The sequence below is a fragment of the Haemaphysalis longicornis genome, unplaced genomic scaffold (assembly GCF_048455015.1).
Source record: "Haemaphysalis longicornis isolate Haplotype H1 unplaced genomic scaffold, Haemaphysalis longicornis Haplotype H1 scaffold_4, whole genome shotgun sequence".
Taxonomy (NCBI): domain Eukaryota; kingdom Metazoa; phylum Arthropoda; class Arachnida; order Ixodida; family Ixodidae; genus Haemaphysalis; species Haemaphysalis longicornis.
Window position 1 is genome coordinate 7,020,881 of NW_027526361.1, and position 70,229 is coordinate 7,091,109.

Here is a 70,229-nt window from a genome sequence, read left to right on the forward strand (position 1 = left end):
GAGTAGTGAGTTTCAATTTTATTGCTGATGGTAAATTTCTGCTCTTCCGGGTTTTTCCTCAACCGCTTGCTTCTGGTTTTTGCATTGCCTGTTTCCTTTTCCGGTTTGGAGCCCGAAGAAGCCGCGTGTGAGTCTGCGTTATCATTCTCGACTGAGGATTCGGAGTTGAATGATGAATGCTGCTCTGGGGTGCGGCACTTTGGTGCCAATCCCTCCACCATCTGACAACGTTAGGATTGTGGTGCGTTCCCGTCCACGCCACGCCGATGGTACGAGAAAAACAAAAGCTCCGTGTCATCTGCAGCTGCGGGCGGGAGATGATCCGGAACGCGTACGTTCGCTTGCGGCGCATCTACACCCGGAGCGCAGCGTTGAAGAAACGGTCGCGACGATGAGCGATCTTCTTGGAATCAGCTTGAGTTTGGTGATTGACGTGAAGAAGGAGATGAAAAATAACGATGGCAATCTGGCGACGCCCTCCCGAAAGTGCACGCGAAGCGGTGGAAAGAGTCAGAAGTGTACGACGACTTCACGAAGTGCGCATTGCGGTCGTCCGTGCATCGCCTTTTTCGCCGCAATAGGATCCAGGCAGTGAAGGCAACTGCTGCGGATGTCAACGCTAGCGGCGATGTTACTCCTCTCAAGCCATGGACTGTGCGCTAGCTGCTGAATGACATCGGGTTCAGGTATGAGAAGAGGGGCCGGAACTCGCTGCTGATCGAGCGGCGTGACACTGTCGCGTGGCAGCAGAAGTATCTGTACGAAATCGCCAGGTACAGGATTGAAGATAAAAAAATATTCTACTTTGATGAAACCTAAGTGAATGCGGGACACACGATATCGACTGTTTGACGGACACGATGGTTTCTTCCCACCACGACGCCTTCATTCGTGGTCTGACGACAGGTTTGAAGCAGCCGTCAGGGAAAGGATAGCCACTGATTGTAACGCACAGCGAGGGCGGCTTCGTCGGTGGGTGCCTGGACATCTTTCGGAGTACGAAGGCAGGCGACTACCACAAGGAGACGGACGACATCCGCTTTGAAATGTGGTTTGGGGCCGTTTTGCTACAACTGCCACTCGGTAGTGTAATTGTCATGGACAATGCCTCGTACCACTCGTGGCTGGAAGAAGCAGTGCCTACGACGACTTCGCGCAAAAATGTTGTTCAGGACTGGGTGACGTCTGAAGGACTTTCTTGGGATGAAAAAAAACGCTTAAAAAGGAGCTCCTCAGCCTTGTGGCCTCTGTTAAGACACGGTAAATCAGGGAACGTATTGACGGTACAGCTGAAAGGACAGGATGTATTCGGGAGCACTGCCATTGTGAGCTCAGTCCTACTGAGCGCATACGGGCACAGATGAAGCGAGGCGTCGCAGCAAGAAGCGCCACATTTAAGCTGCCACATGTAGAGGTGCTCCTGAGGGAAGAAGTTGCCAAAATAACAGCTCAGCACTGGGCAAACACTGTTCAGCATGTGATCAGCATTGAAACAAAGTTCAGAGGAGACGGTGGAGCAAGTGCGCATGTTCAACCTATTATAATACACTTGGAAGAAGACATGGACTCCGACAGTGACCTATCTGAGTCCTTTCAAGATGTGTAAGGCTGCGACCTATTCGCCAGTGCCGCCTTTGCCTCGTTCAGTTAGTGTGGAGTGCGGTGTTTATCTTAAATATCTGTGTTTCCATAGCTGCAGAAGCAAGAAACTCCTTCAGACAGCAGAAAAGACCAGATATGCTGTTTGTGTGCTTTATTCAGACTTATTTCTGGAGTTAACTGAGCAGCCTGTGTGTGGTGCGTAACTTGCTCAGGGTTGATTGCTTTGACATGTAGCTATGAGAATCAGAAGAAACCATTGCAATGTTTGGTTTGTAATCTCATTTTCCATTACTCAGTGTTGTCTGCTGTGTCGTAGACTCAACAGTGATCTTCCAGTGTAACAGTAAGGGCGGCAGAAGCTATTTCAACAATCGGGTTATGATCTCATTTGCTGTAGTGAACGGAGCGGTGTTTTGTGTGGTGCTGGCTCATGGTTGATTGCCTTGATATGTAGCTATGAGAATAAGAAAAGGCTGTTGCAGTGCTTGGTTTCTGATATCATTTGTTATAAGTGTGGGGCAGGAATTAAGCCTAATAAGTTCAGTCATGACAGGATTCTGCGTGGAAGATCTATTCATAAAAGGAAACCGTACATCTCGAGCTAGAGAAAACCTGCACTGTTCCAAACTCTTTTCTGGAAGCAAAGCCACGCTTACACTGTGAGATAGTTTTCGCTGCACGGGGAGGGTGACTATTCGCATGTATAACATGTGGTTGTCGATTCCTGGAATCGGAAAAAAATCCCACATGGCGTCTTCGGTCTTAAGACAACTTTCACTATTTTACATCAGTGAAATGTACGGAGAGGCGTCGCATGTTTTTGTTGACGGCTCGGTCACGGCGTCTTCGTCGGCAGCGGCAGTGGTTATGCCTGGGAAGGACCTGACCCAACGTTTCAAGATTGCTTACAGGACGTCGTCTACCGCAGCAGAACTGGTCGGTTTACGCGAAGCCGAGGTCGCGGGTTCGATTCCCGGCCGCGGCGGCCGCTTTTCTGATGGAGGCGAAAAGCAAAAACGCCCGTGTGTACGAGATTTCGGCGCACGGTAAAGATCCCCAGGTGGTCAAAATTAATCCGGAGTCCTCCACTACGGCGCGCCTCATCGCCTGCGTTGCGTCGGCGCGTTAAACCCTACAATCAATCAAGTTTACACGAAGCGCTCCGCATCATTTCTTGTGAAAGGCCACAGCAGTGGATTATTTTTTGTGACTGCAAACCAGCGCTGCAGGTACTAAGGTACCCAATAAAGTGAGGCGCGTACGATCAGCTGACCACTGATGTCGCTATCCTGTTTTAAAGAGTTGAATGAAAAGGGCCACACGGTGGTGTTTCAGTGGATACCAAGTCACTGTGGCATCGCTGGAAATTTGGCGGATGCAGAAGCACAGCAGGCACACCACAATGGAACTCTCCTGTCTATACCGATCACAAGGCAGGATGTTAACGCGATGCTCTACGGAGCGCGTAAACAAGCTGCAGCCTTGCATTCGTCGGACCCGCAGAATCGACATGAACGCCTTCACAAGCTCGATCCAGAGCGGAAGTTCTGGGTCAGTCATGCTCCTCGTCTTCGCCGAAGTCAAGAGACATTGCTACACAGGCTGCGTCTTGGAGTAGCATTGACTCGGAGGTATCTTCACACAATCGGACGAGAGGACAGCCCAGACTGCCTTCTGTGCGGTTGTCCTGAGACTATCGAACATTTGCTTAGTGCTTGTCCAAAGTACTCTAGTGAGCGAATGAACCTTGAGACAGCTTTACTACGCTTGGACACTCGCCCTCTGTCCGAACAAAAGATTTTGGGCACGTGGGCTGACAACAGGAAGCGAAGCCTAGCCGTTAAAGCCCTGCTTACATTTCTTGGTGACTCCTCTTTGGATTCTCGCCTCTAGGTTGCGACAAAATTGAACAGACTGCGAAATAATGTCTGAGCAGTTTCTTTTTTTTTCATAGATGATAGTCATGTGCTAAAAAGTGAACTGTAGTCATCTGATTCCCGTTGTACGTGAGACGTTTATTGGTTTTACTGCTTGTGCATAGTTCATTTGTCGCTTTCATTGTCATTTCCCATACCTTCCATATTCATTCCTTTCTCTTTCTGTCCTCAGTACCTTCCCCCCAGAGGGAAGTAGCAGGCCCAAGATTAATTTCTCAGGCCGACCTCTTCTCCTTTTCAATAAACATTTACTCTCTCTCTCTCTCTATGAGGTGTGTGCAAGGCGAGTCCAGCGAGTTCACAAATTCACTTCAAGCAGAATCACTTCTGCGGTGTGTGGCGTTGGGGCTCCTTGTGCGACACTGTAAATGGTGATAAAGGCAAGTTTCACCTACAGGACAAGACACTAGTTTGAGTTTTCACTGCAAGTTTTTTACATTGTTTGGACACTTGCGCACATATGGGATACAGAAACAGTTGCAAATAAAATGCCTACATGAAAGCATGTAACTGAACATTGTCTGCTTGTGTAGCTGGCTGAGCCAAGTTGTCTTTTGATTGAGTGTTAAGAACTAATAAATCTGCTTCAGTCTCTTATTGCTCATTTCATTTGCTCTGCATAATTCAGCAGTGTGTCTGTTTAGCTGTCTGAGCCAAATCTGACATGATAACAGCAGTGAGGACCAGAAAAGTTGCTTCGGTGTTTTATTTCTACTTTGATTCTGTTTAGCTGCTATCTGCTGACTTACGCAAGAATTAGGATAAATGGGTTTTATCTGTTGTATAAGCCACTGGATAGAATGCAGAAGCACAACGTTAATAAAAACAATTCCCAAAGCTTTGGGAAGAGGAAACTACGTTGGCTTCAATCGATCCTCCCATGTATGGGAATAATTTCATGTAGTGCATTTTTGGCAAGATAATAAATTTCTTCCTGAGCATATGATCCGATTCTGGCTCTTGCGTAACAAGAAAAGTATGATATCCATTGACCAGTTTCAGCGGAGCAATATGTACAATATGTGTGTTTCCATGCATGCACTCAACTGACATGTCATACATCGGCCAGTGCAGATAGCTTTTTATGGTACAGATCACTAAGTAACCCTTCAAACATACTTCATTGCCCATGTTATGAATTTGGCATCAATTGATGTGTTTTCATTGTGATTTACACTCCTAATATATGAGTAGACATTGCACGTGTAGCGTTGTGAACAGCGCTGCAGCAAGCAGCAGCTTACTGTTCGACTTGGCATCCACGATGTTGAGCACTGCTGGAGCAGCGAGCTTCTCGCTCAAGCAGCCACTTGTGATGCAACAGGGAGAATGGGTGAAATGCTCACTTTTTCCACCCTGAATGCTCTATCTCAAATTTACAGCACATGCATGCAGATGACCATTACAGCAGCAGCTTCTTACTAAAGTGACATAAACACAATGCGAGCAGTGCCTATATAGCTTCAATAATGCACATCTCTGATGCAAGAATTTGATTTGGTGAAGAACATGCATGCGCATGTGTAGGAAAAGCTGAAAGGGGGGTTATTTGATTTCAGTGCTGTGTTTCACGTCTTCACATGCATTGTTGCAGCTCATCATACCGGTGAAGTCTAGGTCATGAAATTTCACTATCGCGAAGTACAGCTCATTTGCAAAGCCTAAGCAAGACAATAAAATTGAACTTACAGTGATAATACTCATGTATAATATTTATTATCATAGACAATGCAAACTTAACGCAGATCTCTATTCGTATCTAATTCACAAAGGTTTTTGTCCAAAACAAGAATTTAAAGCGCTCCAACATAAAACAGGCGAAGAAAACATACCAGCTTGAAATAATACATTGAACAATGGAATCTCAGCGTAACCGAGAATCAAAATAGAAAAGGTGGCATATTAAATCACATCACGCAGTACGCATTCACGTTCAAAAAACGCAATAATTCAGCTTCTTGTATTTGGCGACTTGATCACAATTCGGGCGAATACGCTTGCGCTCGGCATGGACTTGGGACACACGGCTCGACATATGCTCTAACGAAATGCAGCGCGCGACGTCACGCTGTTTGCGTTTTGCCCCGTGCACAGCTCTCCATGGCGTTAACGTCGTGCGCTAAGCACAACAGTAATATTTACGACTGGCGTAATCTACGAGGAATTAACAAGGAGCTATCTCCCCCTGTCGCAGTCACTGGTGCGATAACGTGGGTAGCACAGACACAGGAGGGACTAAACGGTAGAACGAGAAGCACTTCACGCTCAAGACGAAACGCCCGCACAGGATGACGACGACCGCACAGGATGACGACGACCGCTTTGTATCACACAGCGTACACAGAATCCAGTACCTGCAGCGGCGGCTATTTCCCGGCAACGCCGGTCGCTCACAAAACAGAAGAAAAAACACCACAGCGATTGTCGTTACCCAGCATGTTAAGAACACTGCACACAGCACGCAAACAAGGAATACGACTGAACGGCACTAAATATAATTCTCAGAGCCGGACGCCGCCGGTAGATTTACGCGAACAGCGGAGGTGGCCATTTTAGTAGAAGTCCGTAAGCGCGGAAGAACATGCTCTGTGATTTATTCCGTGAACGCGGCGTAGAGGCGGTCTACCATGACGTCACGTTGATACGGTGACACCATTGGCTGGAGGGGGGTCCTTTGATGAGGAAAAGCCGCATTTTTCTTGAGTTGTATCCGAGTATAGTGGAACCTTTCGCTACTGTTGCCGTTTGATTTTCTAAAATTATGCTAGGGAAACCGCGGGCGACCGCTTTTGTATTTTTCTGGACGTATCTTTCATTAATTCAACCATCCGTGTGTGTTTAATTAAGAAAACACTGCGAATATCATTTATATATTGATGTCTTTCCCCATATAAGCGTAATATTTTGCTTTGGCTCAACAATTTTGACAAGTGTGAACATCGCCACCGGACTTAGCCGTTGTGTTTGGCTGTGGGTGGATAAACGTATTGTGCAGCATGTGTTTCACTCCGGCCGTGTGCCTGAATCGAAGGACAGGCAGACAGACAGACCAAAACGTTTGCGTTTAAGCAGCCCATGAAAGACTATTGTCTTTAAAATTTAAAAATGGCACGTAGAATCACCTGACCCTAGAATGGGTATGGTATACGACTCGAGGTGTATTCGACAACGCGTTATAATCCAGGAAAGTATCTGCTGCAGTCCGCGTTACTATGGCCCACGCTGGAGCATGCACAATGCAATCAATGAACCAAATAATCATTCTCAGACGAAGCACTATGAGGGTCGACCACAAGAAATATGTGTCAGTACTCCAAACCCGCTATGCGCACTCTAAAGCCCAGAAAAGTGTTACATATACGTAGCACATGCTCCCGATGGGTAACTGGAAACGCTTTAAAGCACGAATGTATGCTCCGTTCGCAGGATATTTCGTGGCTAGCGCAGCTAAAGCGCTTGTCGATTTTTTATTGTGTATTTGGATGCATGCGTTCGGTCGACACGCCTTTATAGTAATGGCGACTGCTTTATCTACCGGTTTAATCACTATTTCGGAAGGAGCCCTGGATTTCGCAATGGCTGCAGTTTTGTTAATTTAAAGATTTGTGCTAAAGAATCTGCGCTCTTGGTAATACTCGGCAGTATCCTGCAAAGTGGAGGAACTAAAGCGGGCGCGTGGCCAGGAGCGAGATGGTGATAAAGAATTCTCCCCGGAGCATGGTGCGTGCAAAGTTATCTACATCTTTGAGTCGTTTGAATTCGTTATATCCTCCGGTGGCGGCGCGAAATTAAAGCCCCACGGAAGGACACTAATTGCCACGTCGGATAGGGCAACCCTTCATAAGTAACGATGTTCACACACGACCGGTAAATAAGGTGTGCGTTTGCCTCAGGTTGAGCGGAATTTTGAACCAGTGCCTTAACGTCCAGAGAATTAAGGGAGGGGGGGGGGGGCGGCATACCATTATAAAATAATTTTTTTTTTGCTTAGGCGCCAGCATTCTATTGAAATTTGCATGCCTATATGTTGCTAGCGAGTAACATTCTAATGGTGTTAACCTTAAACCTCGCAGTCGGTTCCCTGTGTTAAAGTCCTCAGTGCAAGGCTGATGGGTAAGAACACCCCGTGGTCCCTGAGAACTGTCTTGTAGTATCCGCTCCCACCTAGTGACATTGTCGGTGGACATTTCTAGAGTAGCGGAATTCGCGTACATCATTAAACTTTTTGCAACTACATTCTCATGTATCGAGAAGGTTTCCAGCACGGAAGCATGCCTTTAGAAACGTGTGCAAACCTCGACAAGTTTCTCTATTCGTAAAAATTGTTCGACATGTTTGGAAACAAGCAAGTGTTGACTAGTGGCGTGTCTAGTCGATAGCTTTGGTGGTTTGCTTGAAGTTCTTGCGAAAATTGCGACGCGTGGTCGACTTAGCAGGGCTCAATGGGCGGATAATAGTAGCCCTAGTCGTAGCAGCAGTAATACTCCTAGTGCAAGTTGTACTATAATAATAATAATAATAATAATAATAATAATAATAATAATAATAATAATAATAATAATAATAATAATAATAATAATAATAATAATAATAATCAATCAATGTTTATTATAGTGCCCAGGAACAGCGGAGGCCTTCGTGCTGGAGCACTCAGAGGGGAAAATGCAGCACTGTAGTACATCAACAATTTGTTAATAAACACTCAGTGAGCAAAAAAAAAAGAAAGAAAGACCTACAAAAACGGCAAAGAAGATTAGAAATAAAATAGTGCAATCCAACCGACTTTACACAATCAAGTCGTGCTGGCGCACAGACAAGGTATAAGACAGCAATGAAATGCATCAACAGCTGGCAAAAGAACAGTGAGTGAGCAAAAAATAAGAAGAAACTAAACCTTCAGAGAAGAATAAAAATACCATAGTGTAATTTTAGGCAACATTACACAATCAATAGAAACTGTAATGTCTGGTCAGTTGCAAGAAGACATCTTACAATAAGCGTAACTATACGGAAGGGTGAGTGAAAAGAAGAAAGTTTTTACAAGGATTTGGGAAGCGTACATTTTCAGTTTCAAATGGACGCATGAAGTGAATACGGCAACTTTTAATGATAAAAACGGCAGAAAAAGAAAAATTTTACGATAATTACAGTCGCAGTATCAGCACAATACACGAATAACCAGGAACAAGAACAAGCTCGGTGAAGTCAATGCACACGTCAGGACGATAAGTGAAGAAAAATAGCACTGCCAAGATGAACCTAGTGTGTCAGAGCTGACAACCCGGCCAAAAATTCCCGAAGAGGACGCTGAAAGATATCGAGCTTCTCGGAGTGAACATTATGCAGATGCTGCATCCTTTGAAGAGGAGAACGTGTGCTGAGAGCTCCAGCTGCTTTAAAAGGGTGGGCGAGCCTTGTAGCTTTTTGTGGAACGCGAAAACTGATTGATTCAAGTAGTTCCGGGCATAAAATAATACCATGAAGCAATTTGTACATGAAAAGAAGGTCTGAGTGGGTCCGCCGGGAACTTAGAGAAACAGTTATAGGGATAGGCTCCGAAGGAAAAGGATGCCTAAATATTGATGAAAATTTGGTTTGTACACGCTCTATACGTTGACAGTTGGAACTACAGGTTCCATTCCAAACGACAGAAGCATATTCTAGCTGCGGAATACAAAGCGTTCTGAATAGTTTTAGGAATGAAGAAGGAAACCGGAATTCTCGAGAAAACCTGCATACAGCCCCAAGAGAGCGTAGCGCCCGCCTAGTAAGTTGAGTGACATGAGGTGAGAAAGTTAAGGCACTGTCGAAAAGCACGCCGAGGTCTCTGATCTCTTCAACTCTAGACAAGTAACCGCCGTTAATACTGTAGCAAAATAAAGTGCGGTTCGTTTTCCTGCTATAAGACATGACCTTTGTTTTTGTAGAGTTAAGATTTAATCTATTGTCTGAGCACCACTTGGAAAATGAGGGTATATCTTGCTCCAGGGCAATGCAGTCATTAATGGACTCAATCCGTCTGAATATTTTAATGTCGTCAGCGTAAAGAAGGAAAGAAGACGTCTTAATTGCGGCTGACACATCATTAACAAAAATGGAGAACAAGAGAGGCCCCAACACGGAGCCTTGAGGCACACCGCTTGTTGATCTGTACAGAGCAGACGTCTGCCCGTTAACGCTAACGAAACTGAACCGGTTATCTAGATAACTACCCAACAATGCCACGAGTGGTGTATCAATTCCTACCTGTAAAAGCTTTTTAAGTAACAGCGTGTGGCAGACAACGTCAAATGCTTTGCTCAGATCACAGTAGACAACGTCGAGCTGGCCCCTCTCAGAAATGGCTGCCGAGGCCTGCTCCATAAAGCAGGAGAGATTAGTTGTTGTCGACCTTCCTGATATAAAGCCGTGCTGTTTACTTACAAGAAAATTCTGAACAGAACTTGACAGTAATTTGTACAGCGCTGTCTCAAACAGCTTGGAACAAGCACAAAGGAGAGAAACTGCTCTGTAGTTTGTTGCATCCGATTTGGAGCCTGACTTGAAAATAGGACGGACTCGAGAAATTTTCCACGCGAGAGGGAACACGTTTGTTTTTAGACACTGGTTAAATATCACCGTCAAAACAGGTACAAAATGCTGCCGTATGTTTTGAGAATAGCTGGAGGTATTCCGTCAGCTCCACACGACAATGACGGTTTCATGCGCTTTAGGCTCTCCAAAACCAACTGCTCGTCCAAAAGCACTAAGCTGGAGCCTTGTACGCGATTTAACAATATGTTCATTTCAGAGACGTCACGCTGGCCGCATAATAATAATAATAATAGTAATAATAATAATCTGTTTTATTATTATTCTAATTATAAAGATAATAACAACGCGTAGATCGAGGGCCTCGGTTCTAGCCCACTCTGGCGAAAGAGTGTTTCCTGCCGGTCGACTTCTCTTGGCAGGTTGCAGGCGTCCGAGACACAGTTGGAGGATTCGAAAAAATGGTTCCCGTCTTCACCCTCAGTTTTTGCGCTGGCTACCATTCCCTAGTGTAGGCTATCCTTATACGCATAAAAACCCAAACCAGAAAGTACAGGGGTGAAGACAGAGTGCCGAAGTGACGCTGCAGGAAGTTACGTCAAACATTAGGTGAAACAAGAGGTCAACATTATCCATGACAAAGAAAAATGCAGTTCAAGGCATCTGCTTCACATCGTCAGGGCTAAAGACGACATGAGCTGAAAAGCAAAACCATTCGAAATTGCGACAAAATGCCAGCCAGAAAAGGGTGAATGATGCGAATTCTCCGGTGTTTCATTTGCGATTTCGGTTGCGAGTAACCGCAGAAAGACTTGGACTTACATGAACTCTCCAGCGAACTGGACGCCTGGTTAGTGACAAGCCTAATCGAAATATTTTCGCGGATATGTAACCCGGTGTTGTTCACGTTTTCAAGGCTAAAAGGAGACGAACGGTTATGCAGCCATTTCCTTCTTGTAGCATCGTTCAGCCAAAGTAAAGCTGCAGTTAAGTAGCCGCTACCTCCGACTAGCCCGAGATTATTACTTTCTTCTAAAGCGCTATCGCCAAAAAAGCGACTAAGAAGGTCTGGATGTCCTAGCTTAACAACAACAGCAACAAAAAATACTTCTATAACGTTCGCAATCTCTCCCGCTCATCACCTCTCAATCTTAGAGATATTGCATTCCCATTCGCCCGCATGCATGCTAGATATGAGTAAATTTCCTGATGACGCACTTCCCCGCTGACAGGGGCGTTAACTCTGGATTTGATGAAAGAAGAAACGAGTAATTGCAGTAACTACGGTGGACACGAGTATCAGTTACCCCGCGTTATGAAAAACAAGTTATCGTCTAACGCTTTGCTGTGTCATCAGAAGCATCTTTCAATACAACCCCCCCCCCCCTTTTTTTTTCCGCGTTGCCATAACACTGCTGTATTGATTGAAGTGGGAGCCTAATGGAAAGAGTGCCGCCCTTCGTGCTCTCGGAACGGCGCGGGCTATTGCCCCAGGCGCAGGATACGCTTACATTCGCATAAACGAACCAGAAGGCGGCGCAGGACGCGACCTTGCCCCTGTATACAGGGGCGAGCTAGGCTGCGTTCGTTGAAGCGTAATTCAGGTTGCGGGTTCGAATCTCATCAGGGAAGGGGGGAGAGGGGCATGTTTCTCGCCACTTCTCTGAAACACATCAAATATATGTTCACTTGAAACAAGAAGAAGCGGCTCGAAGCGCACATAGGCCCCTGCCCATTGGCGGATTGCTATGTTTGTTTGGCAAGATCCCCTTTCTTCCGTAGCTCATTCTTTCACCTGACATGAATATGCAATAATGTTGACTGAACTTATAAATGTTGTTCGTAGGCGCCGACTACATGATTTCGGGTAGTTTTAGTGTTTCTCTCTACAAGCGTTATATCTTCACACACAAAAAATAACGCATCGTTTCCTTCTTACTGGCATGCTGTGCCTACTAGTAACTTTTAATTTTACCGCCTCCTCTCCTTGGCAAGTTTGTGAGATTTTATTTATGTCACCTGCTCGCTGCTGGTTTCATATTTTTGTGCTGCTGTACTCTGTATGCCCAATGGTTTGCTCCGGCCGATTGTCTGTTTAAACAGGCCATGAAGACAAAATGCAAACGTAGATCACTAAAAGGACTGATTCACCCCAATAACGATGGCACCAATTTTATCGCAAAGTTTACACGAATAATCAAGATATTAGAGAAATCAGATGAAGAAGTGGCGGTTCCAGGGCTACTTTCCGGCGATTTCTCTATAGCGTCGCAGAAACTTGGCGCCGACCTCAAGCCGATTGGCGGCCGCCGCCGATTTGGCGATTGTACTGAGCCCTCTCGTTCTATTTGAACATATCACTTGACTGGCAACGTGCACTTTAACACACTGATAACTATGTTGTAGTGTGGCCCCTTTCCTGGCAATATTATGTCACAGTGGAGCGAAATTTGAGACTGTCAATGTTTCGTTTCGGTTACAAAAACGTCTTTCGAGGCTGTAATGGAGCTGACTGAGTTACCAATGGTTAGTTCCTTCTAATTGAACAAAGGTGTGTTTGGTCTTCATGGCGCCCTTGAATCTCTTGCCTCCTCTTCATTTAGCCATTTTATTTCAGAGCGTGATTTGTGCGTATTTTTGTTCAACAAAAAAAAACATACCCGTGCTTATGACACGGAATGCTAGCAAAATACCACCCAGGACCTTGCTCGGGCCGGTGAACCAGCTATGACCCTATAGCATCGAACACTTGATGGTTAGCGCCTCTGCACTAAAAAATGCGGGCTCGACTTCCAGTCGATAATACTGAATTCATTGTCATAAATGTCGCCAGCTTGTCACCTATAGGCAGATTTTTGAGGTTGAACCAATCCCCTTCCGCTTCATCTGACATCAGGTCGTTCTCGTGAAAATCGGCTCGAGCACGCATGCACGCATGCACGCATGCACACACACGCACGCACGCACACACGCACACACACACACGCACGCAGGCAACATGCACACACGACCGCACGCACGCACATGCACGCGCAACACACACACGCACGCGCACGAGCACACACACACACGCACGTATACGCACGCACAACACACACACGCACAAGCACGCGCACGCACACGCGCGCACACACACGCACGCGCACGCACACACGTACGCACACACGCACACGTACGCACACACGCACACACGTACGCACACGCACGCACGCACACACACAAAAGAAAACGGGCATTCCGCCTTCATCATACCCCAGCGTTAGTCCTGATGGTCGTGACGCAAGAAGTGAAATCTATGGTGGCTGCGGAGTTGATAAACCGAGGTTGATGAGAATAATTTTATGAGAGGAAGACTAAGGCGCTAGACTTCGAGCTAGTAGGCGCAGGTAAGGCCGATGTGGAGTAGACTTCATAAGAACTACATTTCTGGTACCATACTAGTTGTGTGCAATAGATTAGGCGTGATAAGTGATTTCTAATTGGTTACAAGTTCGAAATGCAACAGTGGGAACGGTACTTAACAAAAGGTATCCTCCTGATATAATTAAAAACGAAACTTGGCGTTAATAAACCACCCCGAAAGGTGCACTCTCCAGGTCCACTCGGTTACACGCTGCCGTATCTGCAGAGACAGTGTAGACAATTTACCACTATTTAAATTTACCCCTATTACCAATACTAGCCCAGCGCAGCGGTTACGAAATTGCCTTTCAGACCCTCTATGACCTGTCTGAATGTAATTACACCAAGCGAGTTTCCTTAGCCTAATGAAGTTGCGCATGGATCATATGGACATTTCAGGCCCTTTCTTTTTTTTTTTTTTTGCCTTACTTTTGTCGATCCAACATTGTTTCCCCACTTTTTCTGCTGTGCAAACTGCCAGTATTTGATAGCGGTGCAGGTTGGTGTTGGTTGTTCTGGAAGGGGAAAGCAAACAAATAAACACAAGAATATCATTCGTGGCAATTCTTTCTCTTCGTGCGACACATCTTTTATTACAGAAGTCGTGTCGTCAAGTCGATGAGAAACTCTCGTTGCTGGAGGTTAACTCACACTAATAGCTACTTATTCATTGCCCGTAGACGGAGACGGATCTGCCGTGTCCTTAGTCTGAGCGGCAGTGCACCAGTACTGGAAGCTGGCTGAACGCGTAAAGAAGAAACTGGAAATAGTTGCAAGTAAATTTGCACGTGGCATGCGGGCATGACAAAATAGGAGAAACGACAATACGAAGAATCTCCTGTCGCAAAGATTGCCAACATGTGGGTCCCATTAGCAACGCCTACCGCGCCATCCCTTTGCCGTCAAGGTTATCACCTTCCCGCCTTGTCCAGCTTGGTCGGCGGGCTGCAATGTGTGGGCAAGGAAAGACTTTTCAACCAAGCAACCCGGATTTCCGCGAAGAAATGAGTTGCACAACATTATCGCGAGGCACAACGTTTGGCGATATTCTGACAAACAGGTTACATAATCCTGGCTCACACGGAGCTCGCAGCATCTCTTCATGTGCGGCAATCAACTGGATAGCTGTTTTATTTTGTTTTGCTGTTTTGCGTTTATCGTCCCCCGCCACTAAAATCTGCGAATGGTATTGCGAATGATCGTACCGACAGGCTTGGGACCAAGTGTAAGCAATATGGGGAAAAAATGCAAAAGAGCGTCTGATTTAGTGTTACGGGTGAATGAAAATGTGAAATAATTGTGCTCATATATTTCCTGCTCAAAAATTTCACATTTTCAGTTCTTTGAAGGAAGTATTACTCTGCAGTCCCTGATTCTTTCATGGGTTATGGGCCATGAAATAATTGCAAATTCCTTACTAATACCAATTGAAAAAGCATGTGGTCCCGGCGGCAAAATTACACCCCTGACATTTGAGCCTTGAGGGTTGCGAACTGCCGCACAATGTACGCACGCCAAACGCTTAAAAAATTTGTAGGACGGAGCAGGCTATACTTGCGTACATTGATTTAAGTTGCAAAAATTTAATCAGCATGCAGGTTCGCGAGACCCCAGGGTACCGAAACACTGCTGAGCGACCAGTTGCACTCTCATCGTGTTGTACCACAGTTGAGTTCTTCTCGTGGGCTAATAACAATGACGATCCTGCTTGTTTCTAGATGAACTTATTTGTATTTACAGGACACGAATTGGCGCTCTTCGCGCACAGAAACTTGGCGCACAAGTGCGCGCCAAGTGCCCCGTTAAGAGGCCTCGTTGTAGCCGTAGGCGTTGTTCTCTTTAAATTCGCTGTCTTCCTCCTGCAGGCGCTCGCAAAGGCCTTCGAAGTCAATGGCAGGTCCCGTGCCGCCGTACTCCTCGGGCAAAATGCTCCTGGGCAGGTCCATATGCATCTTTTCGAAGCTCTCTCCGTGAAGCTGGAACTGGACAGACAACGTCACGGAAGGAAAGGGAACAAAAAAGTGAACATTACGTACTGTTGGAAGAATAAATAACGAAGCACTGCAAACGAGCAACCACGGGAAATCGCACGTCGTTTTCTGTGAAGTGGTAAGAACTTCAAGTGTTGATTCGAGAGGATAAACCGTTCCTGATTGTAACTCTTGCCTTTCCGCTCTGTAGTTACTCTTTATCAGAAAGCCTTATGCGTTAATTGCAGATGCCAGATTAAATAATTTACAGAGCCTGGTAGTAACAGTACCTGTTGGTATTAGCAGTAATAAAATTTAGCAGTCCCCTTTAATAGTTACGTGCTTAGTCGTAAATTAACACTGCAAGAAAAATACTACCGCCACAATTGCCAGCATGCGAAGATTTGGAGAGCAGCATCGACCAATTTCAATTGTTTAAGCAGACAGACGCTTTGACTTTTTCTCTAAATGTAATGGCCATGTTGCGCATATTAAGCATACGTTCGATCTAAGCGCCAATTTGTTTGCTTTATTCATAATAAAAACGTAATATTCACTTCGTTAACGTGTCCAGGGCCTTCAAAGTTAGCGGCCTCAGTGAATATAGAAACAGGAATATCATAAGGAAGGCGTGGCCTACCCTTGAAAGCTCTTCCTTGTTGAAAAATGGCTTCAGCAGTGCAAAAAATACGTTGAACGCTTTCGGTTGCTTCACCACATGAACCTTGGTGATTTTCAGCGGTAAGCCCTCCTGCAAAGAAAACAAAACACCAGATTTTTTCTTCTTTACAATAAAGAATTGCATGCTAGCAAATATTTCGACTTGAGCGGCTTGAGTCGAATAGCGAGCGGCTTGAGACACTCAAGAGAGAGAGAGAGAGAGAGAGAGAGAGAGAGAGAGAGAGAGAGAGAGAGAGAGAGAGAGAGAGAGAGAAAGTAATTTATTGAATGAAAGAAAAAAAACACAGAGACGTCGGCCTAATCATATAGTCTCTGACCTGCTCCTCTTTGTGAGGGAGGGTAAGGTAGACAGAGCATAGACAGGTATGACGATTGACGTAGAGGTAATAGTATAAGTATATACAAAATGCCTATGCCATGTACGGTACGTGTCCAATAGTTCACCACAGCGGGATTGGGCTGCAGCCTAGATGCCAAACCTCTGCATATTTAAAAATGCCAGAATTGTCTTGAAGGCCTTGCCTGAACACTGCAGGCCTGGCCAGAGTCGAATAGCGGCCGAATTGAGCCGATATTCGAGCGGCATACCGCTCAAGTCTGCGCGAGAATAGCCCGTCTTACCACGCAAAAAAAAAAAAAAAAACACGTTTGTTCAGCAGGTTTCTGTCTCTCTTTTTTTCGAGAACCTCTCATTCATAATAGCCATATTGCGCACCCGTCGCATTTGCGAGCAGCACTGATTACCTGCACAAGGCGGCACGCCTGTCTGACGAGGCCTATCTCGCACGCAAGAATCTTCGAAGCCGTCCAGCCGGAGAAATCGAGAATCGCGGATATGCCGGCAGTCTGAGTGGCAGCGTCACGGGTGAGATGCTCCAGCCAAACGTTGACGGCTCGCTGGAACCGGAACTGGGGAAGCGAGGACGGATCCCACGCCCCTAATTGGGAAATGAAAATAAATAGACGCAATTTAATAATACCACCGCAGAGCATGGATCGTGCGCGGATACAAAGAGAAGCGAAAATGAACTACCGAAAATCAGAAATTTATTTATTCGAGCACCTTCACGTGAAATATTCTAAAGCAGAAGAAAGAACGTCAAAACAAAAAGATGCTACAAAACGGGTTCCTTCATTTACAGCAACGAAGCGTAAGGTCGGGGAAACGAACAGTCGTCATAGGCAAGCATTAGTAGACACGCCTCAGGATTTATGTACACTGTTTGTATTTCTTGCCATAGTCATCGCGCACTGGTAAGCATGCTTCTTAATTAAGCTTACCGAGTTTGATCACGAGGATTGGCCTCCCGACAGCATCCTTGTGGGGAAGCACGACCACAAGGTTCTGACCTAAGGATTTCGCTTCGTCCGACGGCACCAAGTCTTTGAGCACCTTGGGACACGAAGCCTTGATCTTGTAGTACTTCTTGGTCATTGCAAGCGCTGTTTCCACGTCGAAGTCGGCGAACCTCAGAAAGCGGAGCAGGAAGTCGGAGTCACTCCTTGCTTCCAGGTTGGCCTCCCCTGCAGCACACGCAAAGTTCTCGTGCGAAAAGCGCCTCACACGCGTTGCCGAGCGTCTTAGTGTGTGTGTGTGTGCGTAATTAAATCACCCGTCTTTGTCTAACTGAGTATAATTTAGCGGAAATATAAAAGAGCAAAAAGGTGAAATTATTCACGCAACCATTTCATATTTTAAGCTCGTTTTATGTCTCATTTATCTTTTCCTTTCCGCGGCAATATGGCATTACTACTTCAGAGTGAATGTCGAATTGCACGTGCAGAAGTAGAACTGCCAGTAGCCGCTATAATAAGTCAAGTCACGCCAGACACAGATCAAGCCCAACAAAATAAAATGTAGGTACACAGAATGCGGGCGAAGTTGGGTAATACAGTAAAAGCTCGTTAATTCTAACTAGAAGGGGACCGTGAAATTGGTGGAATTAAGTGGAGTTCGAATTAGCGGGCGGGCGCTAGAATGAATGGAAATCGAGCCACACTTGGGGGACAGAACACAAAGAAGCCACCTCTGGACTTGTTATCGAGAATTAGGCGCTACTAAGCGTTTCTGGCCGGGGATTTTGTAAATAATGTTTCGTAAACAATGACATGCACCAGAGCACTTGCGCCGGTGGCGCGGCGCCCTCTGAAGAATCAAAATAAGGTGTTGCGCGAGCGTAGCGCCCGCGCCACGCTGTTGTTTTTCTGTTTTGTTGTTTTGAATCTCTAGTAAATTTGGTATGGTTTGGATTTGCAACACATTGTAACCACTCTGGGTTGACTTCTTCTGCGAGGAGCGATGGAAACCAGGGGATCATAGTTCGAATTAACCGTTCTGGATACCGACGCGTTCGAATTATCGGGAGTTTTCCCCCATTGAAATGTACAGGGCTGTGCCGGGACTGGAGCGTAAGTTCGAATTAACTGGAAGTTATAATTAACCGAGTTTGAATTAACGAGCTTTTAATGTATACTATATACAAAGCAGTATTTTTTAATAACCGATATTGCGTGTGTTTCGGCTCGCAGTCATGACACCATGAATGCTGCTCAAACCTTATAGTAGCGGGAAGCACGGAAACGCAATTGACTATCAGCGCGGATCGGTCTAGGAGGGCAGCGCTATCTTGTCTTCGAGCAGCACCATTCTGTTTCGTACACGATACAGAAGTGGACGCGCGTGCAGCCATCTACTGCTTAGCCTTGAACCAACACCACCTAGATCTGGTGTTGCTTGAACACGGGGGCTTTCTGTTGAACAACTGCTAAGGAGAGCCCTCCGTTCGGTCTTCGTGGCTTTAAGGGACCATGCAGACAAAATACAAGTTTGTTTTATTCGAAAGACTTCGTGTTTTATAGTGCCCTCAGTGCTTGTCCGGAAGTGGACGATGCTTTATTCACTGAGAAAATAATAAATTTAAGTTAAATTCTGATTCTTTCATCATATCACGTGCTTTCATGACGTCTTCAATGACATCACAAGAACAGGTCTTCAAGCTGCTGCCGACTTAAATGGCGCCACCATACCACGGCGGGCCGTTTTCTGCCTTTGCTTTCTTTTTGAGCGTATTTGTAGCTGGCTTGCTTCTGTTACGGTAGAAAATAATCGTTCCGTGAAACATGGTGTTCGCTCGACAAATATGGCCACGTAAGACACCTTCGCTAACGATAATGGGCCAGTGTCGTCCGAGACAACCCCAAAAGCAGCGCAAGCTGTCCAGCTAAAACAAGCATAGAGCAAGTACCAACAGCAGTACGTGCCGGCACTTCTATGTTTACGTGTACTTTCGTAAATTCCACTGTTTACGCCACCGTTAATACTGTTTTTAAAAGAATGTGCCCTAAATTTAAGCGGAAACAGCTCGTTCGGCAAGCTGATAAGCCCTGCCTAACTTGCGTTTGCTTTTGCCAGCCTCAGCTAATCGCAGAGATGGCACAAATGAAATCATACGTTCTGTAGCAGGAAATAAGCAAGTGGGTCGCAAGGCCATTCCTGTTTTTCTAATTATATAGCTTATTTGAGAGACGTTTACGTTAAAAGTGGTGTCGGTATTATTCTAAAAATGCAATCTTTCGAGTGTACCACACTTGTGTTTTGTCTGCATGGCCCCTTTAAAGGTTTCCTCGCCTTTGACTTTGAATGATATTTGACTGCTTATAGAGTGACCGTTGTAAGCGCACTTCATTTGTATGATTACTTGTAATAAAGAAAAATATCTTCGTGCCTTTGATGGTTTCTGGTCTTGATGGTCTTTGGTTTCTGTTTAGGGGACCTATGTTCTAGCCTCCGCAATCCCCGATGTATTTTTTTTTTTGTCGAAGAATCTTGCCTCAGAATGTTCTAAATACAATTCCTGTACCCCGTTTTTGGGATTCACAGGGATTAGTTATGTTTTATATTGAGTTAGGCAGTGGGCAACCTACAGCAGTATTTAACTGATCCTTTACGCCGTGTAGGAGGGGCAGCTGGGCCGCTTCTGTAGTGTAGAAAAAATGAAAACCAATATCGGTACCCATTTTTCTATAAATAACTGTGGTTAGGTATATCTTAAAATGCGTTAGGCAGTGCGCAGCCCATCAGCGTCTTTAATTCATGCTTTTCACCAGGCAGGAAGGGCCGCTTCTGTACGATATAGGAAATGTAAAATCGCTTCCGGGCAAAAGGTTCCCGTAAGGCCTTCCTTGTTCACCAAACCCTGCTTCTCGTCCTGTCCTTCATTGCCCACATATTCAATTTGCATCGGTTCGTAATCTCTCAGCCCAATGCGATGACGTCTGCGTGGTTTACTATATTCTAAATGTATTGATCTCCAGGAAAATATTTCACCTATAGCTTTAACGGAACTGTGTTTTCTCCAGACAAACGATATGGATATATTATTCGTGTTTTTTTTTCTGTTTTTTTCTTCATATTAACATAACCGTCGTGTAGTTTTACATTAAAAACTCCAAAGCTAATCAGTGCATACTGCCGTTAATGCAAACAACAATCGGTGAAACCCGACCTAATTATGGCCCCTAACCCTGTGTACGTCTGGACTCAACCAATTACTAACCAGCACCACCACGGTTCTGCTCCGCGTTAAATTAAAGTGCAGCTAGCGCATCTGAACTTCAGCGCTAATTAATTTTAGAGAAATAAAAGACATAAAGTTTCTGGCATTATTATTCTCACTGAACACGTTAAAACCGTTTTTTTTAGAATTGTCTAAAGAAAACAACGAAGGGTCTAGGAGATTTTTTCGTATCGTTTAGCTTACCTTTAAGCTCCAGTCTGAGTTTAGCCAGTGCAGTCCTGACGTCGTGAGCATCGTGCGCGGTCGGCTGGTACGTTATCCGCTCCATTGCAACGCTGAACGCTGGCGCTGGGTTTTAGTCCTTCTCAGCGCACAGGTTGCCAGAAGAGGGGAAATGCACAAGTCCGCTTTGCTCGAAACACTGCTGCTTCGGTTTCACGCAAAGACTGCGCAAAAGCTTGGACTATTCCCTCCGTACGTGCGTGCTCTTCGAGGCGCCGAGTCTTATAAACGGAGCCACGTATACGGGAGCAGGTTTTATCCGTCAAGAAGGAAGAGAAAGGGTTCGGAATTGACGTCAGCGCGTCATCAAACTTTCGCTTTCACATGCCGAATGAAGTAAATAATCGCTCGTCGCGAACAGCACCGCGCTGTTTTTGTGAAGGCCAAGACTCGCATGCATCCACTGAGAACCGCCGCGACGTGTCCCTTTGATGGCGCCAGGATAAGAAGTTGCTGCGGTGCTTGTAAATGCACCTTTATTCTGGAACAAGAGGTCAAGTTAGGTTTCATAAAATCCACTTGAACTTCCTCGAGCAACTAATTTGCGCCCTTGAACTTGATTATTTCTTTTAAGCTCGAAGCCGTGTAGCGTGTGAGGCACGAGTGCGATCTTTCCTTGTTCGAACGGTTGAAGGCCAGTAACAGTGGCTTGGCGAAGGACACATAGCAAGCATGTATGGTGCATGGAAACTATGCTACTTCGGCTCGCTGCGCATCTCTGCCCTGTTCTGGCGTTTTTATTTCTGCTTTATAGTGTGGAGACTAAAGAAGGAGGAGAGGGGGTTCAAACGATCTCGAGTTTGCCTTTACTGTTTTCTTAGACATCTTCTTAAAGAAACATGTAGCAGCGCCGCTGCCTTGTCAAAGGAATGGTAGCGTGGTTCATTCGTAGATAAATGCACATCCATTAAGCAGCAACATCGGAAATACTTGACCTGCTCGATGCATCCTTATTCGAAAAGAGCTCCCAAGTTTCGACACACTTGGGTCTCTGACATTTGGTCCTTCTCTGGGCTTTCTGTCGTTATGCAGTAAGCTCCACGATCAGTTCGTAATCGAAGCAGCGATTACCAGGATTCGGCCAGCATGTAGGCGGAACTAGAACCACGTGTCGTTACGGAATAATCTTTTTATTTGGGTCGCACTGCACGTGCCGTCACCGAGGTAACGAACTCCTGCACAGGTACTTCCACAGCTCAATGTTCAGTTTCTATCTCGAGTGAAAAGCATTGCTGCCTGTTGAAGCAAACGGTTGTTACAACATGTCACTTCTGGCCTTGAAGTTATCGTATAAGAAGCTGGTTGGCTTTTAGGCCTAGGAAGAATGCTTGAGAGACTTCAATGAATTGTCGCTGCTGATAATATTAAGATAAATAAAAAATAAGCAAAATAACGCGTAGCTTAGCTCGTGTAATAAATATTTCATGTGCACTTACTGTGTACATGGGAGCCACCATGAATTGTTCAACTCGCTCTCAAGAAACAGAGCATGCTTGCATTAAGACTAAACTTGAGAAGCTTGGTTAGATTTCATAGAAGTTTAGAATAAGTGAAACAAAGATAATCTATACCTATGTTTCAATTACGACCTTAATACTACTTATCTGCCTGGCAAAAAGCAATAAAGAAGCTCTTTAAAGAAACAAATGCACAATTTTTTTGCTATCGTGCACATATCATTGTTATTCATATGTGCTAGTTGCTGAAAAACTGCTTCATTCAATGAAATCTCGTTATCTTGTCAATAATGAAGCATTCCCTACAAACCCAATAGCTGTCAATCCCACGGCGATCTCCAGGAATCTGCTCATAGATAAAATTACAGCACGGTCAAATAAAGTTATAGCAAGGATTTCTGTCATATGTGACTACAATCATCTTTGAAAATTATTTTATTTGTTATCGGATAACCTTAGGATCTTGAAATAAAACAAGTTTTTTTACTTAATTTTCGGCATGTGATACTCTTTAATGGGAGTTCTAAGCACTCCAAACGAAATATTTTTTAAGGCTTCCAGACACTTTATCGAACACAGCTTTATCGAAGCATTACCCGTTCTATCGAATTCCGTTATATCGAATGCCGCAATATCGAAAGACCTACTACGTTCGTTTTATTGAAAGTGTGATTTTGCAACTTTTACTGTAGTTTTTAGAGCTTATTTTGTTTTACTGGCACTGCACTAATCTAATCAGCAGATAGTTTCACTCGATATTCTATCTACCCTGAATAAAATGTAGAAACCGGCCTTTATATGCCGACGCGTCCTTCTCGGCTTTTAGTTCTTTCCAAGCACGCTTTTTATCGGTAATATTTAAAATGTTTTAATAGCTGTATGTTCCTATTTTATTACAAAACTTGCCACTATACTATCAATCCCCAACCCATGCGAAATATTCCTTGGGTGTTCATCGGTGTATATTTAGGTTGGTATTGCCAAATATATACCTTGCACCCCCGTTCACCATAACGTGATGCGGAGTCTTGTCATCCCCTCACCCAAATTTTTCTGGTCGCGTGATTGCGTTGGTCACGTGACGAGCGCTGATTGCGTTCTGCAGCGGCTTGCTCCTCTACCACAAAATTCCCCGGGGAAATACTTAGTGATCAAAGCTAGCCTTGCGGAAGAAGGCACTACATTGTTACCTATCAATTCGCTCCTCCAGCAACAGAAAAGTGTTGAAATGGTATACAATAAGTGGAACCAAAAGCAAGTTGGGGAAAACAAGGTCACAAGAACAGGAGGGGAGCTAGCCGCCTCTGGAAGCGCAGTTAAGACACAGGCGTACAGAGGCGGCTGCACCTTGAATAGAGATTTAACTGAAAAAAAAAAGACAGGTGGCCTGAGCAAGAAATTGGAAATGTAAGCGTGTGGGTTGAAAAACCGTGACATCCTGAGGGGCAAAGAGAAGGCAAGGTGAAAACGCAGAACATGAATTATAGAGACTAACTTTGTAACCAACTTTTTTCACGTTAGTTCTAAGCAAGGCGTTGAGAACAGTAGGACAAAGCTTGGTAACCATGTCGATAAATTATTAGAAATCCGTAAATCTGAAGAGACTTTTGCCCGTTTTCCAGGTGGAGTTTTGACATTGGACGCACAAGCGCCGAAAAGTACCCTACATATGTAGACACGAAGCGACAAAATAATTAGAACTAGGCGCCTTCCCCTTAGCGACACATAAAAAATGGTACGAAGCATATCACGGCATTCTAGCTTATACGCTACGATGCCTTGATATGCTGCGGATCAGAGAGAGAACTTGAGAAAGTACGAGATTCGTTATAGCAGTTCCACCCGAGCAATGATCACAGCAAAAAATTTTGGAGAAAAGCTTTTCGCACGCCAAAAACATAAAAAGCACGCAGGAAATAAAAGGCAGCTACCATAAATACTACAAATCTCGGTAAATAACAAAGACCGGCTTTGAAAACAAGCTTTTCTAATTATATAGCATGTAGGAAACTGAAAAACGCACTGCACATTCTGTTGAAGGAAAAGGCTGAGAAAAAAAACCGCTTCGGTAAAACGACTTCGATAAAACATCCGTCAATAAAACGGCGTTTGATAAAACGGCGTTCGATAACCTGTCTGGACCCCTTTAGGACATTTTAGATCTCGTCCTTCACCTTTAGGAGGTACCCTGAGCTGTAAAGTCGGTCTGTGTAAAGAATGGCGTGACCTTCAAAAACTTAAATGGTGCATAAAAAAGGAAGATATCAACATCTCAAGCATAGGTCTTCGAATTCGGCTTCTGCGAACAAGGAACTCGCATTTTTAGACATGTTTGCAAGATCTATAGCGTGGGCCTTGACTGAACCATTCTCTAGGTTACCACCGAATTTTCGCGGTGCTAAATTACCCATCTGGATATGTGGCTTCTGCACCGATAATGCGTGTGAGCAGTTGCAGACAATGTTCCTTGTCCGCTAGTACTAATATATCGTAAGGGTGTGGAAGTTCCAAATCATGTTGTTCCAAATGCTGTATGCAGTGGCTACAGCGCAGACTTGAACTTATCTTACATCCCTCAGCTTTTGTTCTTGTCTCGCCATGTAAACATGAAGCGCAGTGGCGATAAAGGACAAGCCTGCTTCAAACCTCTTTTTATAAATATATATATATTTATATAAGTGCACTTCAGAGCATGCAACCTAATTTGCACTTTGCTCCAACTGTAAATTCGGCAGGGGAGCTGCATAAAGTCGTCGCCTAATTCCTCTCCTTCAAATAGCCTCCATAGAAGTTCTTCACCCCGTGGTCGAAGGCACCTTTTATGTGTAGATATGCTGTTCATAGAGGTCGCCTTTGAGCGACACCCACCGCTACGCATTAGGTTGGCGCAGATAGGTTGTCCTCAAAGCGTCTACCTTGTCCGAATCCCTGTTGTAATCCTTCCAGCATTCCCTGCCATTCGATGGAAGCTCATACTTGTAGTGCAAGTGTAGTGCAGTGTACGTGTAGTGTACTTATGGCTTGTAGTGCAGAGAAGACAAAAAACAATCCCGTTTCAAATTCCTATTTGCAAACACCGGTTCAGTGCACTTTAGGGCCTCCCAAGTAATTTGTAACCTCCCTCTTGTAAAGTCCCCAGTATAGCAGTATAGTCTTAGCCTTGTCCCTCCTGATCAAGTAGACTCCATAAAAGTTATACATCTAAATTCTCGAAGAATCCTTTTCTATTAGTAACTGTTTGTTTTGAGCATGCATAGACACCTCTACGCATTAAGGTGGGACATACAAATTTCCTTCTAAGCGTCCGCATCATCTGAATTCACTGTCTTGTCCGTTTCCTACCGCTTGCATTGCGAGCCTTCATGCTACCAATGTTGCTGTAAGCAGCCTGTACGAGTCAGCAGCGGCCGTGTGTTCTTTACGTCTATAAATCAACCTCACTCTTACAACAGTTGTTCGGTCTTTGCTTAGTTATCACTTTTTCAGGCGATTTCGTTACTCGCGCCTTGCTTTCTGCTGCCAGCTGTTGCTCAGCTGCACTGGAATTTCCTCCAGCCGTGCTGCCGTATTAATAAGCCCATTTTCTTATGCTTTTTTCCAATTTTGGCTTTTCTGTAGCTGTACGCCCCTCAATTGCCCCATTCGCTGGAATATGTAACTCTCCCTCCGTTAATTCTTCCAAACATCTCTTATATGACTAAAGAAATATAAAGCTACGCTTTTTCTTCTTTTATCATCTGACCTTCGTCATTTATAATATGACTTCATTACTCTTTCAGTGTTTTCGCCAATTCCCTCACATGGCTCCGAAATATTCGGCATGCCTTTGTCATTTGACCGTACATTTGACATTCATCGCCACTTTCATCGTTGCAATTTTTGCGGTACGGGTTTTTTGCATTTGTTTTTTTTTTGCAGTGCCGTTCTTATTTTAAGTTATTCCCTCCGTCTGCATTTCTAATCACATGGTCTCTCTGTGTTTTCTCCTAGCGTTTTGGTAATTTTCTATAGCTATCGTCAGTTCCTTCTTCAATCATCTTTTCGGCTTTCTTTTATTTTCGCAGCTCCATTCTTTTGCGCCCTTTATAGTTTCTTTGATACAGCCAATCAGTTCATTGCATTTTCCGTCTGTTGTAGGCTATGTCTAGATTTCCTTCTTCAAGCTTTTGGAAACACCCGCTATCAGTTTATCCCTTCAGCCCTTAACCGCCGTCTGGATGTTGACCTTTCATTTTCTGTAATTTCGAACTTATTCGTCAAAGATCCCCATATAATTTGAGCTCCTTTTTCGTCTGTTTCCGTTAGAGCTAAACTTTCATTAATCCCTTGCGGTACACTATACTGGACTGCTTTTGCACTCGTTCCCAAGGTCTTGTCTCGCACATTTAATATTTCTGTTCACTACAATGAGATTATCCTACTCAGACATATCAAGATTTTAGTTTGTCATTGCGATTGTCATTGTGTCGACGCTGATCCTCCATGTAAGCATTCATGTCGCCCACTGGAATCACCTTAGCCGAGTCTCTCGACTGATCGATGTCCGGGGTCATGCAGCTCGCCAGTTTTTCATTCCTTTTTCTCACCTAACGATGTTCCAGGCTGTATGCCAGTGACGTTAGGCCAGGGGAAACTACTGAGAGTACAAGCTCAACTTGCGATGCCCCACTAATGACTTAACAGGAGGTTGGAAAGGTCCCCAATGGCATGAAAATAGGAGAAGCTGCAGGTGACGACGGCATAACAGTGGAGCTTTTGAAGGAGGGAAGAGATATTGTACTGTAAATGCTTTCTGTACTATTTGCGGAATGCTTGAAGACCAAAAAGGGCCCATAGCCTAAGAAAACGCCATCATTATTCTGATTCATAAGAAGGAAGACCCCAAGGTCCTCAAGAATTACAGACGCATCAGCCTCCTTTCAGTTGTTTACAAGCTGTTTATTAAAATTATAGTTAGCCGCATAGGTGAAAGCCTGGATTTGCATCAACCCAGAGAGCAGGCTGGGTTTTGGAAAAGGTACTCAACCATGGATCACATCCATGGCGTCAATCAAGTGATAGAAAATTCCGCAGAGTACACTAAACCCCTTTACATGGCATTTATAAACTATCAGAAATCGTTTAATTCCGTAGTCACCGCAGACATTTGAGAAACACTAAAAGACCTAGAAATAGAGGAAACCTACGTAAGACTTCTAGAAGACATATATAAGTGATGCACGGGCAGGATAGCCCTCCGCAAGCAAAGCGATAAATTTCCTATCCGAAAGGGAGTATGACAGGGAGATACCATCTCACCAAATCTATTCGCAGCTTGTCTAGAGGGAGTATTTAGAAAGCTGGGCTCGGAAAACATAGGATTAAGGATAAGCGAGGAATAGTTTAGCCATTTGAGGTTTGCGGAAGGCGTAGTCTTGCTGGGTGAGACTGCGGAACACATTCAAACAATGCTTGAGGAACTACAATCAGAACGCACGGCCGTGGGATTAAAAATAAATATGAACAAATATGAATAAATGAGGAATAAGCATGCCAAAAACGTCTTCTTCCGCTTAGGAAACGAAACGCCAGAAGAAGTAAAAGGCTATAACTACCTCGGACAGATGGTTTGGGCTGGCCACAACCACGAGAGAAATCCAGCGCAGAATAGGTGTGGATTGGGCAGCACTCGGCAAGCACTTCGAAATAATGAAAAGTGGGCTACCTCTGTCACTCACAAAAAAACCTACAACCAGTGCATACTGCCGGTGATGACACACGGAGCTGAAACTTGGCACCTTACTAAACAACTGGAAAGCAAACTTACTTTGGCTCAACCGGCCATGGAACGAATAATGTTAGGAATAACGCTCAGGGACAAGAAACGAGCTACCTGGATCAAAGAACAATCTAGAGTAGAAGAGATCATAGCCCGAATAAAGAAAAAGAAATGGACTTGGGCTGTCCATGTAGTGAGACGAACTGACAACTGGTGGACAATTAGGGTAACAGAGTGGATACCAAGAGACGAGTCCAGAAGAAGGGGAAGGCCATTAACCATATGGAGGGATGAAATAAAGAAATTTGAGGGCAAACTGTAGACTTCGCGCTGGACAGGAGCGGTTATAGGTCAATGGGAGATGCCTTCGTCCCGCAGTGGACCTGAGTAGCCTGCTGCTGCTGCTCCTGCTGCTGTTGATGATGATGATTATGATGATGATGAACGAGGTGTTTTTGAACACACTGACCACCCACAACGGTGAATAATTTCCGCATATTATGCCTTGAACTCGCATGCGTTTCTTGGAAGTTTTGCTTTTTACTGTATTCTAATTGGATCACTGCTTAATAAGAACGTCGACCCCACCACACTTCCATTCGACTCGCTGTCTTTCTGAAGCTTTGCCATATCTATTCATGCATTGCGTGCGTATCTTCTAAATCTTCAAGAAAAATGTTTGTTAAGGCATCCACTTTTTTTTTCTTGCCGTTTTTCAAGTGCTCTGGTATCGTGCATGTTTATGTAGCTAATCTTAGCTCCTTCTCTGTTTTCTTCTCATTTACTGCGCTTCAGATAATATATGGTGACGGGTGCACGCTGGTTGCCTTTTACCTCAGCCGTGTCCCCATCTCAAGCACCTTGTCCAGCTTTCGCACCCGCTGGGCGCTTCGGTAGTTTCTATTGATTGTAACATCTCCTGCCCCCGACCGCTTTCACTTGGCCCTCGGTTTTTCGCTTCTACTATGTAGCCTAACTTCCGGAATGCTCGTGGCCCCCATAAGTAGCTGTAGCCCGGGCAGCTGGTCGCCTCCATACCGGCTCCGCTGGTCGCTCGCTCAAATTTATCCCGTCCCAGCAACAGTCGCTCGAGGTCCTCGTGGTGTGCACCCCCACAAGCGACCCACAGCATCACTGGCCACCCGAATTTCCCCCTTCGCTGCTACCGCTGCCCTCTTCTCTTCCTTTCAACCTCCGGCCCCAGACATGAAGACAGGCGGCAGGCGCCATCTCTCGTTGCGCGGGATCACCCGAGCAGGGCCTCGATTTTAACTCCCAGTTATGCCAGCAAACGGCGCCAGCTACTGTGTTCCGGTTGGCTCAAACGCTCTTGAAGGCCTTTTTGCAGGCTTTACCAGGGGCGGTTTTGTGGAGTTTTGTCCGTTTTGTAAAAGTAGTAATAACTCTATGTTTGTAAACGTCCATTTCGCGTGCGTTTTATTGTGACGCACCCCGTTGACTTTTAAGCCACTGTTTTCGCAAACTCATTTTAAACAACTAATCCTATTTTAAACTATTTTTATGTGTTTATTTGAACTTATTTTGAAAATCTATACATGATAAGACTTTCCTATGACGAAGTTGAAATTTTTCACCACAAGAGGATGAATGTCGAAAGATCAAGTCAAGTCAAGTCAAGTCAAGTTTATTCGACATAGAAATACAGATATTACTACGGACCATAATTCAGATGTCAGGAGCGCGGACAAAAAGCCAATAGAAGCGGCTTGACGGGGTCCGTGCACCCTAATGTATTTATAAAACAATTGTGTATACTTATAAAAAAATACATTCATAAAAATACAAAATTATACAAAAATATACATTCATAACAAAAATACATTCATAATTCGTATGTATACATTCGTATACAAAAATACATTCATAACTTAATGTAGTAAAAACATAATTACAATCCTTGGCAGAAATATAATAAATCCAAACTTAATACACACTGCAACAAGATGCTTGCACAGAATCAATAAAGTGAACCACAGAATTACGAAAACCGATAATAAATACAAACACAACATTCTTTATTGATTATTGATTACATGAATTCAACAGACATGGTAACGTACAGCACAATAATTGTTTTCCGTAATTGGTACGTGGGCAGGGCACAAACCACGCTTCTGGATGACGTGTGTTATAAACGTTATGATGTGGAGTCAGGTTTGACAGTTTTCTAATAAAATTACAATTTGTTCTTGTTTCACTATTGTAGCTCTTAAATAAGTTTTTCATCATGCAGACCTTGAACGGGGCGAACCCCGAGGCTTTCAAAAATTGGTTGTGTGTGAGCATCATAAGCAGAATTAGAGACGGCTCGCACGGCTTTCTTTTGTAGTATATGTAGTTTAGTAATATTAGTAGCGGTCGTACGTCCCCAGACTAAGAGGCAGTAGTGAAGGTGAGAGAAAAAAAGAGAATGGTAAATTAACAATTTTATTTTCTGCGGGAGAAAGAACCGTAACCTTGTGAGGACACCAACGACGCGTGCAAGTTTGCTGGAAGTATTATCGACGTGTTTGTTCCATGTTAAGTGTTCGTCGAAAAAAACGCCGAGGCTTTTCACTAAGGGGACAATTTCGAGGCTGGAAGTACCACTGCATAGGCTGTTGCTAATACATGCTTTAGAATTTATTGGTTTAAAGAGTACTGCTTTTGTTTTGAAAGTGTTTATCGTTAATGAATTAACTGTGCTCCAATTATCCCGTTGATTTAGCACATTGTTTGCATCATGCAATAATTTAGTAGTATCTTTACCAGAAAGAAGTAAGGTGGTGTCGTCTGCATAAACAACAAACCTGCAAGAGTCGTCCATATTTACCAAATCATTAATATAAAGTAAGAATAATAGTGGCCCGAGGATGCTCCCCTGGGGTACCCCTAATTTAACTGCCTGATAATCAGATATTTCATTGTCTATCACCACAGCCTGGCATCGGAATTTAAGGTAGCTTTCTAGCAAAATGAGACATTCACCTCTAAACCCATAATGCTCGAGATTTTTTAATAATATGGCATGGTTAATTCGATCAAACGCCTACGAAAAATCTACAAATACTCCTAATGTTACCAGTTTATTCTCTATTGCCTGAAGTATTATTTCGTTTTGGGTTAGAAGCGCAGACTCGATTTAAAGATGTTTTCCAAATCCAAACTGTGAATTAGTTATTATAAGGTGTTTCTCACAAAAAGCGGACATGCGTTCACTAATTAGTTTTTCAAGCCCTTTTGAAAACACGGGAAGGATTGATATTGAGGTATAGTTAGACGGTTCATTTTTATCACCACCTTTGAATATAACGCTCACTTTAGCCATTTGCATGCGTGTTGGAAAAATGCCTTTTTCGAAAGCGAGGTTGTACACGTGCAGGTTGTACACGGTCGAGGTTGTACAGGGCAGGTGATATCCAGTGTGTGCTTAATTGGTAGGATTTGAATGTCATCGGCATCACATGCCTTACTGTTACGAAATGATAAGAACGTGCGGAAGATTTCATTGGAACCGGTTGGGAATAGGAACGCGCTACTAATGTTACTTGGTGGCGTAGTTCAAAATACCCGCAGTGCAAGAGCTGTTATCAAAAGGTACAAAAAAATTGTTAAATGCGTTTGCCAGCTGCGCACCAGACGTGGGTGCGCCATTCAGAATTAGTTCACTACCCTGCTCATGTTACTGCTGTCGGCCAAGTACATTGTTGAGCTTTTTCCACAAAACATCAGTTTTTCGCATCACTTCAGCGTTGAAAAGATTAAAAAGGTAAGCACGTTTAGCTTGCCTGATGGAGCTGGTCAGTTCCAGTGCCGGCCTGTCCGGGCTCAGATATTCCTAGCTGTATCGCTGACCTCGTATCTGCTGGGGACTGGCGGCCGTGAGCTCGGTCAATTCGGATAATGGGGAGGCTGCGGCTAAGTACCACACCAAGGTGACCCGTATCCTAATCTCGCGAGAAAATCGCATTTGTGCTACAGTAAGCGTTCATAGTATGGGGACGTACGTACCTACTGCCGCCAGACTGGTATCTGGGGTGTTATTTTCAGTGGTACCAGGCAGCGCTCCGAGCATTCCTACTCCGGGAAGTGAACCCGGGCCACCTGGGGAAGAGCTAGTAACAATCGTAATCATTGAACATGCCCGAAGCTCCAAACATATGCCTTCCCAAACTGACACCTCGAGCACATCTTTTTTTTTTTTTTTTTCACCCGACACATGTATTAACTCCCTTAGTTGTAATATCCCAATTACATCGCTCTACCATTCAACGTGAAGAGCCCACAACCACCAGGCGGGCTCATGCCTATACCCGACCGTTCCCTCTTGGGAAGGTGCTCTGTCAAAGACCGCCCGACAAGACCAGCAACTGCTGATCGAGCAGCCGTAGCTGCCCACCGAAAAGCGTCCGTCCGCCATTGGAGTCCTGGATCATGTGAGAACACGACTAGACCGGGCCGCACTTCTAGCATCATATAACCTCAATAAAAAGTCTTCACACCTGAGGAAAACGCGCATACGTCGGAAATAAGTAATGATTGTAAAGCAATGATGACGAAGCGCGTTTTATTGTTGCGGACGGGCCGCACAATTTGCCCCACAATTAAGGTTGCTGCCAGCTGGACAGGTCGGCGTTCCCGCGATAACCTTCGAGCACGACCGGCTTTCCGGTCGTGCTGTACGTCGTATTGATCACGGCTGAATACGCGGTTAATGTAACAATGATTTCATATATCCACCCCCAGAGCGAAAACACGTACTGCAGCAATTTACGCTACACTCCCTCCAATGCTTCTAAATGCGTAACCTGTGATGCGCTCGAAAGGTTTTTTAGCCCCGTTTGATTGTGGTCGGTGTTTCGCCGAGATCGTACCCACCGATGCGCTGTAGCCTGAATAGAAGGGCTCCTGTAGACGTATCAAACACGTCATCCTAAGATTTCTTTGGATACACACCCAGCGTATAATTACCCGCTCCAGGAGTTGAACGGAAAGGTGTATCTGATGAAGCATTTGAAGGCAATAGCCCCGGAAATATTTTCTGTCCACGTAAACAGCAGCTGACACGCAGGCTTGGGACAACAGGGAACGTTTACGTCTCTAATGCGCCTGACATGTACGCGAGCGTTAGAACAGCGTAGCAGGGCTTTGTCCTTCCACAAATCAATCTCCCTGTCACCCTCAAAACGACATAACTTACAATTAGACTGCCCGACTCGGGAATTTCGTTTTGATTGGCGTTTCTGGTCATCACAGCGCCCATATATAGACGAGCCAAGCTGCATAGGCCTGTGTCCCCGGATATTTTTGTGTCCATCAGCAGAACATGCTCAACGGCAAAGCCAACTTTCTCGCAAATGCACTGTAGCGGATGTTTGATGGACGAGTGCTACTTGATTCAGTGCGCTCAGGCTGCGAGCGCCGATGGCTATGCCTCACACTGTTTCGCTATCGCCACCGAGCGCTGCAGAAGTTACGAGTCGTGGAATGGAGCAGTCACCAATGCGCAGAGGAAAACAATCCGAATGCGCGTAATAGGTTCTCTCTTGGAGCAGAATTGTGCGTTGTGTGTTTCAAAAATGTCCATTTCGCGCCAATTTCCTTCGTGACGTAGTTGCACCTGCATGGCATCCGACCAACGACATGCGCAGATACCGGCGAACCGCCCTGCCCCTGCTCAATCACATTCGGGTCATCTGTTTAGGAGCGAAGCCGTCAGCTCGGCGAAGCTAAGGGCTCGGGCTGTCGGCGCTTCCTGTCGCCGTCGTTTCATGTAGTCACGGTACTAAAACACCGGGACACCCGTTTTCTAACCCTTCGCACTAGACCGCTTCGTGTTTCAAAGAAACGAGACTTTTAGAGCAAAGCTGTATACCCGTACCCCCCAACGGTTTCATCTCCGTGGACGAAAATGCCTCGCCCCTCCCCAGGTTTCACGTTAGTGGAGAGTGCCCGGTTTTTTGAGCCAGTCTGGGCTCTCTCGAAATGGGCCCCTTGAAACGGACAAGAAACTGATACAGTGAAAGCTCCTTAATTCAATCTTGGTCCGGCCAAACTGTATAGAAGTTCATGTATAAAAAAAAAACCGTAAATTACAACCTGAGCAGGTTCCGCCACGAATAATTCCAACTACGCGCCACCGCACCGGTGTCTTTGCGCCTAGAACAGGGCCAGGGAAACGCATTCGTTGTTTACGCACGGGGGTGTGTTACCTCCGGAATGAGGAGTTAAGATAAAAGCTAGTAAAACCAACCTAAAGTGCAGACCTTTTGGAAGACGTATCCTCTGCGGTCTGCTTACCTCAGTACCTCAGTCTGCTTACGATGACCTGCTTACCTCACTTGGAATGTTTGTGAACAAGCTTAGAAGCATGCTGATATTACTTTATTCTAATATTAATATTATTTTATTAAGATATCCTTTTCTTCCTGTCAAAAACCGACGCAACAGATTATTCGTTGAACTGACCGATTAAAGCCAGCCGATTAATCGGATTGCATTTTTAACCGACCCCAGCCCTATATACTTGAAACTTGTCATGCCGACGTCACTGGAGCTATACGGAGAAAAAGAAAGACGTACTTGGTGCTTAGTTGGATGCTTCACTTGACAAAAACTGCCGCATTTGTGCTCCTGGTACATATTTTTGTCGCACTGTCTTGTTCCCATTGCGTGCGCTATTTGATGTATTTGAAAGCTATAGATTTACACTCATACATGACATTGTTTCGTAGTCACCACTCTTATCGCTTTCCTGTCTGGGAATCCATCGTTGCCTTCAATAATCGGCAATGCATGTGCTGTGGTGCGAAGTAACGGTGCCGTGTTAAGGCCGCGTTTCGATTTGCAGCTTGCTTGCTTTTTTTAAATTACTGTTGGTTGTGGTTAAAATCAGCTTTGCATTTCTTTTTTGACTTAAGGCGTCCTCCGGCTACTTGTTCAGTATTTCGTGAAGCTGGAGCCCACAAAGACACCAGGGTCTATACCCTGGACGCAGATTTAGTTGCTCACAGGTGGGGGAGTATATTCCTCGAGGTACAGTGCAGCGAGGGAGGAGGAATTGTCGACGCTGGTAGGTCAGCGGATTTTGCGCAGGTTATGACGCCGCTAATTGAAGTACAAAGCGGTTTTGTCTAGTCCACCAAACAGGCGGTGGAGTGTGACGTCACTGACACGTGGTTGTAGGTGACGCCAATCGTGGCGTAGACATCTTACACTGGTTAAGCGAAGACACATGTCGCGCGCTAAGCAAACTGCGGGGAGGAACTGCGTGAGCGCCGAAGCCTAGCAGCGAGGGAGAACGCTAAACATTTCTCGTTCTTGTTCATTTCCCGTTCTTGGGAATAGACAGCCCTCCCAGCCGAATAAAATGATGTCTGTGCCCTTCTAGTACCACACCAATGGTTAGATTTAGGTTAAGCGCTACAAAGTACGAACGTTTTACGTGCAAAACACACTTTCCTTTCAAGTTTCCACATTTTTTGTCCTATCTGTAAAGCCATCGTAGTATTTCTGCAGATGATTGATTGCACGCCCTCCTCTTTACGCCACCGTCCTATCCGGTACCAGTTCAGAGGCAGGGTTTCATTACGTTCTAGTTTTAACGCGTAAGCATTAAAACTAACATCGTATGAGATAAATTCGGAAGCTTGAAAATAGGTTTAATGCCTAAACATTAAAACTATAACACCACAAAGCGCGATCCACAACCATCATTAAAAGGACATTAAAGGGTGGAAACCAGTTGGCCTGTATCAGCAGAATAAGGTGCCGAGAATATAAATACACCATTCTCGAGACTAGCAGTCGTTTATTAAGGCATAAAACGCCAGAACGGTGAAAACGGGCGACTACACCCCGTACGCTTTTGGGTACTACGGTTTGTGACGTCACAAACGAGGTGAACGGTGAGACCTCATTGGAGAAACATCTATAAATGTTTTCCTGACATAAACAGTTCTTAGGCGGTCGAGCACGTGAAATAGATGTAAAGGAAAACCTACCGTGAGCTAATTTGATTAAAAAAAACACAGACTACAGCTCCTATACATTGCGAGGCACGCTGCTTGGCTCGCGCTTCATAGTCGGCCATCATGCTTTCAGTTTCGTTTTTACTTATCAAATCAAGCACTACATTTCTGTAACAATGTAAGACGTAATTTCTAATTACATTTCGTCTTAGAGCAAAATCTGTGTATCATTAGAGTGGCAGACAGCGCGAGATACGAGCTTACAAGCCCTGCAACTGCTACAAATATTTTGAGCGGGTATATGTGGACGAAAAGTTAAGCCCTTTACTGTAGAATATTGACATGATTTTCGCTTCTGTTCTGGGCGTGGCATCACAGGATCGTGGGTGTCCGAGCAATCCTCATACGTTGAAGGCCATCGGGCCATCATGCTTTGTCTGGAGAACTTAGCAAAAGACCCAGTGACTCAAACATTGGGACTGACAATTTTATTTGACTACGAAGGCACAACAGTCGACAAAGTGCTCCGCCTCGAAATTGGACTGATCAGACGGCTGATGGAGTACTTGCAGGTAGGTGTTGTCGCTGCTGCTTGCGGATGACCTTAAATAAGTTTGTGCTAGACAAAAAGTAGCAAATCTTGTCTGTATTACCCCGCTTTGGGCACCTTACTTATTTAAGGTGACGGTATTGGGGACACCGCAGACTCCGAAGCCCCCGATCATTAGTTGTAACCAACCTTGGCGATTAGTTGAGAGGTGGAGGGTTGAAGCCTCGAACGGTGGCCGTCAGAGCCTTGGTCAGGCTCTGTCCGATTGGCTCCCTTTCTGCCTACCAGGCAGGTAGCTGCGGGATCTCACTGACCATCAGGGTAAAGATAGTGAAGAACGTACCCCAGTTCCCAGCTTGTTTCTGTGCCATAAGATAAATAGTTAACCTTCTCCTAAGCATGATCGGGCCCTGAAAAGGGGCCGCACCGAAGTACCATACCCACCTATTCCAGCACCCAGTTTTCCAGCGTTACTCGTTAACTGAATCCGCCGAAAAATTCCGAGAAGCTTGCCCTCCCGCGCAAGACTTGAATGGCGAAGCTGTATAGGTCACCATTGACGGACACATAGTTAAGCTTCAGTATTTTTTATAGCGCTAGTCGTCCTCGTGGTCGTCGTATGCGTGTGGACGTTAGCAATGCTGCGAGGAGACGGTGACGAGGCGAAGGTCCCGCTGCTGAGCGCATGAGCACGACGACGCGAGGAGTGGCGGCTCTTCCACGACGAACCGAGAGGCGCGCGCTATCACTTTGGGTTATCGCCCCGTGCAGGGGGTGCGACCAGCTCCAGCGCGAAAGGCTATTCTACGATACTGAGCGCATGCGCAAGACGACATGAGGAGGGTCTTCTACGAACTAAACGCGGAGCGCACGCTATGACGTGTATTTCTCGTTCCGAGCAGGTGTTGAGTACGGCGACACACCTCCCTCCAGCTGCTTTGGGGTGTAGCCCGAAACAACCCATTCCCGTTTGAACCCGTCCCGCTTGAAATCATTCCCTAAACGCCCTTCCCGTTTGGCCCGTCCCGTTTGCGCCCGTTCCCAAAACGCCCTTCCCGTTTGACCGCTTCCTGTTTCAACCCGTTCCCAAAACACCCTTCCCGTTTCAACCCGCTCCCAAAACGCCCGCCTCAAAAAGTTCAGATGAGTTTCTGAGCTCGCATTGCGCTTTTAGGCCTCCAAAATTGTGCTGAGCAAGGTAGTGTAGGTTACTGAGTAATGACTACAACATATTGTTACGTGGCGGCAGGACACAAGAAATAAACCATGGAAAGTGCGAAGGATGTATTTACACTATTTACACGATGTCGGCCATGAGAGAGCCCGCCCAGCTGGGTCTTCTTCTTCTTCTCCGGAGGTTGGGCCGATAGCTCTCGTCTTTTTCTTCCCGTGCCACATCCCCCTCGTCTAAAGCGACCGTCCCGGTCGAGGCCTTAGTACATGTACAGATGCGGTACGATGCGCGATGAGAGGAAAAAGGGAGTCCTCGCCGCCGCGGATGAGGATGATTCGCCGTGGTGAGCACTGGCCCCAAAGGAGCAATGTCCGCCGACGCAGTGAAGCAACGTACAAAGGCCTCGGAGGTGCGCCGGAGTTCAGGGCAGGGGAACGGTGTCGTCTTCTGTTCAGATCGCGGCTGGTCACGTCGTTTGGTCTCGGCAAGTCACAGGCTGGGGACACGGGGCTGGGGAATGGTGCGTCCATGGCTCACCGGGTCTGGGGCGGGCCGACGCGATCCAAGACCCTTTAAGCAATGTTCAGCAGCTGGGACAGAGCGAAGCTGGGGCAAGGATGGGGATGATCTCCGCAAACTCCACCAAAACATGTTACGTGGCGGCAGGACACAGAAAATAAACCATTGGACGGTGCGAGTGATGTATTTACACTATTGACACGATGTCGGCCACGAGGGAGCCCGCCCACCTGGGTCTTCTTGTCCGGAGGTTGGGCCGATAGCTCTCGTCTTTTTCTCCCCGTGACAATATTTTATTCATTTCTTGCCTAAATGTTTAGCGCAGGCGCAAATTCTGTTTTACCTTCAGTCTAAGTCTACTCGGTAGATGGCGCCACCAGTACGTTTTCTTTTTAAAGCTCTACAGATTATGGCTACAGTATTCTCAAAACTACAATTATTGTGAACGCTTCACCCGAAAAGTGAAATATTCAAGCTACTTTAAACGAAAGCAAATGCATATGAGCAATAAAATTATGCGTGATTTGCTTTGAGACTAATTCATCATATGTCGCTACTTGCGCCGACCCAGCCGGAATACGCACCGCAAACGGTGTGCTAAAACGTGTCCTAACGTTTTCAGCGGCAAACGGAAACTCCGGCTCCCTGTAACGCGGTAAACGGTAACGCAAACACGGTAACGATATGCTAAAACTCCCTATGCTTTTGCTTTTCCACGTACTGTGTGCCCGGCCTATGTTGAGGATAAACAAATAAACACGTTAAGGATAAACAAATTGCGTTTTTTTTCTTGTAGCACGGGAGTGAATTTCAACCAATGTGTGCTCACAGCCCTTCTGAGCCGTGAGATGCTGCGTTGCTGCTATACGCCTCGAGCGCGGCCTGTAGGGGCGCCACTGAAATTCCCCTAGCGGCCCGTTTTGAAAGCAGCCGCGGGAGTCCGCGCCCCGCTCCCCAGTGCCGCCGCTGCTTCTGCGGCCCCTTCACGACTGAGATTTACCGTTTGCGGGCGTTTGAAATCCATGTTTATGTGGAGCAGTCACTCTCTTCGCAAATGGGGTATGTTTACGACAGTGTAAATGTTTCTGACGCGATCTAAGTGTGGTATATTCGGTCTGTATAAGCGCCAAGTGTGTGTCACCGGCCAGCATCGCGGAACCCGCGTATGATGGAGCCGATTGTAGTTACACTGTACTGAATTTACTACCCGTGTCTCCGTAACCACCGGTTACTCAGGTGTTCATGCTACGGCGATGCACTACTATTTAAATCGGTTTTGTGCGCTTACATAATCAGCGGAACACTCATACCTGACAGCACGCCAGTTATGTTTGCCAATATTATATCTCAGATATTGATCACCACCATTTACAAGCCAGTCTGTGTGAATTTCGGGAATATTCAACAAAAGTACGATGGACAATGCATATTTATACTCGGGGATCAGCACACGACAGAGTCGTCTTGTCGTGAGTTGAGCGCCCGCAAACACTCATCTGCCACATATATCCTCCGCGAGCAGCGCGGAGACGGGCTTAGAATATAAACCGCGTCTCCGACTAAATGCTTCTTCGAAATATCGTCATATGGCACAGGGAGCCTGCAGAATAAACCAGAAACTGAAATCAGAGGGCCTTATCACATACCACATTCTTCCAACGACACCTTTCATCGTTTGTTGAACAGCTATATACTTCCAAAAATGCGTCCGCCGTACGATCAGCGCTTCGTTGAAGTAGAAAAACAAAAGGAAAGTGAACGAGAGATTTGTGTGGGGGATTACTAAAACGTTTATTGCTTGATTGCGCTCCGCATTTGTATACAGCGTCCCCCTCCATCCCCCCCCCCCCCACCAATGTCTCGCGCAATAGCAGCGCATTTCGCGTATAGTTGGCCTAGTGAACCCTACCTGGTTTATGTTTCGACGAACGTCTTTAGCATGTCAGAAGCTGCACTGTTTTTTTTTTTTTTTTTCATTTCCGTTAGAGCTATTATGTTTCTTAAATCCGCACTTGCACAGCATTTATTTTTCCGCGGTTTCATTAACTTGCCTTGGTTCTTGCTATATGGAGTGTGTGGGCACATATTTAACGACGCACAGGCTTGGAAAACTTAACATTTTCGCATGGTTTATATTCTTATAAAAGGCATAAGTTATTGTGCGGGATTGGGTAACCACAGTAACCACATCCCGAAACATTTTTCTGCGACGTATATATTCGAAACGAAGCCGCAGTCGTTGTCCACGCTGCAAAATGAAGCCAACCTCTCATTGTGCCAGTATCAGGTCTAAACGAGGCGACAGTAGAATTCAATTGTGCCTGATGTTTTTGAGATGACATTGGGTGATAGGTTGCTGTCGTCGCCGACTCCCGGAAGAGCGGCGACGAAGCGCGCAGAACCGCGTCCACGGGTAGCTCTTGCAGGCGATCGCGCACTCTACGAAGACGCAGCTGCTTTTTAAGTGACCTAAACGTACTCTTCACCTATAGACGTCACCATAACAAGTTTTTTTAGGGCGCGGAAAGGCGAAAAGAAGCGAAACAGAACCAAAACACTGCACGAGCCCCTATCAGCCACGCAGCGCAAATCCCGTCAACGCCGCGGAGAAGCGGCGGCAGGCGGCGCAGCGATCGCGAAGCTCGAGGCGTATATTATTCTTGATTAAGGTGGCTGTCGCTTTTCCTGAAGGGTCTGCCTAGGTGATGTAGCCAGGAAGGTGAGTTTTGCCATTGATCTCCTGCAGAGCTATTATATCTGGTTGTGTGTCTAAAGTTCTGATATATTGCTGAAGTCCCCCCATCTTCGCCCTGAACCCATGGCAGTTCCATTGTAGCACTGTCCACCTTGAGAAGAAGTAGGGTTGGGTGTCCAGACATCTGAGTTGGTTTTAGCGTACGGGGTGGCACGGCGGGCCGAGTGGTGAGTTAGCAGAGCTTCGTTTATGTTGGCTTCCAACGTGCAAAATCTAGCGGCTTGGTTCTATTTATCCTCCTGATTGGCTTTGCGAATTGCTTCTACGATCTCAGAGATACGTATGATGGCTTCTTGAAGTTGTTTATTTATATCGTGTTGCGCTGTGTTCTGTGCTGAGGTGAGATCTGAAAGCATACCTGTTTCCATGTCTTCTTGATGCTGCGACTGATTGTTAGGAAGGGCTGGCTGCTCCTCCTGGCCTTCTTTCTTTGCCTTTTTGCTCTTGCCGGAAGGGTCGCGTGGTTGCGCCTGCTCCACTGCCTCCAGGCGAGGACAACTTACCTTTTGCATATATATATATAGAGAGGTGTGTGATTATCAACTTTGCGTCTGAATTGAATAGAAGAAGTTAAACTTGGCTTTGAATTGAATAAAATATTTTTGAATACGAATAGTAAAAGCTGGCCGCGAATTGAATATTTTCAAACCACACTATCTTTGCTTTGGTGTTTCTATAGTGTATAAAACATAACTACATAAGAAAAGACAGCTTAGGCAGTCAGAACTAGGCGCATTTCAGGTATTTGTGCTTGACATGCGAAAAATTTAATGTAACAGAGAAATAAAAAAAACAGACATGCAAAGCAGTGCAACAAGAATTGTCAAAAATTTTGCATACATTGCCATAGAGAAATATGGGTTCTTCAAAATACTGTGAACACAGTAGGCATATTAAATATATTTAAAGGGACACTGAAGTGAATTTGTCAAGCTCCCGTTTTTGCTTGCACTGCGTAGACTGGCTCAAATTAGCACACTTTTCATCGTTTATTCGGTTGACAAATCGGTAATTATTTTACAAAGCGCGAAAGAAGAAAAACTACCATGCGCGGTTTGCGGCGGCCGCACCAACTAAAGCTGTGACGTTAGGAGGAGCCGCACCGTGATTGGACGATGCCCAAGGTTAGCAACCAAACAAGTTTCGGTTTCGGTTTCGGTTCTGTAAAACACAACCGTTGGCGTTGTTGGATGGGCATTCTCAATAACTCAGTAATCATCGTACCGCGCTTCTGCCATGTTGTCAGCTGTAAAAATGCATAAAGATAAGCCTCCTAGGACGGATTGGAATCGTAGCATTCACTAGCCGAAACCTACGCAGTGCATGAACGCCCTCCGCGTACCCGCAGACGCCCAAATGTCATGCGCTTTTCCCCCATATTTGGAGCTTGCCTCCCTCATGCCTGTGTCGTAAAAAGCGTGTTCGCACCAGGCCAAGGGTCTGTTCATTCTGGCCTGTGCCCACTGCCTGCAAGCAGTCGGTGCTTATGGCAACAGCACGCCAACGAGAACTCGCTAGCGCGCCAGTGCCAGCCTGCGCGCGTTTTGTGAACTAGTTCGTGGAGCCATGAACGTTGCGGCCCAAAAAAAGGTGAACTCAATATAGAAAACATCGGCGGAAAACGAAAAGGTAAACTTACAAAAAAAAAAGCACGTACCCGCGGGGATTCGAACTCATGACTTGCAAAATACGTGCGGTGGCACACCTAGCAACCCAGACCGCTCGGCCACGAAGCGGGTTCGGCTGGTACTGGTTATATAGGGTATATATTGTATAACCAGTTTACACTTTTCTTTAGTTTTGACATTTCAAGCAGCTTAGGTGACTATTTGTTGTATTGCGCTCGTGCAGTAAGCGTCGCCCGAGTTTCCACAGTAGCTCACGTCTAGCAATTGCATTTCGTAGACGGAAAAGCGTTCGCAGATGTGTAGTCGTGCTGCTGACCGCTGTGCTTGTTCGCCCAGCGCAAAAAAGTGCTTCCCGCACCCTAGTTTTACGCTGTACGGTAAAAATATCAGTTTATTTTATTTCCTTAGTACCTATATTGACTTCGCTGACTCTTCTCCCGCCTTCAAGAGGCCTTATATTTTCCTACTGGCATACCAGTCAGCGAAGCGTCGCATGTGCGCTTCTGCAGCGTTGTGTGAAGCGACCTTGACTTGGAGCTAGATACAGTGTACAAACTAACAAGTAAAGAAAGGCAAATTCTACCATTCACAAACGTGTCCTGGCTTCGTTTCAACTGAGCGAACGAATTGCGACGACCCGTCGGCGGCCGGCGGACGAAACGCTGGGCCGACTGACTCTGTCTGAAGGCCGGGGAGCCGTGCAGTAGCGCGGCCAATTGCCAGCTTATCCCCTCCTGACGTCACACGAAAACGCCGCAGAAAATGGGCGAGCGTAAAGAGAGGAGGACAGCATTTTCGAATTAATTTTTCTACTAAATAACATCGCGTAAACGCGCCCAGGGTGGTCGAAACATGGCCTGGGGACTCCGGACTACAATTTGCGCAAGTAATCCCGCAATGTTTACATATCACTTCAGTGTCCCTTTAATATGATTGGCAGCAGTCCCCCCCCCCCTCCCCCCCCCCCGCCTCAATCATTGAAAGGAGGCTGCGCATGCTAGTTGCTGGTGAGACCTCGCCAGCAATGACTCTTGATTTCTCACTCGTGCTATTATATTTACAGGAAACCTATTTTAGATCACAAATTCTGATATGGTAGTGTTGCACTTGACCTAATATACGCCACAATTAGCAAACACTTGTTTGTTGCAAGGCTTCTACTTTGGGCTTTTGGCACGGCTTCGATGTCATGCAGAGAAACCAACCCGTAAGGTCTTGCCATGTAGTGAAGCTTGCAAGTCTTGCGAAAGAGCAAACATTCGTTGCTCTACTATTTGTAAATTTCAGATATTTGAAACAGAGCTGCAAATCGAATATCAAAAACTATTCAAAAAGTATTCTAAGCTGTGAATGTTCACACACCTTCAAATATACTGCCTGGTCACTCAAGTATAAGTGTATAATAAATTTATACAAATAATTTCATGAATGAAAGTTAAAAATGCCGTAAGGTGTTCATTATGCAAGTTTGACGCATTTATTTGAAATCATTGATAAGCATTGGGTGCAGTTGATTGGATGGTTAACCTCTCTGTCTTCCCTGTACTATCTCCTTCCTCCCTTTACAGGGTGGGCATTCATAGAGGCACTTGTTGGGCAATATGTTGTGTTGTAGTATGTTTGGGTTTGTAGGCATCTGTACAACGGCTTTGGACTTAGAGGTCGGTAAGGGAATCTGCCTGGTCTTTTCTGCTTTCTACGAATCCCTGGCTAGTAAATTTGAGGGCAGCAGTGCATACCGCCTTGTAGTTTAATAAGGTGTGATGTCCAGATGAGGTAGATGATCGCTAGGTTTTGTATGCGTCGTAGTGTATTTGAGGTGTGATGCATCCTTCTTGATAGAGGAGACAGGGTTACTGGGAAGCATGGTGGTAGAGGTGTGTGTGGCAGGCATCAAGGGTTTCTTATGACAAGTTATGAGTCATTAATAGCAGACGTCCCTGGGTTTTGTGCTTAAAGGAGCAGTGAAGAGAAAACAAAAGTTTGGTTTATTCGAAAGATTAGGTGTTTCATAGTACCCCAAGCGCTTTCCCGGAAGCAAAGGATGCTTTATTCACTGAGAAATAAGGCAATTTAAGCCAAAAATTTAAATCTACCGCTAAAATTGCACATTTGGTGACGTGAACAATGGCGTCATACGAGCCGGTCCATGAAACAGACATTTAGTATGTCGACTCCATATAGCACCCACACGCGGGAGTCAGACAGGAACCGAAACTCGTGCCGAAACCGAGACGGCGGCCATTTTAAAAATACTAGTAAAACCTAGTGCACCCGCAGCCCTAGTCGTGGAATCGCCTGATCCGGAGAACAAAACTCTCGTCGAGGAGCTAGGGCTTGCATTTAACAACTTCACACCACTTCAACGCTCAATGCTTCTAAGAACACGAGCGGCAGGAGTTGTGGGATACGCGGGGGACGGGAAAGCGACCATTCCGCGATAGCCACAACAGACGAACGACCTGCCGTCGGCACCGCTGCCTCATCAGCCCCGTCGCGACGGACGAATACAGACTGGTACGTATGTGCCGCATTTTTATTACGGTTAATAATAGTTCAATTTCAGTAGCAGTATCCCTTATGCCAGTTGGCCTGTGTCGTGTATGGAAAGCCGTTATCGCGAGCTCTCTGCTCCGACCAGAAAATTCCCCGCATTTCCCCGAGGGGAAGAATGTGAAAGTGCGAATGCACGAGTTGAATTTGCGCGGTTCGGTAATGTTCACGAAAGACAGATCACACACACACACACAACTACAAAGAAAGAAAGATGCATTTATTCACAGACACCTATTTGTGTTGTCGTTGTACTTGATTGCTAGAGCGGATCTCAGCTTTGAAATTTCGTGTCAGTACTCCTTTAAGCAGGTGCATTAGCCCTTCTCACGCCCGATTCTTGGCCAATCCCCCACGTGGGTATGTGCCATGTCAGCGGCCAGGCAGCGCGCGCCCATCTCCCCCCGTTGCCAAGGTAGACGAGGAGATTCCTGACCAATCCCCCACGTGGGTATGTGCCATGTCAGCGGCCAGGCTGCGCGCGCCCATCTCCACATGCGCGGACATCGCCGGTGGACGCAGGTTCAGGGTCGCTTAAGAAGTGCATTGCACTTAAAAGATACGAGCGTCAATGCGTGGTGTGTACGGCATTTTTTCCCCCAAGGTCGGAGCGCTTTGACGGCGATTTGACGAAGTCAGCGACGAGCGCCAGCATGTCCCAGGAGTGAGCTAACGTAAGGGTCCCTGCCGTAATCACTTCGTCGGAAATGAAGCGAGCACACTCGTACTTACTTTAGCTCCCTTTCTCCTCCGTTTGCGAAGTTCAGAAAACGTAGCCACTTGCTTCGCCGCGGTTCGTCGTTTGGCAGCACATGAAAGGAGATCTCTTCAACGGCGGGGATGTCGCACTCCCTCGACGATTTGCCCGTACTACATGGGCATTTCAAAACGCAGCAACGAAATTTCATTGTAAAGTACTCGAACAAACTGAAGTTTTCAGTGGTTGTAAACTAGAAACGAGCTCGTAACGACAGCAGCAAGCCAACACCATTCGAAACTTATGCGACGACTGGCACTATCTCGTCGCTTCTTGCTGTTCCTTACTCCCCTCGTTTCTATTTTTACCTCTGCTGGTTGGCGATATGACGGCCAACCTCCTGTCAAGGGATTAAGATACCAAGCAAGGTCGCGGCTGTACGTGATGGAACGGTTCGTTGGCACCTAAGAGCCTCGAACCCGAAAATTCGTCTGCGCGACGGCGAGATGTCGAGCTCGGCCGGCGGTAGTTTCGTACGCATTGGCGCACAGGCTTGCGTGTTCGTTCGGAACTTCAACCGTTTACTCCACCGTTCTTTGTCATAAAAACAATGTGCAGTATGTTTCATGGGCATATAGCTCGCTTTGTAAACTGTAAGCCCAGTCTAACATGCGTTTGCTTTTGCCGGCCTCCGCCAATCGCAGAGCACTCTCGAGTGACATCATAGGTTCTGTTGCGGAAAATGAGCTGGTGGGTCGCATGGTCATTTCCTTTTTTCCTAATTATGTAGCTTATTTGAGCGAAGTTTGCGTTATAAGTGGTGTCGTTATGGTTCTAACGAGGCAACCTTTCGAATGAACCAAACTTGTGTTTTCTCTTCATGGCTCCTTTAAATATGCATCAAAACAACGAACTAAATCAAGGTGGCTACGCAGGCTAGTTGGGACTTCATCGTGGAAATTTTGGTGAAATGTCAAGCATGACTCAAGGAAAGGAGTAAAGAGCTTCATCAAGGAAGCTTCATTTCCCTCTGAGAGTGATTACAAAGTAAACAAAACCCTCATTTGACACTCTTTTAACACCACACGCAAAAAAAGCAATTACAGCTGCTGCACACTTCACACTAATCATTCAGTAATCTATAGTGCATCTGTCTCCCATATTTATCACATAGGCCTCAAAGATTTCTCGTTCCTGTTTTGTGCCATACAACTTGACCAGTCTCGTCGTATCAAATTCTGGCATGCAGCCACCTGGCGTGCATTGAGTCTTGGAGTGAAGCATCAAATCAGTTTCTGTTCCATTCGTCAGCAATGCGGTATGCTCCCACCACCGCCAGTTAGGGCAGTGCCTTGTCTGCCCTATGTACAATCAAGATACATTGAAATACGAACAACAAAGCATGTGACTTTCAGTACATGCTGTGCATCATGGTGACGGGCTGTGCAGCCACAGTAGGAACTAGTTGCAAGAATTAGTGTCCAACGTTTCTATGTAAATCGCATTTGAGAATGTTAACTGCCGCATTTGGTGCGGGGTCCGCTTCGGTTATCAAAATTTGTCGCTGTGTAGGATCAAGCAGAACACGATGAAGGCTGATAGCAGAAGCACAATTGGGCACCAAATATGGTGGTGGGCGAAATCAATATTTTTACAAACCGAACGGTGCTCTCTCAACACCCACGAGCAAATTGGTCTAACTGGGAGTACACAATACCTTAGATAAACTGCACGAAGCTTATCATCACTCCCAAACCTCCCGCCTCAACCACCTACCAGACGAGACACCCTTGAACTCCTCGGATATCCAGTACCGACCCAAGAACAGCTACAACGTGTGCCCCTCTACATCTGTCAATAGATTTGTGCAGCTCCCATGCCGCGATATACGCATCAATACACTCGTCAGGAAAGTAACACCCTGGAGACCAACGAAACTAACGTGGATAATTACAAACTTCTCATTTCTGCGCGCCAAGAGCCCTCTGCAATGATTTAACAAGAATATGCAGCAGGACCAGGACCTCCTGAATATAATGTTCCGGAGCTTATTACACCACGCAGCGATTACAAGACACGGGGTTCGACGAACCCAAGCGACGCGCAGAAATCACCTTTGTAGGTCGCAATAGTCTTGTCTTGTTATTTCTTAGTCAACGACCGTGTGGTGTGCGACAAGAGTTTCGTGCGAACGATCGTTCATGGCTGGCCACGATAGCAGCGCCGTTTGAAGTTGAAGACATACACGCACTCGCACGTCGGAGACGAAACGCCCAGCGGCCTCAACACGGCGCTCTAATAAAACGCAGAGCAGAAGTTTGTCGCGAGCGCACTCATCACTCCCGCAAATCGAGGCGGCAGAACTGATGCAGAACGCCCGTGTTCACCGTCGTAACTCACTACGCGCAAATGAGGCGGCCGCACACACTCAGCGTCCCAATCACACGCTGCACACCACTGTGAGTGCTCTCCAGAAGTTCTTCGAGAGCGCGCTTATCACAATCGCAAGCCAAACACCTATGCACCACTGCAACGACAGACAAAAATAACGGCGAGAAGAGCGCAGTGAGGTACCCGTACAGCAGAGCATAAAAGAACACACGCAATCAACAAAGATGTCCGAAGCCGCGAGCCCTACGCTCCACACCACGATGCGGCGAAATGCAGCCGAGTTCACGTTCACAAAAATTAGGCGGGCAAAGAAACGTCTTTAACAACTCTCGATGGCATGATGCCGACCGTTTTGACGCTACAAGACGCTCAGTTTGCGCCGTATTTGTCCGTGCGAACTTTATAATAGTCGCCTTGTTGACTATCATTTTTCATTTTCTTTCTTTTTTTTCCTCCGGGCCCTATTCTCGACTGCACAAATTGCCGGCAATTCGCCCATGTTTTTTTTGCGTAAGCACGACGTAAGCAATCAGTGACGTGCTGCACCTATAGCTATGATGACATGCACTGTAATTTGACAAGTCACTCATGAAGATCGCTACCAAGGTATCAAATATTCTGTAAGAAAGATATAAAAACACTTGGCATGTACTATAAAAATTAAGACGGTAGCTGAGGCTGACAAGAAAAACACATTTCTGGAGGTCAAATCTGGCGTCAACACCACAAGGCGATCGAGTAACGTTGATCCAAAAGCGAGTGAAAGGCGGATGTCGAGCTAAAGAACATCACACAATTTTTTTTACCGTATCTATTTATTTATTTCAATCCCTTTTAGTAACATAGCTGGGCTCTCTGCTTCAATGCAAGCTTTGTTGCGTTATCACCTTCCCTGCCGCATGCCCTGCCGCCACCGCCGCCACGCCATCGTCTGCTGCTATGTGACAGGTTTATGGCACAGAACAGGGAGGATTTTAAAGAAGCAAAGGTCTAGCTTTGCCTGCAGTGCCAGAAAAAGCGTAGTGGCGGCGTCGTGAACTACCGAGTACGCCCGCTTGATGGCGCTGTAAACACGGCTTTCTAAACATGGCGGATGCTTTTTGCACAGGCCGCTTGAGCTCCTTAATAACATGGCTGCCCTCGCACGGCGGCCGCCGGCTCGCTGCTCCACGGCCGGACTCGACTCTCCTCCCGCGCGCGAAAGGACCATCGAGTTCGGCCATGGAGGAAAGAAAAGGTTAGGAGAGGCCCTGACGTCACATTTGTGAAGCCGAGTCCCGCCATGACTTGAGCCCACGGAGCCCAGCACTCTATCCCATCATCCTTTGCTGTCTCCGGTTTGATTTGACTAACATGGCGTCGCCCTGCCCTCCCGCTTCGAAGCGAAAACAGCTTCGTCGCTAATTCCTCGGTGCGATGTCATCTTCTAAGCTGTTGATTTCGCCTTCAATTTGCCCATTCTAACCCTCAGCCAAAGTTTCAATCGAAAAACGGCCTTCGTTTTTGAGATAGAAGGACGATTTTTCAGCTCTTAAGCCTGGCAAAGTAGCGTTTGTCGTCGTCATAGCAACAGGCTCACGCGATGGCGAACGCAGACGCCTCCGACGGCAGAGTTTTCAAACTGGCCTAATCTAAAAACGTTTGTCGTAGCGGCTGCGCTGGTTTGCAAGCGTAGCGAAGCAGCCACATACCAAGCGCCTTAAAAATTTGTCCGTTCTATTCGCCCAAATTTGGCCGCCGCAGTTGTAAACAAGTAAGCAACATTGTCCATGGGCTCAAGAAAAATCACGTGACTTCCTCCACACTTTTTGCAATGCATTGGGGTGCTAGGGGCCTCTCCTGAGTATTCTTTCCTCCATGAGTTCGGCCGTGGCTGCTCCTGCTGGTTCCTGGCTGGCACTAGGGTCCCTAGAAATTGTGCACATATTTCTAGGGACCCTACTGGCACGCTGGCCGCGTGTTTACTTGCGCCGCGCTAGTGAAGTGATGTTACGCCAGGTGACCAGATGGCCTCGACTGGCACAGACCACAGTGAGCAGCAAGTGAGAACAAATCGTTTATTGACATCCGCAAGTTTACAGAGGCCAGGACATCATTTCATTTCGATCGCTGCAATCGTACGTCGCTTTCGTGACAACATTTTTTTTTTTTGCCATAACAACTAGTTCACTTGCGCTAAGATTTCGAACGAAGGGCACAAATGAGGTATTGACGGCGACAACAGTTTCCTTTGCACCGTCTTTCTAGCGGAGTGCATAACACTCACCTTCTGTTGGAAGAATCAAATATTCTGGCCTCGACAGTACAGTTGTCACTCCACAAGCACTCAATTCCCATGTTTTGCCAGTCCTCTCAACAACTGATAGACGCAAAAGCACATAACAGCAATAACAGTCACGAAACCAGTGCTCCGCGCACATAGAAACGGTGGGCCGTTGCAGCGGTTTCAATTTGAATTGGCGGCTTTGTCGTTGCGAATTCAGAAACGAGGTGGTGCACCAGTCTGTTGTTCGTAAAAAGTTGCGTACATTTTTGCTCAACGGATGTTTGTTGCGGAACTTGTTAATATTTTTTAATAACACATTCTAAGTGAACTGTGTGGGCTCTTTGAGTCACGGAATGAATGTTTGTAATTCTATACCAAAAGTAACTTTTTGCTTGCGCCGTCTGGTGGCCTTGATGGTCGAAAACTTCACTGTAGGTTGGTCACGTGGGGCGTCGATTTTTACGCCGCCTATAGGGAAACCCATGGGGAAACCAGAGAACGTCCAAGCTTGAGAGGCCTGGTTTATGGTGTGATCACAGAAAAAGACGGCCGCGACCATCGCTTCTATCACACATAAGAGCAGCGAAGCGCTACGCCTGAAAACCGCGGAGCGCACCGATGTCGCCAATTCACTCATTCGTCAATCTCGACTTCAATCAGCGTTGTAATGAACCAAATAGTCACTTTTCTTTGTTATTTTTCTCTTGAGTTCGATCATGTGACCCAACAGCTTACTAGGACGAGTGTGGACAATGCCATGCAATGGGTTCTCTTTGTCATGGAGAGGCTTGTACTGCCCTCTTCTGTTGCGGTTACGCCAAACAAATAATTTTTATTTTATTGCCAAACATAAAAGCAAAATACTGCCCGTTATTTGTATGCTCCATGATCGCTGACTTGGAAGCAGTTGAAATTATAATTTGTTTCGGTAGGAAACATGCTTTAAACAGCGCGCATGCGAAACAGCGCCTGCTGCAAATTGCCGCACATTTCGCAGCGCCGTAAGCCGGGCAATTTTTTGCCCTATTTTGATTGTATTATGGTCCCTAAAATATGAGCTAGTCTGCCGTCCGCGCGCGCCTTCTCTATGGGGAGGCGTGTCCGCGCCGCTGATGCACGCACAGCACTGCGCAGAGGGCGCTGCCAGCAATCGGAGCGCCCGAGCGGCGGGAGCGAGAGCGGCAGCCGGCCGGCCTGTGCGCCTGTGCCGCGCGCTACTGCCGCGGAGAGCGGGCGCGCATGGGCGTTTTACGGCCGGTTAGAGCGGTGAAATCCAGCGACTCGGGGTACATCAGCTCACAATTGAAGCTGCGATAGAACTACTATAGGTCCTTTTAATTTCGGCGGCCCGAATTTTTCGCGAATCGGGCTACAAAGCCTAGGCTATTTGCGGACGCTTACCTTTGCGAGTGAGACCGAAGGATGAAACCGCAGCAACGACAGTTGCCGTTTCGCTACCACCGCTGGTACCATTATTTCGCGCATTGTTGAGACAGTGAGATCCGTTCCAGGAGAGCCCGGCGGCGCCACACGCAGTGTTTGTGCTAATTGTGAAAACTACGTGGTTATCCCCGAACGTCATGTATTGAAGGTAGTCTGCAAGTACCCGCCCTGGCTGACTCGAGAAAAAAGATAAAAAAAAGCTGTAGTGAAATGCTTTACCAAAAAACCCGTTCCTAAATACTTCTGGCGGAGCCCTCCTGCTTCCCCTAGGGAGGGGGGATGTTAAAGCAAGGCATATGGTCATTGAAATAAATAAGCCTCAAGAGCTGATCTTTTTAATTTCAATCAACCGCAAGTAAAATGATCGGACATAACACAGATGTTCTCCCTGGTTGCTATCCCTGCGTGCGTCTCGCGATTCACTCCGAGTATGCGGGCGATCAAAAAAAGAAAAATAGAAAGCCCTGTGTAATGAAGAATGCAAGCGCAGTTACTGTTTGGCAGCCTGATTCTAGTGAAAAAGTTTCCCGCGCTCTTCGAGTTAGCGAATTTTCCAAATCGTGGAATTCACAAAAATTACAGGCGTGCAAAATAAAAGCTAGTACCACAGTTTCTGCCTGTTGATTGAAAGTGCCAAAAACATCATATGCGTCCGTACATTCTTATTACTTTTGTCGGCATTTACATTTAACAGATATTGCCAACTGAGGAGGCAACGTTCGACGTGCGATTGGGCCTAATTAATGAACGATGTGAATTGGTCAGATTCCGTTAAAGCTTCAAAGCGTGTACAGTAATTCCTCGTTATAACGAAGTCAGCAGGATGGCGTAAAATTTTGTTATAAGCGGTATTTCGATATAAGCAACCGCTCAAGAAGAGCTTAAGCAACTGAGCTTTAATTGCGCCACAACTGCAAGGAACCAAAACACAATGTATTCAGAGAAGAACAACTTTATTCGGTTGCAAAAAGAGAAGTGAGTTTTGGCTGTTCCAAGTTTTTGTCGGGCACGAGCAACCCCATCTCCGATTTGACCAGCAATGCATGAGGCCGTGGTCGTCGCCCATAAAAGTGGCAGTGGCTGTGGCCAATTTATAGGGAGGCGTGCGGGCGTCACGGAATGATACGCGAATTTCGCGCTGGAAACCGCCGCAAATGCCGTGGCTAGAGTTGTGCTTGTTGCGCTCAAAAAACGATTACCCGCTAACTCTGGGTACACAGCGCAATCACTAAAACTGACGGTTTTCGCACCAGAGGCTTAGCATGATCACTGGGCAAATTTCCCTCGATGTGTGCAGCCGTGAAGTTTGCAAAACAAGCGCTTTTCGGCGTTCTCTTGTCAACGACACTGCTAATTCTACGGTTCGAGTGTCGGTGTTCGCACACCGTCGCGCCCACGCCACTGACCAATGTCTAGGAACAAAATTTAAGGACCGTACCACGCAGTTGGATCGTTTGTCTAAAGTCGGATGACGCAAATCGAGCATGAACTGACTCCAGAAAATCGCGGGGAAAGACCAGCTTGCGTTGACCGGCCATGTTGACCGCCTGACTTGCCGATGGGTCGCCGCCAATGGGCGACGCCTCCGCTCGACACTTCGCTCTATGCGGGTCAGGCTCTTCGAGCGCTTCGAGTAATGCGACCTAAAAAGCATGCGTTTGGGTTGGGACCAGAAGAAATTTCGAATAAAGCGATATTTCGAATAAAGCGATCTCGTTATAACGAGGGAATACTGTATTTGACTCCCAAGCAAAGAGAAGTGAGGATGGTTCCAAAGCGCCTAAAAAAAAATTATGAAGCACCCTACCACAACACAAATATTTTCACGCTCTTATGTATCTACGAGGTCGCGGGTTCAATTCTGGGCCGTGGCGGCCGCTTTTCTGATGGAGGCGACAAGCAAAAACGCCCGTGTGTACGTGATTTCGGCGTATATTAAATATCCCGAGGTGGTAAAAATTAATCCGGAGCCCTCCACTACGGCGCGCCTCATCGCCTGCGTTGCGTCGGCGCGTTAAACCCTACAATCAATCAATTATATATCCACGGCAGTGTACGGCGGGGGTATACACAAAAACGCTTCTTTGTTAGGTAACTTAGTCGAAATACCGCGTGATGTGCCCCAGCTAGCAAAAGATTCCGTGCCGAAAGTGTTTCCGATGCCCCCCAGAATGTGTAGAAACCTTTTCCCTGGAAGAGGATATCGAGGATAGAGCGCAGTGACACGATTCCATGGTTTGGCGGCTCGATCGTTCTTAATTCGCAAAAAAAAAAAAAACGTACTGGCATCAATTCATGCTTCCGTAACAAACTCTTCGTATTCGTAGGAACCAATTTATTAGGCTAATCATTTTCGTAGAGGACGAAAATGCGCCCTTAAAATCGGCTGAAAGCGCCCATACCTACGAATGCAGCACAGCGAAGCGCCGTCCGCTGCACTGCTCCCCACGCCGACACTGGCCGGCCGCGCTCCGTGCAGCGCCGCCGCTGCATGCATCACGGAGGAGCCCCCTCCGCGGCCGCCGGACGGCAGACTAGCACATATTTCTAGGGACCATATTTGTATTTTGCGACAAAAACAGTCGCCATTTTCAAGATGTTACGTAGCATTACGTCACTTTTACGCAGGCTGAAGTTGCCAATGCATGACGTAATCGTTCCCGCCAACTGCTTAAATTACGTCATGCCTTCTCAGCCAATCACAGAGGGGGTGTATATTACAAGCAGTATTGTTGTTCAATAGCAAAGACAGGCTTACGTTGTCATGTCCGCTGCATTTAGTCTGGTTTTTCATTGCCGGCCAAGAATTATGCGCTTTCAGTAAAAAGAAATAAGGCAAACTTTAAAACTGGTGCCCGTAAACGTCATAAAACGTCAAAATGACGACAGCACATACAACCGCTTTGTCAACCGGAAGCACGTGACCAAAATTGAAAGCCAATCAGAAAAGACTTCCGGCTAATTGCCAGAATTGCCGGCAATTTGTGCAGGCGAGAAGTCCATGTTGAATATGGAACAAGCTTGGCATCATAGAGTTTCTTAGTAAGTATACTGTAAGAAACTCTATGCTTGGCATAGCTTCAGTGGCTTCAGTTGATTTTGGGGCAGGCTTGCGAAAAAAAATGTTGCGGTACGTTAAAAATCAGCGTCAAAAATATGTGTTACCAAGTTCATAGCCTAGGTTTTTTGCAAACCAGACCACAAACCTGTGGAAAAACCACGCAGAAAACGCTACGTTGCCGTGTACCCCGCAAATGTTTGTAGACCAGCCACCCACAAAACAAATATTAAGTGTACGTGGTCTACTCTACCATGATCTTGGCAATCTTGGTCCACAGAACAAAGCTGAACATTGTCGTGTGGTCTGGTCCACGGGATAAAGCCAAAGATTATCCTGTGGTCTGGTCCACAGGATGAAGCTGAACATTATCCTGTGGTCTGGTCCACAGAATAGGCCCTGCGTTTTCTTAAACCATGACGTCACATGCGGCAAAAAACGTTGCTTTCTTTGTTTTTTGATTTCTAGTTGGCGCATGCGTAGTACGGCTCGTCCACCGTTCCTGAACGTCAGGTCAGCGCCGGCGCTTCCGAATATGACGTCATCTGCCGCCAGCCAATCGCGAAAGGCGGCCAGGGCTCTCACCGCGCCCGCAGGCAGGGGTCGTTTGTTTTGACGAAAAAAGATGGTTTGGGTGTATTTACACATAAAATAAACATGTTTTTCGAATTCAGCGTCGAGAAAACCATAACGTAATGCCCCATCCAAATTTTTTTTGAAAAGCTCTTCACCAGCCCTTTAATGCGGAACACACAGAGAGGGGTTCAGAAAGAATGACAACATGCGAAAATCTATGCTAAAGTTTTTGAAGAGCCAAAATCATTGCCAATATTTCCGACTTGAAAATAGGAGTGTAATCAGGTAACCTAGTTGAAAAGACCAATCGAGCGACTAAGAAAATATTCAGACTCCAGCCATCTCATCACTTTGCGAGGTATCGTTGACGATATGGCAATAAAGGGTTGAAAAATGATCCTCCAGCAATCCATTGAGGATAGCACAAGTTACTTCGAAACGGCTCCTCTTCTTTAATTTACGTGCCGTCACGTTCACGTGTCCCGCGGCATGCATTCTTGTGCAACATTGACGTTTCCAATTTGAAATTATGTGAATTTTGTCAAGTGGGCCCATTAGCCCCTCAAAGCTCCTGACTGATTCCGGGTCAATCTCCCAAGTGCGTTTGTGACTCGAGGAAAGGAGCAACAGTAAGGACAACTTTTGTTCTACCGCTGGCAACGTGCAGACATGGTGGCGCATCGGGCTGTCATTGATGAGATCCGGGTCCGAAACCCACCGAATCGTACATGTGCGTTTAAGGCAGAAGCCTGAAGGGCCCCCTCCTGCTAGAAACCGTCGCCGTCGTCGTCGCTGTGGTTGCTCTATCAAGGAAATCGCCGCCGCTGGTAAGAGTATGTAAATAAAAATTGCATTATTGCATGCCGCGTGACACCTTAATGTGACGCCACATGAGTAGGCGAAAAGAAGCTGGTCCAAGTATTTTGCGTTACAGGACAACATAGTGAAAGACAATAAAGAGACGGAAATACGATGCAGCCGTAAAGGAATTGTTGATAAGTATCGCCACGTTTTCACATTCAAAGCCGGTAAGCACGCCTAAGTGCCTTGAGAAAGTTTTAAAGATGATAGCCTTTCTTGTGCAACTTAGACTAGAAGATTTTATTCTGTCTGTCTGTCTATCGGTCTGTCTGCCTGTCCAGGAGTGCACTCCCATGCGACTCAAAGTGGCGCACAACGTAAGGCAAGGACCGGCGTTCGACATGCTCTTTGCTCTCGTCAGACTCTTACTCAAGAAGAAGTTCGTTGAAAGGGTGAGCAAAAGAATGCCACATGCATATTTAGTGAAATCCTTACGAGTACAGGGAATTGGGTGAGTTGGAATTGATCGGTAACATAACTAACTGCGCGGTAACACGAGGACACAAAAAGAGGCACATATAATACAGTACGCGGCGCAGACTAACAACTGATTTGTTATTCAGGAAACATGTAATTTGTAGGAACAGCCAAATCTTCGCGCCTGCACACACTCACCGCGTCGTACACTCAAATCAAAAATAAAGTTCGAAATGTCATGCTCAGCACAGCTATCGAGCTTCGACAAGTGAGCAACCCCTTCTTTATACCCCCCACCCCCCTCTAACCCCACCACTGGCTTAACCGAAATCAAGAAGTGCGATCTCGTTCTCGTGAAGGGCGATGGACGGACGGCTTACACACTTGTGGTTTTTGTACATGTAAAATGCCTCTATGATTTCTCTAATTTTAGATGCACAAAAACAACCACAAGTGTGTAAGCCGTCCGTCCATCGCCCTTCACGAGAACGAGATCGCACTTCTTGATTTTGGTTAAGCCTTAAGCCAGTGGTAGGGTTGGGGGGGGGGGGGGGGGTGGAAGGGGGGGTGTAAAAAAAGGGGTTGCTCACTTGTCGAAGAACGATAGTTGTGCTGAGCATGACATTTCGAACTTTATTTTTGATTTGCGTGTACGACGCGGTGAGTTTTGGCTGTTCCTACAAATTACATGTTTCCTGAAAAAAAATCAGTTAGTCTGCGCCGCGTACTGTATCATATGTGCCTCTTTCTGTGTCCTCGTTTACCGCGCAGTTAGTTATATTAGGAAATCCTTAGGCTCGGCCTCCTGCTTGAATTGTAGACGGCGCTTTACTTTCGGGCTGGAAAGCAGGAGGCGGGAAATATTAGCTTGCAACAATGCTTCGTAGAGCCTGTCGCAAATCGTCTATCCCCTCTATCACTCCATACTCAAACATTCCGGGAATACGTATTACGTGCAAGGCTACATAATACATTTTCTTCCTTGACGTAGCCCAGGGTGCCATCGTACAGAAAATCTCGACACCTCTGATAACTACCCACTAAGATTTCAAAATGAAGTTTCCTTCCTAAGCGAATTATTCTGATTTTGTCGTTGGTGAATCAGCAATAATTGTGACAGCTACGGCATAGTAAGTCGAAGCTTTTAGGCGTATAGGCCTGCGACAGGAAGTAATCCTAATTATGTCCTGGTACCAGGCAAGATTGCTGTGCACGAAATAGCTGCTTGAAAAACTGCGGCATCACAGGTTACCGCACCCTGTCAACTAACGTATGCCTGGCTCAAAAAACAAACACAAACGCAGCACCTTTTGGCACTTCCGTCATCATCATCATCATTTTAATCGTCTCCTCACTAGCGGGAAAACAGACATATGAGCGGAATTAGGCGGTCGTCACGTTAAGAAGTTACGCACAGTAACAATGCACGGTCCTAATCTCTTACGGAAGACTGCCATGATTCGTCAACTCATGAGGGGTGTGCAATCGTGCGAAATGACAAGCGGTGCGATGATTTCCTCCTCTCCTCGAAGGGCAATGTCTGTGTGTTTTCTCATGTCTGTATTCCCGTGCGCATGTGTGAATATGTTCACTGGTGTAGATGTGTGTATGAACGCAACCAGTACAATATGGTCATGACATTCTGTGCACTTGCAAGTGCCAATTTCTTTGGAAATGTAATAACACTGTTTTTTTTTCCTTCTGTAGAATGTCGTTTCCGCATTCATTAATTTCTTCCGTCTTTGTGAGTGCAGTTACGGCTGCACGGGGTCAAGTTCGACGACTTACACAAAGATCTCTCTCCCGACGTCCTCCCAAAGGAGTACGGTGGTCAGGCCCCGCCCCTCGACTTTGATGGCTTTTGGAAAGGCCTCGAGTCCCATGACGATGACTACCGGAAAGACAGTAGCTACGGCTACACTAGACGACACGACATGGACTTCGCCACGGAGGCTGAAATTGAGGACGAGCTCTCGTTCCTTTGAATAAGGCACATGAAGTTTACAAGAGCCGGTTCTAGTGAAAGCTGTGCAATATCTTACAGTTGCATATAAAAGCGAGCAACTCATCCCACTCCATCTGCATTCGTCTAAACACATGTTTAGGCAGCAATTATTGCAGCAATGGCAAAGTAACTCAAAAAAACTTTCCACACAGATCCCGGCAAAAAATCGCAGAATAAGTCACTTTGTCTATAGGCTGCAGCGCAAACATGTGCAAAAAAAAAAACATCCTAATTCTTTGAAGTGGCTTCGGCTGAACTAACCGGTTAAGTGAGTTCTGAAGTCAAGTGACCATGGCAGAAACATTTCTTCAAAGTTTTACATGCATGTACGAAGGGCATCACCTTAGGCTGTTAACAACCATTACGCCAGTCTGTGCATACAGAGTAAGCTACCGTGCCTGCGAAAAGAGGGTCGTTGTCTCATGAAGCATATTTTATCACTGGGACACAAGATTAACGGATGATTATCGGTGTGTGGTTGCCTTTTGGCGATAGGTGTTGTGGGAATTCGCTTATTACAAGCCCACGAAAAAGCATATTACCGATGGGAAAGGGAGAGGCGACAGCTCCGAACGACTGCTTTATGTTGTTTTTGTGCGCAGCACTTTGGCGGCCGCCACTGTGGTTTGACATCGGCGTCGTGACCGAGCAAACGAAAACAGAAAGAAAACGGTGGAGGAAAGGGTAGCGAAAGTGTTAATGGGAGGGCAGAAGGCTGAGCCCGCGCGAGCCGCTCCTAGGCGGCGACGCATGGCGAAAATGTGAGCAGGAGGGAGCGAGACATGCTCGGCGGCGACGACGCGCTGCGAGATGACGCCGTAACAGCGCCTGCCGTTGTGCGCTTGACGATGACATGCGTTCACTTCCTGGGACGCAGTTCGCACCGCCGACGCAAAGGCTTACCATCGCTGCCGTCGAGAGAACCCATGAGTGAGGATTCAGCGTCCAGAGAACCAACGAGACGAAAGGTCCAATAGTCGATCTTCCGTCTCGGTGGATCTTTCATTTCGGGTACATTCAGGCTCGACTGGACCTTCTGTCCCCGTTGATCTTTTGTCTCAGTGTATATTCAGGTTTGAATGGATCTTCCGCCTCGGTTGATCTTTCACCTCGGTGGATATTCAGGCTCTTCTGTATTGTATGAACGTCCGAAGCACTGTAAAATTCCCTTCACTGCCTAATCCAGAAAAATTAGAGCGACAACGTCCGCGTTTCGGGTGCGAATACATAACTTCGCCAGAATACACGGTAGTTTAAATTAAATGTACTCTCGGCACAAGCCTTTCCACGTGGTTAGGAACGCTATTTCCGAGCTGCAAATTCACTAAGATGAAATGCCTGGCTCACGAGATTTAAGCTACCACTCTCGTATCGACTGGAGAACGCCCCGAACAAACGTTTTTGCGGATGCGCTGAGTTATCCTTTATGCCTGTGTGTGCATGCAAGCGAGATTTGTTAATTTTCTCATAGCAAGAACACTTCAACCGCCTATCTAAAATAACACCTTGCCGCGAAGGAACTCAAGTTCCTTCCCGCCGCATGCACGCGCGCATCACTTAAGCAAGCGTAACTGAAACCTATGAACATTCACTTGCTCAATTGTGCACTCTGAAGTTTTCATTTATAATTTAGGTTGCTTTGCGGGAGTGCACAAGTCGCATTTATACCATTAAGGTTATTTCACACTTTCTACGTGGCAGCCTAAGTATTTATAAAAATCAGAAATCGCCTTATTTTACTGTGCCGCCTTTCGACCCTGCGCAAGACTGTGCGCTATACCAGTCTAACCAGAGTGAATGGATAAAGCCTGGAAGCCTGAGTTATATTCTTCGGTGATTGTTCAACTGTTTTAAGGAACTTAGTAAGTTAAATAAGGGTGGCATATTGACCGGGAGGGCGACAGTGCAGTAGAATTATGCCACCCTTCTACAAAAGTGTTGCTGTCGGGCCTCAGTTTCCCAGCCACCGATCAGTACCGGTCAACGCATAAATGTGGGCTAGTTGGTTAGAACTGTGAAACATGGTTAAGTACCACGGTAAGGCGGGACAATAAGAAGAGACCACATAGGACTAGCGCTATACATCAACTGAATTTTTTACAACACAGATAAGAAGATATCTAGGAACGGCGCATGCGTGAACACGGCCAAAGCACCAAGAAAAAGTCACGACGAGTCAAGTGGTGCATTTTGTTACGCACGTGGCAAGTTCGCATTCAGATAATCAATTTCTTTTTCTGTTCTAATGGAACGGAAGATGATAGGTGTAACATTAAGGGACAAGAAGAAAGCGGAGTGGGTCAGGGAACAAACGCGTGTTAAGGACATATTAGTAGAGATTAAGAAGAAGAAATGGACGTGGGCAGGGCATGTAATGCGAAGGCAAGATAACCGCTGGTCATTAAGGGTAACAGAGTGGATGCCTAGAGAAGGCAAGCGCTGCAGCGGGCGGCAGAAAGTTAGATGGGCAGATGAGATAAAGAAGTTTGCGGGGATAAATTGGTCACAGTTGGCACAGGACCGGGGTAATTGGAGAATAATGGGAGAGGCCTTTGCCCTGCAGTGGGCGTAGACAGGCTGGTGATGATGATGATGATGGTGGTGGTTTCTTTTGTTGACATACTAGATGCCGTGCTTGCAGTTATCACCGGCTTTCATGATGCAGCCCGCTTCAAACAATTCACTGCTGGCTTGGTTTAAAACAGCGCCATATCAATGTCTTCTCGAAAAGTGGAACACACAGGTAGCGGCGGCAATGGTCAGCTAAGTGGCCACCCGCAGCGAGCGCTTGAACAGCTGTACGGTACTTAATGACAGGGTCCGAGAGCACCGTACAGCTGTTCAAGTGCTCGCTGCGGGGGGCCACTTAGCTGACCGTTGCCGCCGCTACCTGTGTGTTCCACTTTTCGAGAAGACACTGATATGGCGCTGTTTTAAACCAAGCCAGCAGTGAATTGTTCGAAGCGGGCTGCATCATGAAAGCCGGTGATAACTGTTGGGTTATCTGAAAACGACTTTACACGTGCGTAACAAAATGCACCACTTGACTTGCCGTGATTTTTTCTTGGTGCTTTGGCCACGTTCACGCATGCGCCGTTCATGTATATCTTCTTATGTGTGCTGTAAAAATTTCAGTTGATGTTTAGCGCTAGTCCTGTGTGGTCTCTTCTTATTGTCCTGTCTTACCGCGCTACTTAACCATGCTTCACCGTTCAGCACCGTGTACGGACGGCGGCTCGGTGAAAGCCTATCGTATTTATCGCAGCTCCAAGACGAAGTTTCGCGAATATTTTTTGTAGACTTCTGGTAAAATCCGAAGGCAAATATTTGTGTTAGGATTGGGGTAATAAGTTTCAAACGTTCTGCGGGGCGTCTGAGTGCGTATTCGATTGTTTAGCGGATGGCGATATCTGCGGGAAAAGTGTTACCGATGATGTTGGCCTAGGGTTGCAAACACCCGTCAAATTCTTCAAGCTTTCAAATGCGACGGGGGACGAATTTTTTCGGAGAGCGGGAATATGCAACAACAGGAATGACCATAAACATATGCGGGCCACCTGTGACGTTGTGCCATACACATCAGTTTGTGTGTGGAAGTCGAATTACCTTAAGGGGACAATGAAGTGATTTGTAAACACGGCGGCATTACTTGCGCAAATTGTAGTCTGAAGTCCCTAGGTCAGGTTTCGACCACTCTGGGTGCGTTTACGTGATTTTATTTAGTAGAAAAATTAATTTGAAAGTGCTATCCGAATTTCTGCATCCTCCTCGCAGATTTTCTATGACGTTTCGTTTGACGCTTACTCTTGTTGGCATAGCTTGACTGCGCCTATTGCGGCTCGGCGACCCTCCGACAGTTAGTAGGCCGGCCGCCGGCGTGTCGTCGCAATTCATTCGCTCAGCTAAGACTAAGCCACGAAAAGAATTGTGCCCGGAAGAATGTGCCTGTATTATATTAGTTTGTAAAATGTCGACGTCAGTGTATCTCTACGCTAGCGCACATGCAACACGTGTATTGGTTTGCGACGCCTGGCTAAGTTCGCTTCACTGGAGCTGTAAGCTGCATTTGCCCGTGCAACTGGTACGCTAGTAGAAAATCTAAAGCCAATAAAAATTGTAGTAGTAGCAGTGCCACTTTATTTTGCATTAGCTTTAGGGTAGGGGGTGGCGGAGGCCCAAAGGGCTTCGCGACGTCCAGGGCTCTGTCCGCGACGGTATCTTGCGTTGCGCGGTCAGAGCTCCCTGGAGCCTGCTCCCAGTGAGAGCAGCAGGAGAAAGGGCGAAGGGGTCGCGCGGACACTCACAGAGGGAGTGGAACAGTGTGTCCAGCGCGCCACATGAAGGGCAGTAAGGGGAGGCGAATTGGTGTGGGTAGGTGTGCACGAGGAGAGAGCGATGTGGGTTTGAAAGAGCCTTCACATTTGCGCTGCCGGCGGAGTCTGCAGGGTGCGGGGGGGGAAGGGGGGGTATACGTTCCTGTGGAGGACGCGCTATGTTGAGTTATGTCCCTGTATGTGAGAATGATCGAGTGGGACATTTCTGGGATGCCGTGTGTTCGCGTAAAAGAAACGGCAGCCTGGGATATCAAAGCTCGAGCAGGTTGGTGTGCCGTCTCATTACAACCTACGCTGGTGTGCGCTGGAGTCCACAGCACCATCACGGGGTGAGCAGGGGGATTCTGAAGAAGATTTTTGAGGGCAGCTACGGAAATAACACCGTTTGTGTATTTCGTGTGACAGTTTGGGAGTCAGGTAAAAATTAAAGTGATTCCACTCAACGTGAAAGCTGTCGTAAATACAGAGCAGTGATTCGCCATAACGGCCTGTGGCACCGTTATCCGCTTACTGCTACTACCCATCACGCTCTTCGCCTCCCTGTCTCACTTCTCTCTTGATGAATTGAACGGAGGTTTGTCCAAAGCAGTTCGAATTTCCCGCCTTCGCAGTGCTCGTGCACCCCCTGCCTGGAACGAACAGCACCAGCGGTTCTCGCACGTGCCGGCACCTTACTGCGCAGTCCACAACGCGTTGTTTTTGGCGGTCCCATCTCCCCGCGAGGGGGACTCGAGTAAATGCGTCGCATAGGGGGTGGGTGTATTGCGTTAACGTTTAGTGTTTGGGGAGTTGGTGGTAGTGAATGCGTTGTATCAGCAGCTTCTTGACGTAGTTTGAATGAGTCAAGGATATAAGGCGCGTTCGTAGCCTCCCATTCTGGGTCGGCTTTGTGGCGCAGTGGGTAGAGCACCATGTACATTGCGTTCCGCCCGCAGGGTTGAGGGATAGTATTTATTTTATATAGTGTAGGGGGATGCGGACAACGACGGTGCGGACTACGACGGACGTCAACGCGGGTTACATCGTGAGTTACTGAAATGCTCTGCATTTAAAATAGTCTCGGGGGTAGGCAATTGAGTAAGGGCAAGGGCATTGGCCGCCTCTCCGGCAGTTACCGAAGAGGGGGTGGCGATTGTAGCTGAGACCTGAGGGATTGTTGGAGAAGCGCCAACTACAGCGAGTGCGAACCGCGTGTACGTAGAGCGTGTGCGCAGAGGGAGGGTAGCGGGAGATGTGTGCTTGGGCTCGGGCTCGACGGCGTCCGCGGTGGCAGGCTGTATGCATATTTCGCGGGTTCGGCTTGATGTGGAGACGTGCGCAGAGAAGCCGGGGGATGTGAGCTGGAGGATCTCGTAGCAGCGGGGGGTTGGCATGAATTCGATCGAGGATCTGCCGACCAGCCGGGGTCTGGGAAAGGCGCGTGAGCTGGGACAGGTGATGGGCTTCGATTAGTTCGTCTATGATATTTTTTTTATTCCAAGCGCGAGGAGTCGTTGCGTGGGTAATAAAAAAAAAAGGGGGGGGGGTAGATTCAGCGAAGTTAATTCAGGTAATAAGCACATAAAATCAACCAATACTTTTTTTTTGTAAAGCGTAAAACCAAGGTACGGGAAACACTTCTTCCGCAGGATGAGCCAGCACAGAGGCCAGCAGCACGACCGCACATTAGCGATCTCTTTTCTTCCGCCTAAATAACTCAATCGCCAGGGATAAGATATTTGTGGGAATTTGGGGAACGCAACAAAGTTTTTCTTTAGGCAGCCTTCACCAGAACTCTTAGTGAAAGCATGTTTGCGTTAAAAAGAAATGTCTATCTCTTGGTCGGCCAATCGACACTTATATCAACTAGAAACCATTAATCGTTGCTCTCCTTCGTGCCGGGATGCGGTGTTTTTTTGGGATGTTTTGCAACGAAGTGTTAAAAGGGACCTTCCATGGACATTACCTTTACAGAATGCGGTTCTTGCCTTTTCGAGATATTGCTGGAGTGTCCCATGATATATTTTAGGGATGGAATTGTATAGCTTGTAGAGTGCCGCAAGGCTAATCGGCATGCGGAACACCCTCGCCCAACGAGTTCCGTTTTTTGGGAGCAAGATTTTTTGGGAGCAAGAAGAGCATTTATGCGGCGCAAATTGACCCACCTGATTGGCTGCACCTGCTGGACGCGTGTGTCTGCTTGCCGAAGTTTTGAATGGCGCTCTATTTTAGCTGCTGTAGGGTTATTCTTCATGTATAACAGCTAACGTTTGTATTCTATAATAACTGCAAGTTTTTCGTAAAGTGAAGAAAAAATCTCGCATGGACGAGTGGTCTGACGCACTAGATGCACCACATCGTAGCAGCATGTTCGAAACTCCGGTTGACCTTTTTTGGCAGTTGATTTCCTTTTGTATAAGCAATCTTTTCTTTGCTGCACTTACCATTTTGTGCGGCAATCATAATTGCATTATGAGCGCGTTTAGAGGCTGCACGTTGACAGACACTGACGCGCTGGCGAGTTCCCCTTGGCGTGGTGTTGACATATCACCGGTAGCTTGCAGGCACAGTGCCCAATCTGCCGACTGCCGGTCTCGTGCGAACGACGCACAGACGAACCAGACAAGCACCGAAGTTGAGGGAGAAGCGCCTTGCAGTTGAGCGTCCCCGATGGCGCGGAGAGCGTGCAGCCACTGCGTACGACTCAGCTAGAGAACGTTACGATTCTAAGCAGGACTGGCAGCATTATCTGACTTATCACGCAGCCGACAACGACAGCCAAGGAGCGATAACGGTGGACGCCAAGCATGTCATTGCGGGAAACCAAAACCGAAACTTGTTTAACAACTCTCCACAAATAAACTAGATAAATGTGTTTGTTGCAAATAGTGCTAAAACTTCTTTCTAAAAATTAATATATTGACAAACGCGAAGTTCTTATACATTAAGTTTAAAATCTTGGGCATCGTCCAATCACATCACACGACGTATTTTCGTCAGTGCTGTAGTGGTCGCCGCAATGCCGCATAGCTGTTTTTTTTTCTTCTTTTCGGTTTTGTAAATTCATTACTGTTTATCGACTTGATGATCTATGAGTCTATGCAGTGCAAAAACACACAGAAGTTTGAAGAATTCACTTCAAAACACTGAAGTGATTTGAAATGCTTATGCAGATTAAAGTCTGGAGTTCTATAGGCCAAGCTTCGAAAGCTCTGAGTGCGTTTACGTGAACGTATTGAGAAGAAAAATGAATTCGAAAGTGATATACCTTCTGCGTGCTCCTCGCCATTTCCCGTAACGTTTCCTGTGAGGCGAACCTGTCTTGTAATGCGATTGGACGATGTTTAACATTTTAAATTTTATGCACACGCTATTGCGTTTTTGCCAATGGTATTTTTTTTTCTTAGGTAAAAACTTTAGTGCTATTGGCAAGAAGTTGAATTCTGAGAATGTAGTTATTGTGGTTTATTTTGGGGGTGTTCGAACTAGTTTGGGTTTTGGTTCCCCATGCAATAGGTCCATGTTTTCAGAGGCAATCTGCGATCGCGCATTAATCATTCTCCAGAAATCGTCATGATCCGCTATTCACATGTTGTTGAGTGCAGAAATGGGCCGGATAAGTCTCCTTGTACCATTTCAAGCTACGAAGTATTGTTTCATACAGTAAGGAAGGCGGGGCCGAGGTGGACGCAGTGGCTGAACTCCAGCGCTCCAGTTTATCGGAGATGGTGTACTGCGGCATACGGATCCCACCTACATGCCTTTTTTCAGTAGTATCCGCTACGTCGTGGGCGAATCGGCCGATTAAACCCAGTCGGCCAATAAAAAAAAGGTCTCCACCCCTATATTTGCACCGACACAGTGGATGGCACTCGCTTTGTGCTTCATCAAATTAGGCTGCGGGAACATGCAACGACTCCTACAAATAACAAGCATATATGTCGAGGCCCACCTCCCGTCATATCGAACATTGCTGTTTACTTGTTGGATTGCAGTACCTTGAGCTGCTAGCATTGCTTGAATAACTTTTGTGCAATACACTTTACCCTAGCCCCCACAAATGTCTGGTCAGCAGCTACTACGTTTCCCCGGGCAGTATTATCGAACGCAAAGGTCTTGTCGTGCTGAAGACCGGTCTGCTATTTCACCCTGCGAAAAGGTTTTACGGTTTACGATAAAAGGTTCAGTTGGTTTCCTTTCCCCATTATGTGCATTACTTCGTTTTTATTGTCTTTAGGTTTTCTACACGCGTATTAGTCGCACAGGCATATGCAGCTTACGGCGAAGCGTCATACGTTTATTATATGAAATGATACTTGCTCGCTAGAAACGGTGACAGAAGCTTTATTCGGTTCGTGTCTGAAATCGAAAACATGTGACCAGGGGGCCAGGGTTTCTCCTGGAGTATGGCTAAAGCACGATCACAGCTATTGTTTAAGCCATGAGCGTGTTGCACGGCGAAACGGAAGCCTAAACTAGTTCAACCTCTCCCAAAATAGACCAAAATAACTATATTCGACAGATACTTGTTGCGAACCGCAGACGCGCACGGTATGTTTTCTTCTTTCGGGCTTTAAAACTTAAATTCAGCGTTAGCGACTGCATCAACGACGAAAACCATGTTTATTTGCGGCCGTCTATGCAATAAAACACAAACAGAAATTTGACAAATTCAAAAAAGCGGTTTCGTAATCCGTTCTGCCAAAGCCAACAGCCGCGAAGGCCTGGAATTTGTTTTGGTCTTGCATTTTCTTCGTTGTCGGTTATTACCAGCTGGCTGTTCCCTCTGTTCGAAAGATAGCTCGATGCCGTAGCTGACGCCTAGCTCTGACTACCGAAGCTGACACTAGCTCTACTACTCACGTTCCGCACAGGACCGGTTTCGCAAGCTATGGGCGGGCGTCTTTTATTATGATAAAAAGTTACGCACACGCGAAGTCTGGTGCGAACAATATCAAAAGTCAACCGAGCGCATGGAAACAGCAGGGAGAGTGAGCCCGAATGAAGCAGGCGACAAATGCGTGAATCCCTAAGCCGACGTCACGGAAACGCGCGTCGCAGCGTGTCCGTGGTCGCGATCACCGCCAATACCCGCGACCTGCAGATTCTGGCGCCCAACGGCCAGCTAGCCCACACTGGCTAGCATTCATACCAATTTTAAGCCTGTAAGTTTAGTTTACAAATGGTGAAAAAGTGAGGGCAATTTCAAAATCACTATTTGTCAGAACTAGTTGGCTTCTGTCGGCTTTTGTAATACCGTAGGATTGAACCGAATTTACAGAACGTAGTCCCATTCGTGGCACGCTGTGCGGAAAACGTAGCGTTTCTCTGGCGGTCAGATGTCTGTACGTGGTCTATATTTTGTTTTCGCGCCCTGTAAACCAATCCTTGAGGTATCTAGGCCGTACAACTTCATTCTGTCGGGTACCGGTTACCCAGGAGGTCCTGTCGAACAAGCTCATCAAACCATGCTAGGTCTGCAACGGACGCAAAGCTGCGCCAAAACAGGCCCAAAACGAACCGCCGCCAAGGCAGACGACAAATTCATTGCGGCCCATTGCCGGTGGCGCGAGCGAGCGACCAGATAACGTCCCAATAAAAACCAACGAGGACTACGAAGCTTCGTAGCTGCGACGGCGAAAAAGGGGATGGTAGCGGCATCTACTGGACGAAATGATAGCGGCCACAAGTCATTCCGGGCATAGAGTTTCTCAGTAAGTATACTAAAGAGGACACTGCGCCTGGTAATCCATGTCGTCGTGGGGGTTTACGGGAAGACCGTCCCTTTTGGCATGGACTTAGCATGACAACTTGATTCTTAAGCGATTCTGGGGATTTGCTTTCTTCACGATGCATTAACACGTCTACGAGCTACGAGGAAGCCGAAATCCTTCCTGTTCTGTGGTAGCCGTGTTCGGTGAAACAGCAGGCAGTGAGAGATCGCACCTGACGTTGGTCATGCCGCATTCGAAGGACGTTGACTGAGCGGGTTGTATGCCGCCGGGAAATTTGTACCCGACGAAAAAAAAGTAACAAAACGTACTTCCATGAAGACAAAATGTGACAGATACGGGCACCTGAATCCGCCCTATCTTGTCATCGTCCCCGGCTGTTTAACGTCACGTTTTCTTTTTTCTTGTTGAACTCTGTAGCTGACGGTCGGTGCACCGGTCACCTTGAAGGCAACGTTTTCATAGGCACGCTCAAAAAACTTTCCGAACTCTTCAACCGACTTATTATTGGAAATAATGGTAAAATTAATAAAATAGGTCTCTAATGAGTTTTTCCCCAACTATTCACGTTGTTCGTAACTACCACCTTGGCCAGCAAAATAGCCGGCACAAACGTTCCGGCGAAAAATGAGGTTTACTTCCTTTTCCCTTAGTTTTAATACACCCTGTTTTATTTCCCACTTACAGAATTGCACACTATTCTTGGCGTTTTTGTGACACTTTGTTTAAATTTGCGGTCACTAAAACGTGTCAATCCAAGCCAATAATGAAACTAAGGCGAGCGCATGATGTAATGGCGGTCCATGACGGTACAGAAGGCCTTGATGTGAGCCGCATAGACCCTAGCACCAGATTCCTCTCTAGTGTATATTGCAAGAAACTCTATGATTTCTGGGCTGTGCAGCTTTTTCTCGCGCGACAGATGCCGCCAGTTTAACCTTGGCTAAGCGCTTGTGAAGTTATCTGGCCGCTCAAGGAACCGCCGTTTCCCCTCCTGCCTTGTTCGCTCTCCGTGGCCCCGCCGTCGCGCCCGGCGGGGTGAGCAGGCTCCAGCGGGCGGGGAAGGCGGGGTAATAGGGCCCATCGGCAGTGCCATGTACACTGTGCTCCGCGAGTTAGGGCCAATAGAGAGTTTTATTGCTCCCTATGCTCCGTCAGTTCCGTGCTTACCGTCAGTACCGGGA

General features: G+C 46.5%; 2 protein-coding genes across 2 annotated transcripts; one reads left to right on the forward strand and one right to left on the reverse strand.

The window, feature by feature from the left end:
* Positions 1-15,180: 15,180 nt before the first annotated feature.
* LOC144178184 (alpha-tocopherol transfer protein-like) lies at positions 15,181-21,180 on the reverse strand. Its single transcript, XM_077705816.1, has 5 exons — positions 20,884-21,180; positions 17,405-17,647; positions 16,868-17,061; positions 16,083-16,193; positions 15,181-15,454 (listed from the first exon to the last, which is right to left on the reverse strand). Exons 1-5 carry the CDS (start codon positions 20,966-20,968, stop codon positions 15,275-15,277), a joined length of 813 nt encoding a protein of 270 aa, XP_077561942.1. The 5' UTR covers positions 20,969-21,180; the 3' UTR covers positions 15,181-15,274.
* Positions 21,181-32,040: 10,860 nt separating this feature from the next.
* On the forward strand, positions 32,041-60,186 carry LOC144179268 (alpha-tocopherol transfer protein-like). Its single transcript, XM_077707559.1, has 4 exons — positions 32,041-32,059; positions 36,486-36,679; positions 56,860-56,970; positions 58,750-60,186. Exons 1-4 carry the CDS (start codon positions 32,041-32,043, stop codon positions 58,978-58,980), a joined length of 555 nt encoding a protein of 184 aa, XP_077563685.1. The 3' UTR covers positions 58,981-60,186.
* Positions 60,187-70,229: the final 10,043 nt, after the last annotated feature.

Bases quoted from the DNA above. Each gene is read 5' to 3' on its own strand.
- LOC144178184 (XM_077705816.1), bottom strand. From the start codon at position 20,968: ATGGAGCGGATAACGTACCAGCCGACCGCGCACGATGCTCACGACGTC. The intron at 17,062-17,404 runs GTAAGCTTAATT...TTTCCCAATTAG, and splicing joins AATCCTCGTGATCAAACTCG to GGGCGTGGGATCCGTCCTCG. The intron at 15,455-16,082 runs GTAGGCCACGCC...TTGTCTGTCCAG, and splicing joins ACAAGGAAGAGCTTTCAAGG to TTCCAGCTTCACGGAGAGAG.
- LOC144179268 (XM_077707559.1), top strand. The intron at 36,680-56,859 runs GTAGGTGTTGTC...CTGCCTGTCCAG, and splicing joins GGCTGATGGAGTACTTGCAG to GAGTGCACTCCCATGCGACT. The intron at 56,971-58,749 runs GTGAGCAAAAGA...TTGTGAGTGCAG, and splicing joins AGAAGAAGTTCGTTGAAAGG to TTACGGCTGCACGGGGTCAA.